Source organism: Choloepus didactylus, chromosome 6, assembly GCF_015220235.1.
Source record: "Choloepus didactylus isolate mChoDid1 chromosome 6, mChoDid1.pri, whole genome shotgun sequence".
Taxonomy (NCBI): domain Eukaryota; kingdom Metazoa; phylum Chordata; class Mammalia; order Pilosa; family Megalonychidae; genus Choloepus; species Choloepus didactylus.
The window spans coordinates 88,636,512-88,697,459 of NC_051312.1; the positions used below are offsets into that span (position 1 = coordinate 88,636,512).

The 60,948-nt window shown below is 38.3% G+C and overlaps 1 protein-coding gene across 1 annotated transcript; it reads left to right on the forward strand.

The window, feature by feature from the left end:
• The first annotated feature begins 6,320 nt into the window (after nt 1–6,320).
• Nucleotides 6,321–57,000, forward strand: POLD3 (DNA polymerase delta 3, accessory subunit). The gene is made up of 12 exons (XM_037840645.1): nt 6,321–6,542; nt 7,850–7,905; nt 12,226–12,328; nt 24,149–24,188; nt 25,385–25,517; nt 30,055–30,319; nt 31,485–31,557; nt 39,779–39,944; nt 42,457–42,563; nt 48,885–48,997; nt 50,440–50,518; nt 54,787–57,000. The coding sequence occupies exons 1-12, from the start codon at nt 6,483–6,485 to the stop codon at nt 54,984–54,986; spliced, it is 1,395 nt and encodes a 464-aa protein (XP_037696573.1). The 5' UTR covers nt 6,321–6,482; the 3' UTR covers nt 54,987–57,000.
• Nucleotides 57,001–60,948: the final 3,948 nt, after the last annotated feature.

A 60,948-nucleotide genomic window follows, 5' to 3' on the forward strand; every position in this document is an offset into this window, starting at 1 on the left:
AGTACTGTATATAAAGGTTGTGTGTATAAGAACACATGAAATCCCCCTTTGGAGTCTCCAGCTACAGTGCTCTTTGCAGTTCCCAAGCCTGTTTAGGACCTGGGCTTGGTCCAAACTTTCGTTCATAAAAGGTCACCCCTCTCCTCCCATTTCCGATCACTGGGTCTTTGAAGGTACTGGATTTCCCCAGCTATCTTATCAATAATGCTACTGTGATAACAGATTATTTAACAGTTTCAGTGGTGGAAGGAAAGGTGAACAACACCTTCCACAAACAATATTCTGTAGATCAACAAAAGGGATTATGGAGCAGAACAATATTTAATTCAATTTCATCCATCCGTCAATCCATCTATTCATTCAGCCAGTTATCAGTCAACAAATATTTGCAAAGGGCCTACCCCCTGCCAGCAAAGGGCATGCTGGGTACTGGGAATTCAGAGACGAAAAGACCTTTGAAGAATTCCCACTTGGTGGGAACAGAGGATCTACTGCATACCCTCCTCCTGCAGGTTTTGTGGAAACATTGCCTGGGGATATTCTAGATGGATGAGACCCTAAAATTCCTGACATACATCTTTCTAAGACAAACACCATCACCAACTCCGATGCTCTGTTGTTTAGACAGACATGTTATGAACTTCATGACCACCCTCACCCCCACCCCCACCCACCTCTCCACTTCCATGCAGCTAATTGACCACAGTTGTCTCCACTCACTGTCTTGAGTTCCTCTTCTCAGTCTTCCTCGCTCCTTAGCTCATTGTAATGTAGCTTTTGTGCTTCTCACTTTTCTGCTAAGGTCACCAGAGTCCTCCTAATTGCAAAATCTAATGTACTCCTTTCAATCCCTACCCAACACCATTTTAGGGAAGCATTTAACACTGTTGGTAACTCCCTCCTTCAAACTCACTTCTCGTTCCAGTGCTCCTCCCTCTCAGTTTACTTTTCAGGCTCTTCCTCCTTTGCATGTCCCTTAACTGCCAGTGTTCCCTGGGGTTCTGCCTTTAGCTGTCCCTGGTTTATCTTTCCCATGGCCTGAGTTACCGTCTAAATGTGGTACATCCCCAATCTAAGTCTGCATCTGAGCACAGTCTACTAGGCATCTCCAGCTGGGTGCACCATTCTTCTCCTCTCTGAGAACATGGTTTTGAAACTGTCCATTAACTTATCTTTATCCAACTAGGGCCATATGTCTACTATATTCTATGGTATCACATATATATAATATGCTCATTGAAGGAACTCAGTTAACAATTGAAGAATGAACGAATGAGCAAGCACCTGTCCAAGAGGAACCTGTCCACTGGCTACTCAGTGTCCTGAAAAAGATATTGATAATCTGAGATTAAAAAAATAATAATAAGCTGAGCTAACCAGTTTCAATCATTTAGGAATTACAAAATGTGGAATTGTTGAAATATCTGTAGTTAGTAGTGGGGCAAAAGCTGGTGGTAGAGGTAGAGATGAGCCATGGCAACCTATGTCTCTGTTTAGACTAACATGAGGAAGTAGAAACTGGTTAAGCCAAAGAAGAAAACAGAAGAGCCACAGAGAGATGCATTGATGAAAGAGAGGAAGGGAGAGGGGGAGGGGAGGGGGAGTGGGAGGGGGAGGGGAGGGAGAGAACGAGGCAAAGAGAGCAGCTCAATCCATCAGGACTGTGTCTGGAATGCCCCTTGCCCCTTTACTTGCTACCAAAGCTGAGCCACTTGATGTTTCTTCCAGACGTCTTCCTGACGAGCACTGTTTTGGAACCCAAGAACAATGCTCTCTGAGGGAAGGATCAAACACTTCTTTCTAGTCTGAATGCCACCCCCAACCCATCCCCGCCATCCCACCCCTCAAAACACACTTCTTAAGATCCAGGAGTGATGTGCTTAAGAGAAAAATTCTCATAACCAATTACCAATTATCTTCACTATACCATCACCACTCCAAAGCACCCTTCCAGCCCCCAAGGGAAGGGAGAAAGGAAAATAATGCAAAGCAACTGCAAAACTGGTGTGTGTGTGTGTGTGTGTGTGTGAGAGAGAGAGAGAGAGAGAGAGAGAGAGAGAGAGAGAATCTGTGTATTTGTCTTCTTGCTCTTTTTCTGAATGTTGAAGGCAGCAAAAGCAGGAGTGTGAACCTCTGGTGATTTTGCTGAGGGATCAACAGGCTGAAATGGGGTGTGAGTGTGTTCTGGGGGCAGAGTAGGGTGGTGTTGGGTGTGAAACAGGGGAATCCCTATTTCAGTGTCCTCTTGGCTCACCCACTTCGTTTGAAGGCTTTTACATTGATTTTTGTAGACCAGATAAGGCGTTTCAGAACAAGCACCTAGAGTTTTATCTCACCCTCCTTGGACTCTTGCCTCTCCAACTATCAGGAAGGTTGATGTACTCTAGCCTTGGAGGCTGTACAGTCCATAAGACTGTCAACACAAGATATACATGTTTCATAAAACAGCTTTTATAAAAAAGGAAAATACAGGCTTGCTCTGTTGTTTAAAGCATAACAATGGCAAAACTCTGTTTTTATTTCTTACATATTTTGCCTAAAGTGAAAGGTAAGATTACATATCTTGCCCTGGATACCTAAGTCCAGAGTTTTCGCCTTATTTCCTCTGATCCTCAGACTGGGTTAGGTGCCTCCTCTGGGTTCCCATGGCACCCTGTGCTTCCCTCACACTGTTTTGTTGTTTACCCTCCACAAACTGTAAACTCCCAGAGATGAAAACCATCTCGTGTTTCCTTTAGTCACATAGGGCCCAGTATACAGGAGGCTTTTGATAATGCTTGTTGAAGGAAGGAAGGAAAGAAGGATAAAATGACTAAATTCCTTGGTGTCATTAAGTCCTGGGCCCCTGGGACTGTGGAACAATTTTTGGATAGTTTTGTGACCCTTGAGTCATAATTTTAATCTTGTTTTCCTTGGCACTGACCTGTTACTCTGCCTTGAATGCCGTCTCCCAGAGACCAGTGGCAGCTCTGAAGCCCAGCTAGCTGGTGGGGTTTCTGGGTTGCCCCTACAGGCCCCCTTCCCCTATCCTGAGTTGGGGGATCCTATCTGCATTTAGGTTAACCCCTCCTTACCTGCACCCCAATATTGAGCCCCATCTAGATTTCCCACCCTGTACCCTGTCAGAATCGTTAGACTCTCTGGTGCCAGTCATTCCTGGGATGAATGGGTGGAGAAGAGGAAAGAGGAAGGTCAAAGGTCAACCTTCTATTTCTAACACCAACCTTCAGCTCTTTTTTGAGCCTTGGAGGCTGAAGAGTCTTGGTCCCGTACGCATCTCACTGTTGGTACCACCTGACACCTGCTGGTCCCCAACAGTTTTAACTGGCTTTGGTTAGCAAATACTTTGGTTGATTGATGGTTCTGGTTTCTGGAGACCTGCTTTTGTCAACATTGGGAACTGAAGCCAAGTCTCATCCTTAAGGTATAGGGAGGGCATTTTTTTTTTTTTTAAGAAGCACTTATAGTTGTAGGTAGGAATAGTGGTACCATTCCTTTTTGGAGGTTTGCTTTTTACATTTCATATAGAGAACATTACAGATGCCCGGAATAAAAGGATGAGTTAATTTTACATTGCTAAATGCCTTACATTTTTTTCAAAATGAATATGTTTATTTTTCTGATTATAAAAATATACATTCTCTTGTAAAAAGTGACACATGTATAAGAAAAAATAATATAAAGAAGAGAATAAAAATCACCCAAATCTGATCACTGGAAAACAACCACAGAGTTTAGAACATGGCCTTTGGTGTCAGACCATCTGGGCTGGAAACACATCTCTGCCACTTACCACCTGCATAGTTTCGGGAAGTTACTTAACCTCTCTGAGCTCCACTTTCTTAATCTACAAAATAGGGATAATGATATGTCTTAGTTTCCAGGGTGCTATGACACAATACCACATAATGAGTTGGCTTAAACAAAAGGAATTTATTATCTCATGGTTTCAGAGGCTGGAAGGCTTACTTCCTCCCAGGGTTGGTGGTACTCTGGCTGGCTGGCAATCCTTGGGTTCCTTGGCTTTCCCATCACATAGCAATGTCCTCTTTCTGTTCTGGGTTCCACTGACTTCCAGCTCCCCTCTGTGGCCTGTTCTTTCAAATCTAACTTCCTTTGCTTATAAGGTCTTCACCCATACTGGATTAAGGCCCACCCTCATTCAGTTTTTCCCACACCTTAATTAATAATAACATCTTCCAGGGTCCTATTTCCAAATGGGTTTATGCCCACAGGACTAGGGGTTAGGACCTGAACATGCCTTTTGTGGGGATATACTTCAATCCTCCACATGATATTATATGCTTTACAGAACTGGTTTGAAGATTAAATGAGTATATTCAAGTAAAAGGCCTAGCATGGTACCTGCATATTTCATACACTCAATGAACCATAAGTAATAGCAAACACTATCTCAAGTTTTCTTGTTTCCTAATCCAGTGTTTTTCCCCCTTAAACCTTTAGTCATTAGTGTAATTGTCTTTAGTGTAATTGAATTTAAGTTAGTAAACATTTATTGAGCACCTATTAGATGCTGGTGTGGTTACTGTTGTTGTTGTTACTATTACATTAGAACAAGGCCAGCTCTAAAATCCTGCTCACTTATTTAAGTAAACCTCATTTTGGAACCCACATGGAATCGAATCTATTCATGCTTCCCATTAAAAATAGAAAGTTGATTTTTAATCAATTATCTTGCCTTATTTCCCACTCCTTTGGAGCAGTGACAAGAGACCAGAGTTCCAATTTCAGCATGCTTACTGGCTTGTGACCTTAAAAAATTCACTCCTCTCTGAGTCTCAGCAGTCTATTCCATAAAATACAGATAGTACAATCTGCAAAGTTGCTATGAGGATTAAATAAAATACCACTCAAATCACCTGGTAAAGTGTGCCTGGTATATAATAATATAGCCACTTTGTATAGATTTTATTGTGTGCAGGCTTGGTAAGAGGGGTTTAAGTATAGTATCTCATTTGTAACTCTGGCCAAATGGAATTCTTTGATTTTTCTCATCTGCTCTTTCTCCCAGTCTTCCCAATCTCAGTCAAGGGCATCACCATTTACCTAAAGAGTTAAGTTCAAAATCTAGGCATTTTCCTGATTCCTCTCCTTTCCCCACCCCACTCACCAATTCATCAGCAGGTTTTGCTGAGTGTACCTCTAAAACAAAACCCAAGTCACCCAGTTATTTCAATTTCTACTACCACTACCCCAGTTTAAGCCACCCCCATTCCTGCCTCATTTAAATATCTCTGCAAGAATATAAACTACATGTGAACAGGCTCCATGTATTATTGATCACAGCTGTATCCACAGCACGACAGCACCCAGTCCCTGACCCTTGGTAGTCTTTTGCTAAATGTCTTGAACGAATGCATGTTGCAACAAACCTTTGAAGTAGAAACTGCTATTATTTTCACTTTACAGATGAGGAAACAAGCTCATGTTTAAATAACTTACCTATGATCACACAACAAATAGCAAATCCAGGATTCAAATCCAGGCATTCTAACTCTAGAGCCTGTTCACTTTACCCACCTATGATCACACAACAAATAGCAAATCCAGGATTCAAATCCAGGCATTCTAACTCTAGAGCCTGTTCACTTTACCCACCGTCCTGCGGAACTGAACTTCACTGCTTTATGCGGAAATCAATTATTAAGGTTTGCTTGGCTGATGTTAGGAGAAATTTTAGTTGAAATTCCCCAACCTGAAAACTTTTCTCCAAGTTTCCCTCAGAATAAAGTTCATGTGCCCCTTCACACAGCCTTGGAGACCCAGCAAGATTTGGCTTCGCCCGTGTCTCAAATCTCATGGGCCCGTTCTTCCTCCATTCCGGTATAACGAACTCTTTTCTCCTACAAGAACTCTTATCTCTTCCCAGCAAATGTTCCTGCCTTTATCTGAAACACAACCTCCCCCTACCCTAATTTCTCAGCGCTGAGGGGTCATAACAGGCATCACTTTCTCCCAGCCGGCATCACTCTGTACTAAAATGACTTATTTCCGCCTTTATTGCTCATTGCTGTGTCCCCAGTGCCCAAAAAGTGCCAGGAAGATACTTAATAAATATTTGTTGAATAAATGTATGAAAGGACAAGGATTATTTACCAATGTACAGGTGCTGAGACTGTGGCTCCTGGAGACAAAGTATTTTGTCCAGGGACAGTTATTAATTAGTAAAGGTGAGATTCGAACCTAAGGTTCCATGTACAGACTCTCGCACATCACGCCCGCCCTATAGCGCCTCACTTCCGCCCGCACCTAACCAGCCCTACGTGCAGTACTTGAGCCTCCGCCGTCTCCCTATCTAGTTTGACCCCTGGACGGCCGCCGTAGCGCGTCGCCTCTGTTGCCGTGGAAACGACCTCGGACCCGGGAAGGAGGGAGGGAGGACAGACATTTCCCGCCGGCGGGAGCTGCGGCTGTGGCGTTGAGAGGGTCTTACAGGCGGCGGGTTCCAGCGCAGCAGCACCATGGCGGACCAGCTTTATCTGGAAAATATAGACGAGTTCGTCACGGACCAGAACAAGATCGTGAGGAGCTAGGGCTGGGGAATGTGGACGTGCGACTGGGGTGCTGAGCACGGCGAGGGCGGCGCGGGGCCTTGACCCCACCCCCTCTTGTTGCCTCGTGGGAATTGGCGGAGGGAAGACCGGTCCCCACTTCTTCGGCTCCAAAGCGGGAGGGAGCCCTCAGGGGAGGTTCTCCAGTGCGCTCGTGCTTCCGCGTCCCCTGGGTGGGCGTGCTGAGGAGTGTGCACTGGGCAGGATCCATGGAGGTCAGCTGCGGAGGGAGGGGTGTTGGAGGAGAATCTTTTTAAGTCTTCCCAACACCTGTCATATAAACTGTTTGGCTTTTAAAGTCCTAAGTTTATAGTTGAGGAAATTGCATCTTAACCTGGTTAAATGACAAGTTGTTTGGCCTCCTGACTGTTCTCTTCCTGAAAATCTAGATATGAATAGAGATTTGCCTCACAGGATTGTGTAAAGATTAATTGAGACGATAGATATGAGTGCGCTCGCAAACTGATACTAGCTGTTGCTTTTTGAGCGCCTACTGTGAGCTAGGGCACTTTGGATACACGTTATTGCCATTTAATCTTTACAGCTACCCATCCAGAGGTCGGTGGTAGTATCCCTAGAAGAGGAAATAGAGGCAAAGGGGCCAAATAAATTGTTTATTTGTGATTAGTTAGGGATAGACACAACCTAGGTCTGTCTCTTACTTCAACTAACGCTTTCTTCTACATCACACTGCCTTTGCCTAACTTATTATTGGACGCTCAGCATTTGGAATTGGAAGAGACTTTGAGAGAATAGAGTGGCAGACATACTGGGTCAAGGAGGGATGGAAGGAACATCAAGACTGATGCCAGTAGTTCCCCAGTCTAACCTCTGATATAGTATTCATTGTTTTTTTCTTTCATTCCCTGACCTTGGCACCACCTGTGCCCTTTAGTGATTGTAAGGCTGCAACTTTCCTTAGAAATATCCGAGCACTTCAGAAGTACACTTCAAAGCAATCTAGCTTCTGGGTGAGTTTTGGGTAATGGACCCAGACAAGGAAAGAATGTGGACAAATGGCCTTGGTAAAACAAGGAGTGTGGGTAAAATGATAGCTTTTTCTTTCCATATGTATTCAGCCTTTAAAAAAAACTCTTTTGCACTAATCAGTCAATGACATGATAAATCATAATCCTGCTTGCCCAGATGGACGGATTTTGGCAAAACTGGGATGGCATCTATTGTAGTTTATAAGGAATCTTGAAGAGCAGGCCCTTAGAACTGATGTGCACTCTTGAGTCATTGATAAATATTTTAAAAATTGCTTCTTCTTGCAGGTGACATATAAATGGCTGAGCTATACACTAGGGGTTCATGTTAACCAGGCCAAACAGTAAGTCCAATTTATTACTAATTTTAATCACATTAGAGTTTTTTGTTTGGTTTTGTTTGTTTTTTCTTTTGCTTTGTTTTTAACTTTACAGATAGCCTCTAGGTTAGAACTAAAAAAAAGATTTCCTGGGCAAATGGGAAATAATATTATTTATTACCTCTTATTACTTTTATTGCCTTTGTCTATTTTAGGAGATAGGTGGACTGGTGTACAAATGCATGATGATAAATTTACTGGATTTATTTGCAACTTTACCCTCTGGTGAACATCACTGTTACTTCAGATTTATTAAATAGTTAGCCAATTCTGTTTACATCTCAGATTTGTATGTCTGTTATCTTAAATCTTTAGTACGTTTTCACAGGAGGTCCTTAGGCCCCTCTCCAGATGCTATTGAACACTTGCATAATGAGGTCAACAGGTGTTTGACACAAGCTGTGTAATAGTGTTAGAGGAGAAATATTTAAGTGAAACTAAGAGACAGTGTATAGGATTGCACAGAACATTATCCTCCTTGACTTTTGCCATGTCACCTTTCCTTGCTGAAACTTGTGGTGAAAGGCCAGCTTTTGAATTGACTTCAAAATTTTTTGACCTGAAAATGTGCAAGTATTATCACTGGCCCAAGGGGAGGAATTATAGAACAGCTCGAGGACACATGTGTTGTGTTAGCTCTTATTCAGTTTGTTTTATTCCTTTTTTCTCTATTCTTTGAGGTATAGGAACTTTCTTTGAGTCATAGGAACACTTTATGAGTTTAAAAAAATCCCTGATCTCTAGAATGGGTTGATTTAGCTTTAAGGGTTTTTGTTTGACAGGTCTAGGAGTCTGATTTTGTCTGTGATGTTTACTCCTTTGAGACCTGAAATTCTTGGCCCAGGGATGAATTTGGACTGGTTTTGACTGTATGAGATTGAACTGGTATTGACTGCATGAGATTGCTGTTGTTAAGACCAATCCTGGCCCAAACCCAAACTATACAGGTTTGGGAATGGACACCTTTATGAGTTACTGTTTATTGTGATTAAGGTTTAAATAGGAAATGAGGAATTCTGAGTTCTGATGGTAACTGTTACTATAATAAGTGTGTTGAGGTTTCAAGATGCGTAATTAAGGACTTCAGGCATTCCCTGAAGGTGAAATAAAGTTGCCTGCAACTTTGCTGTGACTACTCTGATTACCTATAATTTTTATAGCATTAACACACTGTCAATCCCTGTTTATCAGCTCAGCTTCCTCTGATACCACTCCTTACCTCACTTTCTTCAAAAAGGAACAGGCCCTAGGACCTTTGCACTGTTCACTCAGCTGGAATGCTCTTCTCCCAGCTGTCCTCATTCTTCAGGTTTCAGCTCGGAGTTCACACATAGCTTTCTCTAAGAGGCATTCCCTAATACTCTATTTGAAGTATCCCCATCCCTCCTTAACTCTGTCATCATACCCCATTAATTTCTTTCATAGTCTTTCAATTCTTTTTGTTTGTTTGTTTGTTTTACTGAGATACAGTTCACTCATTTAAAGTATACAGTTGAGTGGTTTTTAGTATATTCACAGATTGTACAACTATCACCACAATCAATTTTAGAACATTTTCATCACCCCCAAAAGGAACCTGTGCCTATTAGAAGTCACTCCACATTTTCCTCAGCAGTATTGCCCCCCCCCCACTTAGGTAAACATATCTACTTTCTGTCTCTATATGTTTGCCTATTCTGGCATATAAATGGAATCATGTAATGTGTGGGTTTTTTTGTATGTGTCTGACTTATTTCACTTTGCATAATGTTTTCAAAGTTCATCCTTGTTGTAGTATGTGTCAGTCTTTCATTCCTTTTTATGGCTGAATAATATTCCATTTTATGGATTTGCAACATTTTGTTTTCATCGATTGATTGATATTTGGGTGTTTCTAGTTTTTGTCTATTGTGAATAATAATGATGCTGTGAATATTCATGTACAAATTTTTATGTGGACATACGTTTTAAATTCTCTTGGGTATATAGTTTTTGAGGAACTGCCATACTGTTTTCCAAAGTGGCTGTGTTCCCACCAGCAATGTATGAGGGTTCCAGTTTGTCCATATCCTTACCAATACTTTTTGTTATCTGTCTTTTTGAATGTGGCCATCCTAATGGGTGTGAAATAGTATCTCATTGTAATTTTGATTTTCATTGTCCTAGTGACTAATGATGTTGATCATCTTTTCATGTGCTTATTGGCCTTTGCATTTGTGTATCTTCTATACAAGTAATTTTGCCCACTCTGACACTGTACCCTTTCTCCTAGCACTCTCCTTATTCCATTTCAGGCAAAATGGCTTCCTTTGTGTTCCTTGAATCTTGTTATATTCTTGCATAAGAACCTTTTTGCATTTGCTCTTCTCTCTGCGTGGAACATTCTTCCCCCAGATAACCACAATGGTGACTCCTTCAGGGCTCTGCTCATGAGGTCTTCCCTGATCACCTTTATTATAACATAGCAAAACTCTATCTCTGGCACTTTCCTTACCTTACTTTATTTTTTCCCCTTAGACTTAATACCTTCTGACATTATCTATTTATTTATTTATTTGATGTTTGTCTTGCCTTCTTAAAATGTAACTTTGCCTGCTTTGATTCACTGTTCTATCCCCAAGGTCATGAACATGGAGTAGATATTCAGTAAATGTCCATTGACTGAATGACTTGATTTGCATTAAAAAAAAAAACACTTCACTCTGGCAATTCTGAATGATGAATGTGGGGAAGAGGGAGAGTGACACTTGGAATTGAAATAGTCCAGTCAAAGGATTTGGAGGGGATAGAATCAGGAAGGGAGAATTGATGAGACTTGGCAACTCACTGGATAGGAAGAAGTAAAAGATAATGACACAGATTTCTGGCTTTGGGCAATTCGAGCAGATGATATTGTTGGGGATAGATGAAGCTATGGGGTTGAATGAAGTAGGTCAAGGACTGTGTATAATAGGCTGATCAACCATCTTGATTTGTCCAAGGCTGTCCCAGTTTTAGCATCAATAGTCCCATGTCCTGGGAAACCCCTCATGTTTCCATGTTTTTTGTGTTTTTTTCCATGTCCAGGTAAACAAATGGTTGGTCACCCTAATATATAGAATGAAAGGGTATCAAAGACAGAATACCAAATGTTAAAGAAAGGGAGGAGGTAGACGTATCTGCGCAGGAAGTGGAGAAGAGGCAGTTAGAGGGGTAAGAGGAGACACAGTGGGGCATGTTTTCATGGATGCCAAGAGAGCAGGTGTTTTAAGAAGAGAGTGATCAACAGTGTAGGTTGAGTGATTTTTGAGGTTCTGGCTGTCTTTGGCAGAAGTATGACATTTTGTGGAGATTCAATAATGTATTCTTGAGATAAAAGACATATAATTTGTTTCCTTTTTCTTGTTAAAATGTGAGGAGGGCAAGCTTTTGATACTTGGGATCATGGGCATAAAAATAAATTTGGGAATGTTTCTAAAAGCAAAATTATTTCTGCCTTGGGTGTATGGCTACCTCAGATTTTGAGCACTCTGGATACTGGGCAGTATGAGTAAGCTTTTCTCTTCTGCAGTTCTGAAATAGCATTGAATCTGAGTGATCATTAAATTGGTATTTCAGAGCTAGAAGGGACATTTGTGATCATCTACTTAGTAGTTCTTAATATTTTGGAGTAATGAATTCTTTTGAGAATATATTGAAAATTCTGAACTATCACTCCCCAAAAGAACATGTAGACATTTTGCTTGTAATTTGGCAATTGGGAGTGGGTTATAATTGGGCATATGGATCTCAGATTAAGAGAATGTCTGATTTAATATAACCCTCCCATTTTATACCTTATTATACTAAGAGGCTTAGAAAAATTAACTTATCCAAGTTCTCCATAGCTAGATAGTTGACTGAACTTACTCTTGATTAAATGTTCTATCCATTATATGCCATTGCCACTGTTTTAATGCAGGTTGAATCCTTCTTGGCCTATGATTTCTTTCTTCCTTTTTTTTTTAAATAATATATTTTTTATTGTAGAATATAAAATATATACATAAAAGTGATCACTTTCCAAGTGCAATTTAACAAGTAGTTAGAGAGCAAATTTCAAAGAATATCATAGTTCACAATTACACAGTTTCGGTTATTTCCTTATGAAATATAACATATATACAAAAAAGTATATCAGCTGATTCCTTTGCAGCAAAAATTCTGCTGTTTAGAAAATTTGATAGACTATCAGAATTAACATATCTAATTTTTAAATCATGAATTAATCATTGATAAGGTTAAAAACTCTTACTAAGGACTTATGCCTTCTTTTGTTTGTAACAGGATGCTGTATGATTATGTTGAAAGGAAGCGAAAGGAAAATTCAGGAGCCCAACTGCACGTCACATATTTGGTGTCTGGCAGTCTTGTTCAGGATGGATATTCTGTAAGTTCTCAGAATCTTATATTGAGTTTAAATGTGTTTGCACTATAAACAGTGTTATATAACATTATAACATAAGTGAAAAACAGGTCAGTACTATGGAAGTTTGAAAAAAACCACTTGAGGTGGTGATTATTTTGGATTTTTCAGGTAAATCTAAAATTCTGAGAAGCTTGGATAGTATCTTGACTGTGGTACAGAGACTGTATCCTCATTATTATGCAGTTTTCTTAAGCAGGGAGACATTAGGAGACTGCTTCTCTCATTCTTTATTCCTCTTGAAGATTATTGGAGATAATGGTGATTAATTTCCAGTGTGTTCAAATTTCAATGTGATGGTTAAGTTCATGTGCCAGTCTGACTAAGTTATGGTCCAGTCTTTTGGTCAAGCAAGCACTGACCTGATTATTACTATAAAGGTATTTTGTGAATTTAAATCATTAGTCAGTTGATTGCATCTATGGCTGATAACATCTACAGTCACCAAAGGAGATTGCCTTCATAATGAGAGAAGTCTCAGACAATAAGTTGAGGAGGGAGAACTGATGACTTCAGCAGTCAGAAAGAAACAGTTCAGCTGCCAGCTTCTCCTGGGGAACTCATCAAAACCTTAACCAGAGTTCCCAACTTGTGGTCTACCCTACGGAATTCAGACTTGCCAATCCCCAGGGCTGCATGAACCAGTTCCTATAATAGATCTCTTAATGTTTACATACACATACACACACATGTGTATATCCATCAGTTTTGTTTCTCTGCTGAACCTTGACTAATATACTTGGTTTTAATTTCAAGCATTCATTTTGACAGACTGAAGGGTAAAGGGTGGAAGAGGGTGTTGGCAGGGGACTCACCTAAAGTAGTAGAGTGGCATGGGCTGGGAACATCTTTATTCTCCTGCATCTTCTATGTATAGGCTCATCTGGAATCTGGTCATCCATCAGCATAAGTTGGTGCTACATTTTCATCATCCCAATCTCAAAGCTTTCTCAGGTCTACTGACTTCTTTCTTCTTGGCTTTTCCCATGTCTCTCTCAGGGACACAGGGATTATTCTACTATTCCCGTACCTTGGTGTATACCACATACCTTGGCGTATACCAGAAGCTCTGCCAAGATACTCTGTTCTTCGTCTTGCACCAGGCTGAATCTTGGGAACTTTGATAATTGTTTCTGTCTGGTTTCCTCCCAAAAGTGAGGTATATCTGTGTTCTCATTTTCCCAAACCTCCTATCTGAAGGTTCTGTTGCTCCCACCACCACTACCACCACTAGCCCCATAGGACTTGACCCAAGATCAGGGCCACTTCTCAGAGATACACTAATATGTAAGTTTTATTCTTCTCTTTTGACTTTCCTTTAGACTCAATAGTCTCAATACCCTGATTTGTCTGCCTGATTTTGTCTTTTAGTATTAGAGACCCAATGTGTTAGTTAGGGTTCTCTAGGGAAACAGAATCAATGAGAGGTGTCTCTGATTATCAAATTGTAAAAGTGACTCACGTAACTGTGGGTATGCACGAGTCCAAATTCTGTAGAGCTGTCAACAAACTGTCAACTCCAAGGAAGATGTCCGATGAACTCCTCAGGAAACGAACTGGCAACTTCGACGAACTGCTCAGGAAATGAACTGGGATCTTCGACGAATGTGTTCGATGAACTCCTCAGGAAACGAACTGGCAACTTCGACGAACTCCTCAGGAAATGCTTCACTGGGCAGCCGAAGAAGAAGTGAAGGTCCTCTATCTGTCTTGCTTTTAAGTCTTCAACTGATTAATTGGATCAAATCCAGCCAATTGCATTCTCTCATTGTGGAAGGCACGCCCTTTGGTGAGTCATCAGTCACAGCTGCAGTCAATTGACTGATGATTTAATAAACCAGTCTGTTGGTTTATTAACCAGCTTCAAACGTTCTCACAGCAATTGTTAGGCCAGTGTTTGCTTGACCAGACAGCTGGGTCACCTGGCCAAGTTGACACATGAACCTAACCATCACACCCAAGCATGCAGGATTTAAACCAGAATAGCAATTTAATAATTTACGAGGAGAAATTAAACTGTTAGGGGGATGAGATCCTTATATCCTATGGCTAGCATATTCTTTCCTTGTAGGTAAGCTTTTTGGCAAACCAGATGGTAATCAAGATATTTGCCTGTGTTGGATAAGATGTCTCACTCATAAAGTTGAGAGTGATGATGATTGTACAACTAAGTGAAGATAATGTAAGAAACTGACCGTTTATCTTGAGATAGAATACTTATTAAGTGAATTAGGAACCCGCTACTTAATAAATCAGGCCCTCAACTTGAGGCTTCCTCTTCTGAAACTTAGGGCTGTAAACAGGAGGCTGAGCCTTCCTATAATTATTCCTAAGAGGTATCTCCAGGGAACCTCTTTTGTTGCTCAGATGTGGCTTTTCTCTAAGCCAAACTCAGCAAATAAATTCATACTTCCCCCCACAAGGGACATGACTCCCAGGGGAATGAAGCTCCCTGGTAACATGGGACATGATTCCCAGGAAGGGCCTGGCCCCAGCAGCAAGGGATTGAAAATGCCTATTTGACCAAAAGTGGGTAAAGAAAGGTAACAAGCTGAGGTTACAGGGGTGTCTAGGCAGTGAGCACCCTAACTTGTTCATATTGAAAGGGGGTGTTGACAGTATGGGGAAGGGGACTGCATCTGATTATTGTTCTTAAAGATGCTGTTGCCTCTGGGTTTTAGGACTTGTCTGACATAGAAAGACTCTGGTGCGTTAAAGTTGCTGAGAGGTAAAACTTAGTGAGTGAATCTTTTATAGAATCTCAGGTAGGGAACCTAGGTATTCGGGGACTACTTTTGGTAAGGGCATGGCATACTGTGGCCATTTAGGATGTCTAGCTGGAGCTTGCATAAGGGAAACCTACAGGATAGCCTCTTGACTCTATTTGGGATCTCTCATCCACTGTAACCTCAGCCCTCTCTACTTACCCTCCTAACAGGCCCAAGGCAGCTTTGAGGAAACTTGTAGAATTATTGTCCAAGTGTAGATATTTACCCATGATTTTTTTTCCATAAAGAGAACCCTCTTCAGGAAAGGCAGATTATTAAGCATAATTTCAGGTTTTAATACTTCTTCTTTATAATTTCTTTTTTTTTAATATTCATTTTATTGAGATATATTCACATACCACTCAGTCATATAAAACAAATCGTACATTCGATTGTTCACAGTACCATTATATAGTTGCACATTCATCACCAAAATCAATCCCTGACACCTTCATCAAAAACTTACAGATTTCGCTGATCTCAGCAGTTCAACGTGTTCATGAGTGTTATATGAAGTATGTCCAAAGTCAAATTGCTCTGTGGTGTCCAGTCCACGCAGTTCCTGGCTCTCTACCTACTTTCCTGGAGGAGTAACTAAAACATACACCTCAGTACTCTGCCATCTTGCCCCGCTGTCTCTAATTTCTTTTTAAAGCTTTAAGTTTTAAGTTTCTAAAAAGAAAAAGATATGTTATAGGCATGGTATGGATTTTAAAATACATATATAATTTTAATTTTTCCAGTGGCCATGATTATTGTAAAGAGTATTTAACAGTAGGGAGAAAGTGGAAGCCTCCTTCTAATCTCATCCCAGAGTTTCTTCCAGAGAATTATTTGAACATTTTAAGGGAAGGTTAAATTGTTGCTCCCACATCTTCACCTCTCCCCTGCCCCCGAAAGTCCTTTTCACAAGGTATCAGCAGTGTCCAAACATGCTTTGTAATCCTAATAAAATTTGCAGGTATATATACATACACACCACATACATATATATGTGATCACATACATACGTATGTGATGTGTATGTATATTTTTTATTTGCATTTGTAACTATTTTTTATTGAGACATAATATACATATAGTAAAATGCACAAATTTTAAGTTTCCACAAAGTTTAAGCTTGATAAATTTTTACGTAAGTATACATTCATGGAACCATCACCCAGATAAAGATACAGAGCATTTTCATCCCACCGGAAAGTTCCATTGTATCCTTTCCTTCTTAGTTCAGATCTTCTTCCTACCTGAGGTAGCTATCATGCCAATTTCTATCTCATAGATTAGTTTCACTGTCTTTGAACTTTCTTATAAATTAAATCATACAGTATGTATTCTTTTATATCTGTTGTCTTTAGCTCAACATAAGGAAGAGATTCATTTATATTTCTTTAAATAGGAAATAACACTGAATTTATTCATCCCTGATGAAGGTTTCTTAACTTCTGTTAGATTTGTTTCATTTTATTTATTTATGCTTATTTGTCTTATAGTCTAATCATTTATATATTCAAATATATATATAAGTAGAGCACACAGTATAATATATCCCCATGTATCATTCACCAGCTTCTGCAATTATCAGCTCTTGGCTAGTCTTGTTACATCTGTGTCACCATCTATTGCCCACTTCCCAACCACAGGATTATTTTGAAGCAGACCTCAAGCATAGCATTTAATTAATATTAATAATATTCAGACTTCTCTATCTCACTTTTTTTACAAATTGGATTTTTTCAAATCAGGATCCAAACAGGGGTCACACATTGCATGTTATTTATATGTCTCTTGAGTTTCTTTTAATGTGTCTACCAATCTCACCCCATTTTCTTTTCCTTCTGTAATTTATTTGTTGAAGAAACCAGTTCATTTGTCCTGTAGAATTTCCCATACTCTGGATTTTGCTGATTGCATCCTATGTCCTTTAACATGTTCTCCTGTCCTCTATTTCTTGTAAATTGGTAGTTAAATCTAGCTTGATCATCAGATCATGCTTGATTTTGAGCAGGGGTTGAATAGCAACTTCCTTTGGTGGTGGTTTGTACATCTTGAGATGTCATATCTGGAGGCACATCATTCTTGGTTGATTCTCTTTTTGTGGCGTTTAAATTGTCAACCTGTTCCATCCTTTATAAAGTTCCTTGTCAGCTTTTTGTCTAATGATTTTTGTTGACATTGTTTTCTTTAAATGCAGTTTTTTTAAAAAATTCAGTTTTATTGAGATATATTCACATACCATACAGTCATCCACAGTGTACAATCAGTTGTTCACAGTACCATCATATAGTTGTGCATTCATCAACACAACCAATTTTTCAACATTTTCATTACTCCAAAAAAAAAATAAGAAGAATAAAAATAAAAGTAAAAAAGAACATCCCAAACATTCTCTCCCCCCGCCATTCCACCCTATTTTCATTTAATGTTTGTCCCCATTTTTCTGTTCATCTGTCCATATACTGGATAAAGGGAGTGTGAGCCACAGTGTTTTCACAATCACACCGTCACCCCATGTAAGCTACATAGTTATACAGTCATCTTCAAGAATCAGGGCTACTGGGTTATAGTTCGACAGTTTCAGGTATTTCCTTCTAGCTATTCCAATACACTAAAAACTAAAAAGGGATGTCTGTATAGCCATAAGAATGCCCTCCAGAGTGACCTCTTGACTCCATTTGAGTTCTTTCACTGAATCTTTATTTTGTTTCTTTCACTTCCCCCTTTTGGTTAAGAAGATTTTCTCAATCCCATGATGCTGGGTCCACGCTCATCCCCAGGAGTCATGTCCCACATTGCCAGGGAGATTTACACCCCTGGGAGTCCTGTCCCCCATATTGGGGAGGGCAGTGAGTTTACCTGCTGAGTGGGCTTAGAGAGAGAGAGAGAAACCACATATGAACAACAGAGGTTCTCTGGGGGAGACCCTAAGGCACAATTATAAGTAGGCTTAGCCTCTCCTTCACAGCAACAAGCTTCATAAGGGCAAGCCCCCAGATCAAGGGCTTGTCCCACCAAATTGGCAGTCCCCAATATTTGTGAGAACATCTGTACTATCCCAGATGGGGAAGTCCAACATTTCCACATTTTTCCCAAGTTCCTCCAGGGAGCCCTGCAAATACGTTTTTATTCTCTGCCCAAATTATTAAATACAATTTTATTGAGCTATATTCACACACCATACAAACATCCAAAGTATACAATCACTGGCTCACAGTAGACATTGGTTTTTATCATTGCCTATATGATTCTTTAATTAGGGGTTACATGATGATGGTCTAATTCTTTCATTCCTTCAGTATTTTTCAGTGGAAAATTTTCTATAAAAAACTTTATCTTTATCTCATCAGCGAGTCATATTTTCCCTTTTCTGTTAACTGCTAAAAAGCTCAGGGGGGCTCACCCCCCAACTGGAGGTCCTGAGTTTGTGGCTGCTGAATTTACTCCTGTGCACATTTTAACAAGTGCCCACCACTGATGGTTCTACTCTTCTCTGTAAAACTGACATTTCCACTTTGTTGTTTTTATGCATTTTCAATACCCTCAGAAATAGCCTTTATTCACACTGAATTATCTGTCTGGACGATCCAGGTTTTCTCCTGAGGTTCCAGTTGTGTTTGGGGGCTCTTATTACAAAGTTTGCCTAGATTTTGAGTGGTTAATCCCTAATGCACTTTTTCCTACAAGTTCTGATTTTTAGTGTGCAGGTTAGCAGAATATTATACTCTTTGGAATGCCTAATTTTTTTTAAAGAGAAAACACATCATGGAAACATACTAGTATTTCCAATTCAAATGTACAATCGCAGGGTTTTTATTTAACTTATTTGATTCTTTATATTGCTTTTTTATGTTGTGAATCTTGGTTATTCCTAACATTAACATACATACTTATTTGCTTTAGCCAACTTTATCTGTTTTTGAAAAGCTATACTAACATTGTTACTAACAATATGGTTACTGAAAATAGTTTAAGATGTTTTTGTAGTTCTTTTTGTCTGTAGGATATGTCCTACTAGGGATGTGCTTTCAGATTACTTTTAGAGTCACTCAAAATAATTCCTCTTTGTAGTTAAGCCACCAACTTAATGTCTAGTTAAATTCAATTTTTTTTTTCATGTTACTTTTAATTTTTATATTTCTTTACAGGTAATCAGTTTTATTGGTTTTGTCTTTTGTATCTTTTTGTTTTTGTTGTTTATATTTTTGATATAAGCAAATATATATGCACATTGCCTTCCTTTCTTAGATAAGAGTTTTCATGCTATACACCCTATTATGCACTTTGCTTTTTTTTTTATTTAACAGTAGATCCCAAGGATCACTCCATAGCAGAAATGGAAAGATTCGTCATTCCTTATTACAGCCACATTGTACTACATTGATAGATATACCTTATTTATTCAACAATCCCTTATTAATGGATGTTTGAGTTATTTACAATTTTTGCCTAGTGTGCTGCAGTGTATAGTATAGTTTATATGTTTTTCTGTATGTTTTTACCAGTGTATTTTAGGGCTACCTTCCTAGGAGTAGAATTGCTGGGTGAAAGGGTAATCATATATATAATTTTTCTGGGTATTGCCAAATATTTCTCCATTTTTTATTCCCACCAGCGATGTGTATGGTAGTGCTGATTCTACACAAGGCATGCTCTCAACTTTGTATTTTTGCCTATTTGGTGAGACATGGTAACTAGTTTTAATATGCATCCTTTTTTTTTTCCTAGTTTAAAAACATTTATGTAGAAAAATTTTTAATTGCACTGAGTTAACGTAAAATATGAATGGAAATAAAGATGTGCATTTCATTCACATTTTAAAAAGCCTACTTAAATAGCTTCAATAAGAATTCTTAAATTTATATAGCCCATGAATGTAATGCATGTGTAATCTTTTCTTAGATATATATATATATTATTGAGATTGTTCACATATCACACAACTATGCAAAGATCCAAAGTGTACAATCAATTGCCCCATGATACCATCATACAGCTGTGCATCCATCACCACAATTAACTTTTTCTCAATTTTTAGATCATTTTCATTACTCCAGAAAAGAAATAAAGACAAAAAAGGGAGGCTCAAATCCTCCCATACCCCTAACCCCCCCCATTATTGATTCATAGTTTTGATATAGTACATCTGTTAATGTTGATGAAAGAATGTTAAAATACTACTAACTGTAGTATATAGTTTGCAATAGGTATATATATTTTTCCTATATGCCTCTCTATTATTAACTTCTAGTTATAGTGTCATACATTTGTTGTAGTTCGTGAGAGAGATTTCTAATATTTGTATAGTTAATCACAGACACTGTCCACCACAAAATTCACTGCTTTATACATTCCCATCTTTTAACCTCCAACTTTCCTTCTGGTGACATACGTGACTCTGAGCTTACCCTTTCCAACACCTTCATACACCTTTCAGTACTGTTACTATTCTCACAACATGCTACCATCACCCCTGTCCATTTCCAAACGTTTAAGTTCACCCTTGTTGAATATCCTGCTCATAATAAGCAAACGCTTCCTCTTCTTTAGCCTCATTCTATATCCTGGTAACTTCTATTTCATGTCTATGAGTTTACATATTGTAATTAGTTCATATCAGTGAGATTCTGCAATATTTGCCTTTATGTGTCTTATTTCACTCAATATAGTGCCCTCAGGGTTTCTTCATCAGCCCCTTTCTTTTAAGACGGTTTTGTTCACACTCCATACATTCGGTCCTAAGTAAACAATCTTTGGTTCCCTGTATAGTCATGTATTTATGTATTCAGCACCATCGCCACTATTTATATAAGGACATCTTCATTTCTTCCCCAAAGAAGAAGGAAGAGTCAAAGAAGGCAGAGAGACAAAAGAAAAAGAAAAGAGAAAGAGAGAGAAATAAAACAACAAAAAAACATGACCGCTAGAAAGCAACAAAAGGAAAGATAGCATTAACCTAAAGTAGAATAAAGTGTCAGACAAGATCACCAATGCCAGGAGTCCCATATCCTTCCCCTACCCGCCCCTGCCATACGCATTTAGCCTTCGTATATTGCCTTTGTTATATTAAAGAAAACGTAATACAGTGTTTCTGTTAATTATAGTCTCTAGTTTGCATTGATTGTATTTTCCCCCCAATCCCACCCTATTTTTAACACCTTGCATTGTTGACATTCATTTGTTCTACCTCATGTAAAAACATATTTGTACCTTTTATTACAATCACTGAGCACTGTAGGTTTCCCTGAGTTACACATTGCCAGTTATTATCCTTCATCTTTTGTTCTGGTGTCCCACATGGTCCCAACTTTCCTCTTTCAACCATACTCACAGTCATCTTTGTTCAGTGTACTTACCTTGCTGTGCTACTGTCTCCCAAAATTGTGTTCCAAACCTCTCACTCCTGTCTTTTCCTTTCTGTCTGCAGTGCTTTCTTTAGTGTTTCCTGTAGAGTAGGTATCTTGTTCACAAACTCTGTCATTGTCTTGTTTGTCTGAAAATATTTTAAGCTCTCCCTCATATTTGAAGGACAGTTTTGCCAGATATAGGTTTCTTGGTTGGTGGTTTTTCTCTTTCAGTATCTTAAATATATCACTCCACTTCCTTCTTGCCTCCCTGGTTTCTATTGAGAAATCCACACGTAGTCTTATCAAGCTTCCTTTGTATGTGATGGATTGCTTTTCTCTTCCTGCTTTCGGGATTCTCTCTTTATTGTTGACATTTAATAATCTGATTATTAAGTGTCTTGGCATAGGCCTATTCAGATTTATTCTGTTTGGGGTATGGTGCACTTCTTAGATCCATAATTTTATGTCTTTCATAAGAGATGGGAAATTTTCGTTGATTATTTCCTCTATTATTGCTTCTGCCTCTTTTCCCTTCTCTTCTCCTTCAGGGACAGCAGTGACACGTACATTCCTGATTTTCATTTTGTCCTTAAGTTCCCGGAGATGTTGCTCATATTTTTGCATTCTTTTCTCTATCTGTTCTTCTGTGTATAGGCTTTCAAGTGCCCTGTTCGCCAGTTCCTGAGTGTTTTCTTCTGCCTCTTGAGATCTGCTGTTGATTGTTTCCATTGTATCTTTCATCTCTTGTGTTGTGCCTTTAATTTCTATAGATTCTGCTAGTTGATTTTTCGAACTTTCAATTTCTGCCTTATGTATGCCCAGTGTTTTCATTATATGGTCCATCTCTTTTGCCATATCTTCCCTAAACTTTTTGAATTGACTCAGTATTAGTTGTTTAAGTTCCTGTATCTCAGGTGAAGTGTAAGTTTTTTCCTTTGACTGGACCATAACTTTATTTTTCTTAGTGTAGATTGTAGTTTTCTGTTGTTTAGGCATGGTTTCCTTGGTTACCCCAGTCAGGTTTTCCCAGACCAAAATGGGCTCTGCTCCCAGAAGGAAGAACTATTCAGTATCCAGTTTCCCTGAGGGTGTGTCTTAGAAAATTGGTACACCCTGTGATGCTTCAGGTCACTGTGCTTTTCCACCCAGCAGGTGGTGCCTGTCAGCCTGTTACTTCAGACCGATGTAAGGAGGTGTGGCCCGTGGCTGTTTTCCCCCAGGCTCTGGGGTCTGGTTCTGAATGGAAGGCAGGTAGTAGAGCTGGGCCCCACACCTTTCCTCTTAGGGAAGATATACCCCCTAGGGATAGTTCATTAGCATTTCAGTGGTCTCTCTCTGCCTGTGCTATCTCCACCCTTGTCTGGATCAGAGCACTGGGAACTGAAAATGGCTGAGGCCAGTCTGCAACCACCTTCTGGCTCTCCAAGGTTAGTCTTCACCCAAAGCCTCTGTCTTCTTGTTAGGGATTCGTATCGAACAGTCCACACTTGTTAATTAAAACCCCGGTTGGAGCTGAGCTGGGCTACATTTGCTTGTTCGCAGCTATATTTGCTTGCTTGGAGAGAGCTGCTCTCTAGCTCCACGAGGTTTTGCAGCTTGGGCCGTGGGGAGAGGGGTCTCCTGGCTTAGATCCACAGTTTTTACTTACACATTTTATGCTGCGATCTCAGGCATTCCTCCCAATTCATGTTGGTGTACGGTGAGTGGACAGTCATGTTTGTCCCCCTGCAGTTATTCCAGATTATTTACTAGCTGTTCCTGGTTGCTTATTAGTTGTTCCAGGGTGACTAACTAGCTTCCACTCCTCTGTGCCGCCATCTTAGGTCTCTAATATGTATCTTTTATTTTTAGTGAGCTTGAGTATCTTTTCATGTGTTTCAGAACCATTTGCATATCTTTTTCAGTCAACTGTTTATAGCTCTTCCCATTTTTCTAAAGGATTGGTAGTCTTTGTTTTCTCTATTTTTAGAAGCTATATATTAACACTTTGCAATGTAAGTTGCAGATATTTTTCCCACTTGGCCATTTCTCTTTGTACTTTGCTTTAAGTCATTTTTGTCATCTCCAAGTCATTTGTTTGTTTGTTTGTTTGTTTTTATAAGATCAAACTTGTCAGTGTTTTCCATTATTGTTTTTGGATTTTGAATTGCAGTTATGAAAATTCTCCTCATTCTCAGGTTGCAACAGGTTACAGGGGAAATTACCCCTGTTTTCTTCTGGTGTATGGTTTCATTTTTTATGTTTAACTCTCTGATCCATTTAGAACTTATTCTGGTTTATGGCTGGCTGGAGGGACAGATCTAATTTTATCTTGTTCCATATGACTATACATTAATTCTCATTACATCACTTATTTAAAAGTCCTCTTTTCCTCATACTGATTAGAGATGCTGGGGGTTTTTTTTTTTGTTTTTTTTTTTTGTTTTGTTTTGTTTTTGGTTTTTTGGTAGCATTTATATCTATATTGCTTTCCATATCCTGTTTGAGAAGCTTTAAAGTAAGCAAGTTATAAATGAGTGTGATTTTATTAAACTATAGCATGTAGTTTAAGGGGTACCTAGTGTTTTCTTAATTTCTTATCCAAGTGCCATTAAATTCTTAACAAGGAAACTTTGTAATAGTAAATTCTGTAATACTTTAAGCACTAATGAAACAAAAATGTTATTTCCTTTCAGTGCCACAAGGTTGCAGTAGTGAGAGAAGATAAATTGGAAGGTAAGCGTTTTAGTGACTTGGTAAATTTTCCTCTTATGGCAGCAATAAAAAAAAAAATCTGTCTCTAATGTCTGCATAAAATATATTTAGCCATTTAGGGGAAGAGGCCTATATTCCTTTTATTAGAAGTTTCTGCAAATATTAAAATATGATACCATATCTACCTAAAGGCTAAAGTCGTAAAGGCTAATAGCAACTGACATTTATGGAAAAAAAACAGAACAAAACACTTTTATCATAAGATTTCAAATGTAAAAAACTATCATGAATACTTTATGGAACACTTCATCAGCTATATAAAGACCGTAGTCTAAATATTGTGTTGTGGCCCCTAACAGTTTTTTTAGAAAGAAAGTGAATGAATCCTTTCTAAAAATCAGAATGTATAGCTTCTAAATTAAATTTGTCTACCCATTCCAGGATTATTAATGCTATTGTTCTATTGTTAAAACACTCATAATCTTGAACCTGTGTCTCAAAACAAAACTTGCATTGTTATGCTTTGTACATAAAGGCTCCTGCCAGTAGGGGTCTTTTTTAAAAAGAAAACAAAACAAAACAAATTTAACGTCAAGTTATTCCGGGCGGTAGAGATGTCCACTTTTTTTTTTTTTTTTTCTGAATTCCTACAGGTGGTAGGCAAAGCAAGATTTATTCATTCAATTGATACATAGTGGACATCTATGTGCCAAGCTCTGTGCTAGGCACTAGGCATGCTAGGCATAGTCTCTCCCCTTGTGGAACCTGAAATTTGTCTCCTATGTTGTTCTCTTGTGTGTTTCCTCTGCAGATTTATCTATTTAATAGTATTTTTGTTGTAGTGTTGCTTTTTTCAAACTAAAATTGAAATACATTAATGAATCTTCTCAGAGATTACCTATTCCCTTAATCATATGCTAGAGTGTAAAATTCTTCCCTGACTGACAAAAAGAACATTATAGTCATCATCAATATGTGGGGTGAGTAATACCATCATAGGTGCTGTACTTATAACTGACTCACCCCTGCCTACCTTGTCATAATGTCCCCATTGCAGACAGATGATGTTGTACTGTATATGTGGCTATTTGGCCTTTTAGAGTTTTTTGGACCACCATAGACTGCAAATCGTTTTAATGCAGAAGAGTTTCTTATTAAAGCCTTCACATGCTATGAAGTTTGTGTATTAACAGACTGCTTTTCCTGTTGACTTGTAGCAGTGAAGTCCAAGCTAGCTGTGACTGCCAGCATCCATGTGTACAGCATCCAGAAAGCCATGCTAAAGGACAGTGGGCCTCTGTTCAATACCGACTATGACATCCTTAAAAGCAACTTGCAGAACTGCAGCAAGTGAGCTCCTTAAATATTCCTTGTGGGCTTCTTTACTAATTGATTTTGTAAGATGTTTACACAGTGGCTGCCTCTTAAGAGTGAGTGCCAAGTCTGGTAAAACCCCATTTATCTTGCAGTAAGACACATGCCTGGTTTTATTAGTACATCAGAAGGTGAAAAATAGCAGCTACAACCCAAACTGAAAACCCCAGTGGACTCTCCATAAATTTATTTCTCGTATATTTATTCTGTCACTGCCACCAGAAATGTGTTGTGCTCCTCATTACTCCCTTACCCTAGTCTGTTCTTGTTGTAATCTTACCTATCCTTCAAGAACCAGTTAAAATGTTATCCTTCAAAAAAATGATTCCTAATTTGATATCCCTCTACCCTTAATCCAAAAGTAATTTTTCTTGAGCCTCCTTAGCCAAAATCAGATCTTGTTCATCTTTTGCACCCTTCACAGCCCAGGGAGGTGATGGACTATAATAATATATGTGGGTTTTGGAATTAGATGGTCATGGGCTTTGCTGCTTAATAGTTCAGTGACTTTGAATGAATTACTTAAACTCTTTGAGCTTTGGTATCTTCATATTTCAATTGAATATTATATTGCCTACTTTGTGGGGTTGTATTGAGAGTTCAGGTTAGTTCTGCAAACATACTGGGCACTAGGCACAAGAATTTGAAGTCATTCAACAAATATCTGATGAGTATGACATGCTACACACTTTAGGGTGAATATGGCACAGGATCTGCTCATGAAATTTGTGGTCTGATGGGAGACAGGCAGTTACAACACAGGGGAGTATAATAGAATGCTGTAATAGGAATAATAGTTTGGGGAGATGTTGGAGGGGTACTTATCTTCCATTTTTGGGTGTCTTGGTGTGAGGGGGCAGGACAGAAAAGGCTTCTTGGAGGCTATGACTTAAGTTGAGGCATGAAGCCTCAGTAGAAGTAATCAAGCAAAGAAGAAGTGGGAGAATAAAGACACAACTGAGAGGAAAAACATAGTTCTTTTAAGGAACCAAAGTAGTTGGTTATGGCTAGAGCTTAGCATGAGAGGTAGGAAATAATTAGATATAAGACTGAAGGGGTAAGCAGGAGTCAGATCATTCTATCCTTTGACTATTAGATTAAGGAGTTTAGACTTTATTCTTAGAAAGTGAGGAACCCCTGAAGATTTTGAAGCAGATGAGTGAAATGAAGCATTTTAGAGAGATCACTCTGACTGCAGTGTTGAAGATAGGTCAGAAGGGAATCTGTTGGCCAGGCCACAGGGAGGAGAAATATTGCAGTGATCCAGAGTGGAGACAATGGTTACCTAAAATAAGGTAGTGGTGTTGGTGATGGACAGGTAGGAAAGATTAAAGAGACAGTCATCAAAACCCGGATGTTGTGTTAGTGGTTGAGAACAAGGTATGTGTGAGTTGTCATGGAGTTAAAGATGATGTCCTGGTTTCTGACTTGGGAAGCTGGATGGATGATGGTGCCATGACTAGGAAAGAGAACATAAAAGAAGGAACAGTCTTTGGGAGAGAGGCTTGGATTTTGAACATGTTGAGTTTGACAAGTTTGGGGAAAACAGTGGAGATGCCCATAGGTGAGTCTAGAGCTAAGGAGAGAAAACTGGGGTGAAGATAGAGATTTTAGAATCAGAGCAAATAAGTGAGTAATTGGGCTACAGCAGTAGATACAGCTATGCAGGGAGAATGTACAGAATGAAGGAAGGTCAGAAAATAAAATTCTGTGTCACTATTACTAGCTTTGTGAACTTGGGCAAATTGTTTAACCTCTGTGCTTCAGTTTCCTTATCAGTAAAATGAGGCTAACAGTAGTACCAAATAGTACCAACCTTATAGAGTTGTAGAAGATTAGAACTTCTGTATATGTATTATATCGCTTAGCAATGTGCTTGGCCCATAATAAGGACTATTTTAGTGATAGCCATTTTTAAGGGCTAGGCAGACAAAGAAAAGCCCAAGAGGAAGCGTCCAGAAATCAGGAAAATCATGAGGATATGTGGGGTTTCAGAAGCTAAAGGAAGAGTTTCAAGAAGGAGGGACTGGCAAATAATGTCAAATGTTGCTGAAAAGCCAAGTAAGATAGGAACCAAAAAGTGGCTACTGGATTTACCAGTGGCCTTGCTAAGAGTTTTCAGTGGAATGATCAAATTTTGTTAATTGAGTAAATGGGACCTGAGGAGGCGAGGTAGCAAATACGGACACTTCTTTCCAGGAGATTTGATATAAAATGGAGGAGAAAGAGGGCGGTAGCTAAAGAAGGATTTAGAGTTGAGAGAGGATATATATATTCATTTTTAAAGTTTAGAATGATATGAACTTGTTAGGAAAGAGCCTTAAGAGAGGAAAAGGAAGATCGTAGGGGAAATGGGATGACTGAGTCAGGTCCCTGAGGAGAAATAAAGAATTGACGTAGTTTTTGTAAGTTCCATGAGACTAGGGAGCATGTCTATTTTGTTCACTACTGTATACCCAAAACAGTGCCTGGCACATGGTAAGCATTCAATAAATAATTGTTGAATAAGTTCATAATAGATGGTAGCCCTTTTTTTCCTTGGCTCACAATCTTGAGTGTAATAGGTATACAAATATTTATTAAATAAATAAGTATAATGATATTGCCAAAGAGTAATAATTTATAAGTCTAGTATCTTTTAGGGAAGGATTTCAAGAAAAAATTAACACCATGATATGTTTATGTAAATTATATTGTTTTTTTTTCAAAAATCTGGTCGTGGCATGTCAAGCTTTAAAAATGAATTCCCCTGTTGTAACTAGCAAGTAAGCAAACGAGTAAAAGTGGCTTAAAAGTTCAAAGTGAAATTTGCTCAGGGACCACTAAAATAAACATGGCAAGTAGAAATGTGGTAATAGGAGGCACTTCAGTGAAACTTTATTTATGTACTTTAAGTATCCCCGGTAGAAATGTGGAGAATTTATCTCCAGTAAAGAAGTTTGTATTTGGTCCTGAGAATTATGGGCCAACTGAGACCTGACTCATTGTTTCGTGTATTTTAAGAAGTGCTGTGACAGGAAGAAAGTTGAAATTTTAGAATTAAGCAGAGATTCTTCTCTCTCTGGATATGTTCCCAACCCAACATGTTTCTTTCTCATTGCCAATTCCTGGTCCTACTCTAAGATGTGGAATGCAGACCAAATGAAGAAAGATCGTCTCAGGGCCAACTTTAGATGTTGACAATGAAATAAAAACATTGCTATTTTTCCTTGTACATGGAAGCATTGCAAGGCCAGAGAGGAAGAGTAGTAGGTGAGAGTAAATGATTTCCTTCTGTTCTTAACTCTGATGCACAAAATATTTGTGTCAGTGTAGGGTTTTCTGGTGTACAGCATAATAAATCAGTGAAAGATTTCTGGGGCTGTAAGACTAGCTTTGGAACTCTTCAGTCTAAAGTTACTTTTGAAATTGAATGATTTGTTAGGGATTTTTTTTTTCCTCAGACCAATTCTATCTGTTAACTGGTAGACCTGTAAGATAATTGCTGTCACCGCATAGTTTCTTGATCTTCCTTGTCTCCCACCCCGAGTTGAGGTCATATACTAAAGAAGAGAGAGAAGCCAGGAGCCTCACTTTCAGTGACTTAAATTGTTGTTCTTTCAACATGCATTTCCTGACCTTGCTATGTGCCAGGTCGTGTGCTAAATGCTTGAAATTCAAAAGATGAATAAGATACTTTCCTACTTTCAAGGAACTCTTACCTACCTTTAATAAGCAAAAGACTGGAAGACATAGTGTTTTTTGTTAGGAGAGTTGGGGATCCTTGCTTTAAGTGCAGTTGTTTGAGAAGACTAAATCCAGTTATCCATTCAAAGTGTGGGCATTACATCATAGAGTGGTATGAAGCAGGCACATCTCCAATGATTAAGGAAGAAGAGGTGAGTATTCTTTTTAACATGCCATGCAAACTGCCACGCCACCAAATTTCTTCACTTGGCCTTGGCGTATTTGTCTAGTACTGTTATTTGGTATTGTTAGGAATTGGTTATAGAGCCAGTGGCCCTATTCCCAGCTTCATCAGTGTTCTAAGGAATGACCTGCTCTGGCCAGAAGAGGTGCCAGGAAATTTGTTAATATTTAATTCAGTTAAAGTTTATTGCATATCTAGTGCTATATGAAGGTGTTTAAAAACAGGGGATAACCATTTGGTTCCCCAGGGTTGATGAAATTACTAATCTTCTATTATTGTTTAGTGTTTTCTTACTCTGGTTTGAATTAGGATACTTTTCTCAAAAAAGCAAGAATATACAATATGGTGTGGTGGAAAACATCTGATTCTACTTCTAAGTCTGTTTCTAACTAGCTGTATAACCTAGTACAAGTCACTGTGTTCTCCAAGTGCCTGTTTCTTTATCTAAATTAGAGTTTTGCACAAAGTGATTTCAAAAATCCATTTTAGTTTTAAAATTCTCTAATTTTATGTTTCCCTTAGGAAGTATTTTGGGGAAGAAGTAAGGGTTTGAAAGTAAGGTTTGATATTGACATTAATTTAATGTACCCTTCCAATCCTCAGGTTTAGTGCCATACAATGTGCAGCTGCAGTCCCTAGAACTCCTGATGAATTTTCATCTTCTGAAAAGTTTGAGCAATCAGATCATCAGGTACCAAGTGAGACACAAGTCAGTAATGGGTTGACCACCAATGGTCATGGCCCACCTTCCTCTAAACCAGTCTCCCAGCAGCCCAGAGGAATTATGGGAATGTTTGCCTCCAAAACTGCTTCTAAAACCCAAGACATTAACAAGGAAACCAAAACAGAGGCTAAAGAGGTAGCACATGTAAGTTTTTTTTAAAGCTATGCCTTTACAGTGCAGAATGGGTAACTAGAAAAGCATTCATAACTCCAGTGGTATTTTTTTTAATTATATAAGGTTGTGATATTTAGTCCTGATTTTTCTACTTTAGTTTGAATCCTTTAATACTTGATACTCTTATTTGCAATAGTCGCTGTTATTTATTTATTTATTTATTTATTTATTTTGGATAATGTTTCTCACCAAGCCCCAGATTCTCTTTTTGTAAAATGGTAATGTCTGCCCTGTCCATACCTCAAGATTGTTGTGGACCCAGTTGAAATAATGCTTGTGAGAACACCTTGAAAAATGTAAAGTACAAAGAAATTGTAAATTAGCATTATGTCACTATGGGAACATCTTATACTCTGGGCTTTGCCATGTATGTATTTATCATTCTTATCTACTTTATGTATTTTTCTCTTTGTTTCCACTTTGTTTTTTATTGTTCAGCTGTTGCAACTAACTGAAGTACATTGACTTAAGGAAAGTTATCAGGAAAATACTACTAAAAACAATCCAGAAAAGTATAATAATAATTATTATTAATATCATTTTGAACTTCTGCTTTAGGAAAGAGGAGGGGTGGAGGGAAGCACTAATGTATTGGACTCCTACTGTGTGCCAATAGTTTGATCCTTTTTTTTTTAATTCTCTTATCAATTCCGTGACAGAAATGTTAGCATCCCCATTTTGTATGTGGTGAGACTGAAACCTAGACTTAAGTAATTTGCCTGGTGGTTATATTGCTATGAAGTGGTGAGACCAGGATTCATATCCTCTTGTAATGATTCCAAATGTAATGTTTTGGGTGCTTTCCCCCCATTGTGTACCATACTGGCCCATATCTGTTTTAATTCTGTCAAACTTAATAAGTAGTTTTTAAATATGCTCAAGAAACATTTTAAAACATTGATGGATAATGATTTTGTAAGAACTGTGAAAAACTTAATCCAGATACTTCCTGGTCTGGATTATCAGTTGGATTTGTTCTGACATCTAATGTCCACACATTTTGGCATGATTACAAAGAGACTGTACCATCTTGACGTTGTGCTCTGATGTTGAAGAGAGTGTTTGAGACTGTGCCACTTCAGGAGCAGCCTAAATGCCAGAAAAAAATCATGTGTTTTCTTTTCTGTGCTTTTAGGTAACTTCAGCAGGCAGCAAGGCACCAGGGAAAGGGAATGTGATAAGCAATTTTTTTGGAAAAGCTGCCATGAGTAAGCATGCTTTTACTTTCCTTTGACTAATAAGTGAATGTTAATGTAATAAATTATATCCAAGGTATAAGCCACCTTGTCTAGTTTTTGCCCATCTAGGAGACTAACATAGCTTTCTTGCATCCTAACATAAATTTGTAGTCTAATGACGAATATTATCAATAAAGGTAGCCTGACTGGAACAGCAGAATTTACAGGTGAGCTGGGCTCAGTTTAGGCCTCTTAGAGGGTGCTTACTATTCCTACTTTTACTTCCTGCCTAGGAAAGAGAGTTAGGTATTCGCTTCATGGGGCTCTTGAACACGGGTGAGTAAAATAAAACGGAGGCTGTCTGGCCAAGCAGCATAGTGTTGAAGTTAGCTTGGATACTGGGGTCAGTTTGCCTGCTGTGACCTTTAATTACCGTTATCTCCCAAGGGGCCACAGAAAGAAATCTTTTGCCTTTTTTGAGTTATTTTTGCAGATTACTCACAATAAAGAATTAGACCTGAGTGTGAACTAGAAGGTCTCAGGTAGAGATGGCCATTTTTGAATATTTACTTTTTGAGAAAGAAAAATCTTCATTTAAAAAAAAAATTTAAGTAAGAATTCTTTCATATGGAAAGAACCGATAGTCACATATTTTCATACTTCTCATAACAAGTACACATTCCCTGGGGATGTGTGACAGAATACCAGGCAGAATGTGCAGGAGTTACAGGATAATTGTGGCAAACTTTGTTGGAGCATCAGTTTTACAAAGATTTTATGGGGAAGTATTTGTTATACTCTTGTGCAAGCAAAATTAGCCAGAATTCTGTTTTTCCGTGATGGTCAAATTGGTAGGGTAGTGGGGAGGTGATAGTTTTTTATTTTCCATAAAAGCAATCAGAGAAGAACATTGTTTGTGTTCTGAAAGTATTTGGAAAATTTGATACTTTCAGATTATTGAGAAGCCCAGCTGTATTATTGTAGTCACAGTGCACAGTGAGAGCTCCCTACCTCTGCGAAGTTGATCATACCTCTTGTCACTGGCTTGCATGGCTGGTACAGGTTCACTGTACCAGTCAGATTATGTGGTTTCTTGGCAACTTTGATGAGGCCCACATGTTTAATTGTGGGTTTTTTGTTATTATTTTTTTTAATGAGTTTGTAACCTTACAAAGCAGTGATTTTTTAAAAATTATTATTTTAAAAAGACACAAGATATATGAATATTTGCTCTTTGTAAAAGAAAAAACTATACAAAAGTATACAATTACTCATGCATTTATTCAACAAATATTTATTGAGCACCTACTCGGTGCTTGGCACTATTATGCACTGGTGATACAATGGAACATAAGACAAGGTCCTTGCCCTTGTGGCCCTTATAGTCTACTGGGAGAGACAGACAAATAGAGAAAAAATGAAATAGTTAATGATTGTAATTGTCAGGCAGAGAGTAAGTAGGATGTTATGATAGACTGTAATAGAGGGATGGTGAAAACCTGGATAAAATAAAAGAATTAGTTGTTCACCTAATTAAAAAAATGGCTTTACAAAGCCATTTAACAGTTTTTTTCCAAGGTTGAATGTTTAGAGTAAAATTATAAATGTTTTTATTATGTTTGACACATGATAAGATCATTTCAATGAAAATGAAGCTTTAGTAGATAAGAGTTGATTGTAGTGAGAACTTGAACCATTTAAAACTTAATGCTGGACAGTAACAAGTGTAGGCAAGGATGTGGAGAAATTGGAACCCTCATATATTGCTGGTAGGAATGTAAAATGGTGCAACCACTGTCGGAAACAGTTTGGCAGTTCCTCAAAAGATTAAGCATAGAGTTATGATACACCCAATAATTCTACTCCTAGCCAAAAACTGGAAACAACTCAAAGGCCCATCAGTTGATGAATGGATAAACAAAATGTGGTATATCCACACAATAGAATATTATTAGTAAACCATAAAAAGGGAATGAATCATGGATGAAACTTGAAAACAAGTGAAAGAAGCCAGATACAAAATGTTACATATTATATGATTCCATTTACATGAAATGTCCAAAATAGGAAAATCTGTGGAGACAGAAAATAGATTAGTGATTGCTAGGGCTGGGGTGAGAGTGAGGGGAATGAAGAGTGACTGCTAATGGATATGGTGGCTCTTTTGTGGATGATGTTCTGAAATTAGATGATGGTGTTGGTTCTATAACTCTGTAAATATACTAAAACACCACTGAATAGTATACCTTGGAAGGATGACTTTTTTTTTTTTTTTAATTTTGAAATAAATTCAAAGTTATAGGAGCAGTTGCAAAAACAATACTAACCCCATACACAGAATTCCATCATACCCTGACCCCCCTCCCCCGATAGCCCAGTCCACCAACTTTAACATGCTGTCACATCGCTATTTCTTTCCCTCCCTCCCTATCTATCTATCATCCATCATCTATTGCTCTGTCTTCTGAACATATGAGAGCTAGCTGCTCACACCCTTGAACAAACACTATAATTCACATATACACTTCCCATGAATAAGAACATTCTTTTATGCAATCCCATTAAGCGTAGCTAAGAAGTACAGGAGATTCAACAATGATACAAAGCTTACATTCTATATTTCCTTTTCCTTATGTCTCAACTGTGACCCTTTGAGCCTCCTGTCCTCCATCCTCCAATCCCATCCAGGTTCAGCCTTGGCATTCAATTGTCATCTATTTAGACTGTCTTTTTTTTTTTTTTTCAATTGCGGAAACATATATACAGTCTAAATCTTCCCATTCCGCCCCCTCCCTAGCCTTCCATTAGTGGGATTAATCACATTTAGAATGTTGTAATGCTCTTTCTCACCATCCATTACTAGAAATTTCCCTTCACCTCAAACAGCAACCCTACACTCATTTCTTAACTCCCCATTGCCCCTTTCCCCATTTCTCTTAACCCATACTCTGCTTTTCATCTCTATGGTTATATTCTCTAATAATTTCTTTGTGTTTACTGTGGGGCTTAAAATTAACCTCTTAAATCCATAACTATCTTGTTTTTCTTTGATACCACCTTCACTTCAATAGGACACATTAACTATGTTCCTATACTCCTCCATTCCCCCACCTTTATATAGTTGTCTAAAATTATGTATTTTATGTTGAGTTCAAAGCCACTTATTTTTCATTAGAGTTTCTGTTTTTTATATCATGTAGGAAGTAAATAGTGGAGTTACAGTTCAAAAATTATTGACTTCTATTTGTATTCCATTGTGTTTGGAGAATATGCTTTGAGTATATTCATTTTTTTTTTTTTTTTTTTTTTAATTTCTTGAGGCTTGTTTTATGTCCCAGCTTATGGTCCCTTCTGGAGAAAGATCCATGATCACTAGAGAAAAATGAGTGTCCTGGTGATTTGGGATGTAAGGTACTATATATTTCTGTTAAAATTCTCTATATCTCTTTCTCCTTTCTTTGTTGGTAGGGCTCCCTTTAGAATCTGAAGTAGTGCAGGTCTTTTATTGGCAAAGTCTCTCAGCATTTGTCTGTGAAAAATTTAAGCTCTCCCTCAAATTTGAAGGAGAGTTTTGCTGGATAAAGTATTCTTGGTTGAAAATTTTTCTCTCTCAGAATTTTAAATATGTCATGCCACTGTCTTCTCACCTCCATGGTGGCCGCCGAATAGTCACAACTTAATCTTACGTTGTTTCCTTTGTATGTGGTGAATTGCTTTTCTCTTGCTGCTTTCAGAACTTGCTCCCTCTCTTCAGTATTTGAGAGTCTGATCAGAATATGTCTCGGAGTGGTTTTATTTGGATTTATTCTATTTGGAGTTCGCTGGGCATTTATGCTTTGTGTATTTATATTGTGTAGAAGGTTGGGGAAGTTTTCCCCAACAATTTCTTTGAATACTCTTTCTAGACCTTTACCCTTCTCTTCCCCTTCTGGGACACCATTAAGTTTGGATGTTTTATTTTATCTATCGTATCCCTGAGATCCATTGCGATTTTTTCGATTTTTTTCTCTATTCTTTCTTTTGTTCTTTCATTTTCTGTTCTGTGGACTTCTAGGACACTGAGACGCTTTTCAACTTCCTCTAATCTTGTATTGTGAATATCCAGAGTCTTTTTAATTTGGCCAACAGTTTCTTTTATTTCCATAAGATCTTCTATTTTTTTTATTTACTCTTGCAGTGTCTTCTTTATGCTCTTCTAGGGTCTTCTTTATGTTGCTTATATCCTAGGCCATGGTCTTCTTGATGTCCTTTAAATCCTTTGCCATGTTTTCGTTCCTCGATTGTAGTTCTTTGATTAATTCTGCCAAGTACTGAGTCTCTTCTGATATCTTGATTTGTGTGTTTGGAGTTGGATTCTCCATATCGTCTGGTTTTATCATATACATTAAGATTTTCTGTTGTTTTGGCCTCTTGGCATTTGTTTTGCTTGATAGGGTTCTTTCAAGTTGTAAAAAAAAAGGATATCGATCAAATTTTTCAGAAACACAGTTTGGTGACGTACACTTTCTCTAACTAACCAGCAGATGGCGTCTGTGCGTCACCTATACCCCTCAAGTCAGTTCTCAACCTTGTTCCCACGGTGTGTGGTGAAGTGATTCTTGTGGGGTTCAGTTGGAGAACTCAGTTTGGGTGTGTTGCTGGAGCAGTCCACCCTGAATGTGGGGCATGTGTATGGGTGGCCAGGGAGGAAGGGGAGCTTTAATATTCAAATCCCCCAGGTTCCTGGAGATTCAAGGCTGCCACAAGAGTCTAAGCCTTCATTTCATTTCAGCCCTAGACTCTCTCTCTCTCACTGTCCCACAAACCACAGGACTTGGTGTAGCGTCCGTGGGTTCTCCGAGCAGGTCCCCCCTCCCAGCCGCGATCCTCCAGGAGCTCAGCCGAGGGAATGCAGTGCTGCGTCACCAGTGCACGCCATCCCTCAAGGGAAGCCCCAGGCCGCCAAGCCGTGCAGTGGCATTCTCAGCCTGAAGCAAAAATGGTCGAATGGGGTGTCTCAACCCCCTCCTCCTTGCATAGTTCCTCCTTCCTAGCTCGGGGACACCTGGAGGGGCTCTGAGCTGTGGGCACGGCCCCGGGCAGGAGTTTATTGAGCCCTCTGGGGAGCCAGCTGCGAGCCGCAGGGTTTCTTTCAGCTTCCGGCTCTCCCCTCTGTTTCCCCCGGCCCCGAGGGTATCTGCAGCGGACTATCCTCCAGGCCAGACACCGAGAGGCCAGCCCAGCCCCCTCTTGCTGTGTTTTACTGCATGGTTCCCATTCCCGCAACTGCAGCCGCTCCTGGGTTTTTCCCTATTTTTTTTTTTTTTTTTTTAAAGAGCCAGTCGGTCTCCAAATACCAAGCCGTGACTTCCCCAGAAGGCCGCGTGGCTGCGGGTCTTCCAGCCAGCTTACTCACTCGTTTCAGAATGCAGACTCACGGTTTCACCAAGTATATGGCCCCTGTGATACTAGCAGAACTCGTCCAGCTGGCGCATCGCTGTAACCGGTATTCTTGGTCACTTTTCTGGTTTTTATCTAGTGTTTTTCACAGAGGTGTTTTTTGCCCGGTCTCACCTAGCTGCCATCTTAGTTTCTCCTGGAAGGATGACTTTTGTTATGTGAATTATATCATGAGAAAAACTTAACACTTTATATGTAACAAAAATTTTACCATTGGTGACAAAATAAAAAGATATAATGAGTTATCTTTGAAAAAGTTTCATATTTTTTTTTGAATATTAAAAGGAGACTCTCTAATCAGTCAAATGATGACTTGATGACTCAGGTAAAGGAGAAAATGTGATTAAATTTTCCATAATGGTTGCCTGAAATGTTGCATTAAACTACTTTTTTGCCAGCTAATTGCCCAGTTGTAGCTGAATATATGTATACTTGGAGTTCCCAAAAGACTGTGAAACTTCAGACAAAGTAGAAACTTTGGATACTGAATCTAATGTTTTGTTAGTGGTGTAATTTGGATCAGTTTTCCAAAGTTGGTAGACTCAATGCAGTAGTCTTTTCTGTCATTAATCATGAGGTAGGTAGGAAATATTTGGAAGTTTTCCTCCTAATGATAGTAATTTTAAAGCAAGTGCTATAAAAGCTATAGAAATTATTATAGAATGCAAATTCTATTATAAATGAGAGCCCAAAGAACTATTTTTTGGGGTCAGCTGTTTAAGGCTACATCCCTAGATCTCCTGGAGATACACGTTTACTCTCCTTTACAATTTGAGATATTTTGGTGAAAAGGGCTTTCAGAAGCGCTGAACAATAGTACTGAAAATGGAAGAGCATATACCATCACTGGGTGGGTGTGTTCCACTATTCAAATTTTCCATTCAAATTAAAGTCTTAAAGGAAGAAAGTATAAACAGGTTGTATGTTACACTTTCATCCATCATCTACCCTTTCAAATAATATACATTATTTATAAATTATTGTACTAAGCTGTGCATTACAGCCAAGACTAAGGTATCAATAGATGGTTTAAGCTTTTTTACATTGTGTAGCCAAAACCACTTATTGAAGAGCCTCCTGCTGTTTACATAGTCCTTAGAGTATTTTTGTGACTGTTTTTGAAAAAGTTATCACTGAGTGCAATGTGAAGACTAGATTATGTGCTTCTGTAGTTTCTTGGATGGCTAGGCCCATCTTGGTTGCATTTCTTAACTTCTCTACACGGTAGAGTAGTTGTTTGTGTGTTTTTCAGCTTGGTGTAGGTAAAGGGGTAAGGACTTTGAGGAGTTAGATCGATTTAGGTTCAAATTCTGCCTCTTACCTTTTCTGTCAGTGTTACTTTGAGTAAGTCACTTAACCTCACATATAGCTCTTTTAATCCCTTTACTAATGTAAATGTTATCCTGGTTTTTATAGACTTTTGGATAAGAAAATTTTCCCAGAGTCAACCAAAGTTTGAATCAAACTTTTCTGATTCCAAAATAGTCATTCAGTTTTATCAATTATACCTTAAGGAAGTTGTGAGATAGTAAGAGTACCCAGGCATAAAAAAGGTAGAATACAGTAGAAAGAGAATAAGGTGTTGGCACAAATTCTGTTGTCGCAGAATTTGTTTGTAAGCTGTGTGTCTCTTAATCCCTGTGAACCTTAGTTTCCTCATCTGAAAAATAAGAAGAGTGATATCTCATAAATTGTTGTAGTTTTGTCATCTGAAAAATAAGAAGAGTGATACCTCATAAATTGTTGTATTAGGTTTTTTCTAAGCCCTGCTTTTTTTTTTTTTAAATTCAGTTTTATTGAGATATATTTACATACCATACAGTCATCCACAGTATACAGTTGTTCACGGTACCATCATATAGTTATGCATTCATCACCACAATTTTTAAACATTTTCGTTCCTCAAAATAAACAAATAGGAATAAAAATAAAAGTAAAGAAGAACACCTAAAACATCCTATCCCACCCTATTTTTCACTTAATTTTTGTCCCCATTTTTCTACTCTGTCCATACACTGGATAAAGGGACTGTGAGCCACAAGGTTTTCACAATCACACAGACATACCATGTAAGTTACATAGTTATACAATTGTCTTCAAGAATCAAGGCTACTGAGTTGCTATTCAACAGTTTCAGGTATTTCCTCTAGCTGTTCCAATACACTAAAAACTAAAAAGGGATATCTGTATAGCACAGAATGACCTCTCAACTCCATTTGAAATCTCTCAGCCACTGAAACTTTATTTTGTTTCTTTTTGCATCCCCATTTTGTTCAGGAAGATTTTCTCAATCCCACGATGCCAGGTCCAGGCTCATCCCTGGGGGTCATGTCCCATGTTGCCAGGAAGATTTATACTCCTGGGAATCATGTCCCATGTAGGGGGAGGGCAGTGAGTTTACCTGCTGAGTAGGCTTAGAGAGGCCACATCTGAGCAACAAAGAGGTTCTCTGGGGGAGACTCTTAGGCACAATTATAGGTAGGCTTAGCCTCTCCTTTGCAGCAACAGGCTTTATAAGGGCAAGCCCCAAGATCAAGGCTAAGCTCTGCTTTTACTATCATTTGGCCAAGTGGCTGTGATATAATGAGGGATTAACAGGAGGCAGAAATGAAAACAGTTAGAGTGGTAGTTGTAAAGGAGAAATGTTTTCTGAATAGACTGTAAGCTCCATTAGGAGAGGGATTGGTTTTTTAAATCTCTTTAGCCCCCATACTTAACATATTACCTGACACCTAGTAGACTGTCAAAAGAGTGATAGAGTAACATTGCATGATGGATGGGGTCATATGTTGTCTGCTGTACTTTATTGTAGATAAACTTAAAGTCAATTTGGATTCAGAACAAGCAGTGAAAGAAGAAAAAGTAGTAGAGCAACCTCCAGTGTCTGTCACTGAACCAAAGCTGGCAGCTCCTCCAGGCCTGAAGAAATCCAGCAGAAAAGCAGAGCCTGTTAAAATGCAGCAGAAGGAAAAAAAAAGGTAGGAAAATTCTGTCACTTGCTGGAGAAGAGTGTCTGCCGGAGGTGAGAAGGTCCGTTTGGGCTTACTGACAGTCAGTTTTCAGTTGGGCTCTAAATCCTCCTTAATGCCTTAGGGATACAACTATGTAACCAAAATGAAAAGAGAAGCTCTTTAGTTTATGTAGAGAAGTAGGACTATGGGATCAGTCAGTTTGAATGATTTGGGACCCAAAGTCATTTTTTTTGGTGGGAGTGGTTTGGTCCCATTGATCTAAATTGATTGTCTTTTCTCCCATTCTTTGTTTTAGATTTGTGGATATGGCATAAGTGTGCCTGATTGTATGTGTATGTGTGTGTGTGTCTGCTTTTCACTTTAAGTTGCCAAATGAGGGGTTATTAATTCCAGTCAAATTTAAGAGAAGAAGTTCTTTGTTTTCTTTTTATATCAATGTGTTTGTTTTTCAAGTGGTAAAATGTAATTAGAAAAGAAAATAAAAAGCACACAAGCTGTTAAAAATGGATCCAGGAATTTGAGACACTACCTCATAGTTGGTAGGAATTAGTCTGTTGAACAGAATTCTGAAGGACACTCAGCACTGATAGGCCCAGAAAGACTTGACTTTGTGGCAAGGTTGGCGCTACTCTAGCAGAAAACATGAACCAAATGCTGAAATTTCAGATGGTTAGGGTACTGTCCAGTAGACCTCAATTCCTAGGAACATGTGATATGGGTGCATGAAATGTCCCCAACAGTGAGTACACTACACTGTTGATAGTTGCCAGCAGTGCATTCAGTTATTTCACCATTAAGTATGATATTAACTAGGTTTTTAGTAGATGCCCTTTACTAGATTGAGGAAGTTCTTTTTTAAGTTTGCTGAGGATTCTATCAGGAATGGGTATTGAATTTTGACAAATGCTTTTTCTGCATCTATTGAAATGATTGTATGATGTTTCCATTATTGTGGTGAATTCCATTGATTAATTTTTAAATCTTAAACCAACCTTGCATTCTTGGGATAAACCTCACTTGATTTTGATATATTTCCTGTAATTTATTGCTGGATTTGATTTGTTAATATATTTTGTTAAAGAATTTTTGTGTCTGTATTTTGAGCACTATTGATCAATTTTCTTTTCTGGCTATGTCTTTGCCAAGTTTTATTATGTTATGCTAGGTTATGAAGGTATGCTGGGTTCATAAAACAAATTGGGAAGAGTTCCCTTCTCTGTTTTCTGAAGGAGTTTGTGTAAGATGTGTATTATTTCTTCCTTAAATATTTGGTAAAATTCACAGTGAATTTGGGCTTGTAGTTTTCTTTGTGGGAAGGGTTTTTATTATGAATTCAATTTAATCCATAAATATGGAGCTATTCAGAATTTCTAGTTCTTTTTGGGTCAGTTTTGGTAAGTAGTGTTTTTAAAGAAATGTGTCCATTTTATCTATTTGTCGACTTTATTGCCATAAAGTTGTTCATAATATAGCCCTATTCTTTGAATGTCTATAGAATCTTTAGTTATCAGTGCAGATTCTTTCATTTCTGATACTGATAATTTATATTTTTACTCTTATCAGTCTTTTAAAACATTTATCAATTTTATTAGTCTTTTTCCCCCAAAATAACGACTTTCAGCTTTGTTAATTTTCTCTCTATTTTCTATTTCATTGATTTCTTCTCTTAGCTTTGTTATTTCCTCCCTCTTTGGGCTTAATTTGTTCCTGTTCTAGTTTAAGGTAGAAGAAGTTATAAAAGTATTTAAAGTTACATCAGTATTAAGATACTAGAAGATAAAGACTGTGTCTTATACATATTTGGGTCACTAATATACATACAGTCATCCTTTGATAAATTATTTGTTGGTTGAATGAGTAGTGCAATGGAGTATCCAGACAGGAACTTGGGCTTTTTATTATGTCATTAGATTCCCCTTAAGGTTTTATATCTATGCCTTTGATCTTTATTTTTTAAAATATTTTAAAAAATATTTTTCTTCCCTTTTTACCTGATGAACTTCTATTTAGCTTTTAAAGTTTTTGAGAGTCATGTCCCATAACATTTTATTTGTTCAGTAAAATTTATCACACTGTTTTATTGTTGGTTGTGTTTATATGCCAGATTCTGAGTTTCTTGAGAATGTATTCCCTTCTTGATCTTTGCATCCTCAGTGTTAAGCTGAGTGCCTTGTTTGTAGGTAGTAGTTGCTTATTTAGTGCTTGTTAAATGATTGAAAGGCAATAAGGAAAGTAAGAAGAATTTGGCATAATTCTTAATGACCTGGTTGTAGCCTCCTGTGGCCTGTAGAGAACTGGAGAAATATTTTACTGTGGCCATCCCATCAAGTAGCCTGTATAGTGATAAGTTAGCAGAGGATTCTTTAAAAAAAAAAATCTTTATTGGTCTACTTTAACTCTTAACTTTTCCCCCTCTGATATTAAGACCATGCGTTACGAAACAAGACCCATGGTAGCATATGAATTCTTAAGATTTTTTTCTGTGTAATATGCTCAGTTTATTCCTGGGTTGCAACAGGGGAAAGCGAGTGGACTTATCTGATGATGAGATCAAAGAAACTGAAAACGTGAAGAAAAAGAGGAGAAGAATCAAACTTCCTGAGTCCGACAGCAGTGAAGATGAAGGTGGGCCTGACTATTAATTTTTGGCTTGTGGGATCAATTCTTTATATGATGCTCAAGGAGCTGAAAAGTAATATATTATGGGTCACAATAGAGTAAGTAATCCTAACATTGAGAGTGTTCCAGTTTGCTAAAGCTGCCGGACTGCGATATACCAGAAATGGGTTGCCTTTTCCAATGGAGGATTTATTAGGTTGCAAATTTACAGTCCAAAGGCCATGAAAGTGTTCAGATTAAGGCATCATAAGGAAGTTACCTTATCTGAGGAAAGGTAGCTGGCATTCGGAGTCCCTTTGTCACATAGGAAGGCACATGGCAATGTTAGCTGATCTCCCAGCTTCTGGATTCAAAGTGGCTCTCTCAGCTCCTCTTTGCTTTCCTGGGGGCAAACTCTGGATTATATCTCTTAGCTTTCTCCAAAATTTCCCTCCCTTTTATCCTCTGATAGAGGACTCCAACAAGGGGATTAAGACACTTTTAATGGGTGAGGTCACATCTCCATGGAAACAACGTAATCAAAAGATCCCACTCACAATAGGTCTGTCCTCACAAGATTGGATTAAAAGAACGTAGGCTTTTCTGGGGTACATAACAGATCCAGCACAGAGAGATATATAGCACCTTTTTTCTGCTTAAAATCTGCTTTAGCCTTTTGACCAGAACCATGATTTCATGGTAATTTGCCAAAATAACTGACGCAAAGGTGAAGAGAATAAGGATTCGGTACATATTATTCAGTAAGTATTCAGTATTATCTAAGACCTTTTCTTTTTTTCTTTTTTTTCTTTTTTTAATTAAATTCATTTTTATTGAAATACATTCGCACACCATACAGTCATCCATGGTATACAATCCACTGTCCACAGTATGATAACATAGTTATGCGTTCATCACCACTATCTCTGGACATTTTCCTTACATCAGAAAGAATCAGAACAAGAATAAAAACTAAAAGTGAAAAAAGAACACCCAAATCATCCCCCCATCCCACCCCATTTGTCCTTTAGTTTTTATCCCCATTTTTCTACTCATCCATACACTAGATAAAGGGGGTGTGATCCACAAGGTCTTCACAATCACACTGTTACCCCTTGTAATCTACATTATTCTATAATTGTCTTCAGGAGTCCAGACTGCTGGGTTGGAGTTTGGTAGTTTCAGGTATTTACTTCTAGCTTTTCCAATACATTAAAACCTAAGAGGTGTTATCTATATAGTGCATAAGAATGTCCACCAGAGTGACCTCTCGTCTCCATTTGAAATCTCTCAGCCACTGAAACTATTTCGTCTCATTTTGCATCCCCCTTTTGGTCAAGAAGATACCCTCAGTCCCACGATGCCGGGTCCACATTCATCCCCGGGAGTCATATTCTGCATTGCCAGGGAGATTTACACCCCTGGGAGTCAGGTCCCACGTAGTGGGGAGGGCAGTGAGTTCACCTGTAAGACCTTTTCTTTTTTAAAAAAAAAAAGTGGACTATTCCTTTGGCTATTTTCACGTGAATCTTTTAAGAAGGGTTTATAGGCATGAAGGATATTGGTGGTGGTCTGCACCACACAAGTAAAACCGTGGTAAGTATAGAAGCATCTACTGGGTCATTTTTCAAAGGGAGTGGCACTATGGACTCTTCCAGTTTTAGGCTGTGGGCAATGTTGTAAAATAAGCAAACAGAATAAGGGCAGGATTCTCACCAGGAAAATTAACATGCTTTTTAAAAGAATATTAAGTATTCTAAGAGCCAAGATTACTTCCCAAAATACATAAGGATAAGTGTATAGAAAGCGGAATCTAAAGAGAAAGACACTTGGGCTGAACTGATATACGAGACAACTGTACCCTGAAAAGCCTGCTTTGAAAACCAGTGGTGAAAAGCTTGAACTGTTGTAATCAGTTGTCCATGAAGTTATGGCATAATGGGTATTAAAAGATTTAAGTTATAGAGGGGAAATCTAGTTCAAAGGGATTCAGCACCACATAAAGGTACAGAGACAAATGCAGACAAACTGATGCTAATAGCGGTAAAGAATAATGAGTGCAGAAAAGGAAGCTGCTATACTGTTGAACAAAATTAAACTTAGACTCTACTCTTACAGAAAACTGCTGTGCAAGGAAGTAAAAGTGGGCTCTCCCTAAAAAAGGTATTAGTTCAACTGAATAAGTGAGTGAAGAACCACATTATACAGACAGATGATGGTAATACAAAAGAAATAAACACGCTTCAGAAATAGTATAGAAAGTTGAAGCTGTCTATATAGATAAACCATTTTTGTCTATTCTGTGGCTTTAGATCCTACCAGTCATGCTTATATGTCAAGGATTACAGTCTGTCTGATATCTTGCGAGAGGTGCAATATCCTTCAGAGGTGTGACTTTTGAATGGTTCTTTGGAATGGGTAGTGGTAGGGCATTGTGAACAATCCCAGGGAAGCAGTTGCTTTATACTCATTTCATATCATTTATCAAAATGCTGGATGATGACCACTGAAAGGAAGATTTCCAAGTATGTGGATGAAATAAGGGCCATCAAGGAACGTTCTAACCAGTTAAGCGCTGAGGGAATAGAGGCAGCTCTTTGCAGACCCGTGGGGAAAAAATTAGGATGTAAACTTAGGAACATGTGCTGATTTGAACAGTCTTCCATATTTCCAATCAGTAAAAGAACTTGGGGAAAATTCTGGAAAATCTTTGAAGCCATCAGCCTAATGCACATTAAAAAGGTAAACCAGGCAGTCTACTATTAGTTAAGGAGTCAGCTCTAAGTCAGGAGAATTACTGTGGTGATTGGGTACTCATTATATACTTCTGAAATACTCTCTGTAGTTCTTCTGATCTGCAGCTCCCAAAGAATAACACTCTTGGGTGATTAGAAGTATGAGTGGGGTTATTTTGCTTGGAAAGGAGTGAGAAGAAATGTGGTAGCAGTGGACAACCTATAATAACATTTGATAGAGAGCAGAGGCTTTCAGGTTTTTTCCTCTGGCTAAGATATTTTTCGCATCTGACTAAATTTATAAGCCTCAGCCATTTTATTTCTAAATTTCTTTGTCTCAAAGCCAGTGGCATTTTATTTTAAACCTTTATCCAGTATCTAACCTCTTATTGTTTTATTTCTGTTCCACTGAATATGTGATATTATTTCAATATGCCATCTTAAGCTAGAAGTTAGTAGATGAGCAGCAGGAGTGGAAGAAATGGCAAGGACTTTGGAGTGAGACCTGGGTTTAAATCTTAGCGTCACTGCTCACTGTGTGACTTTAAGCAAATAACTTTATTTCTTTAATTTTCTTTCCTCAAATCTAGAATGGGGACATTATCACAAACTGTGTAGGCTTTTTATGAACATTAAATCAGATAATGTATCAAAAGTACCAGGACAATGCTTGACACATCATAGGTTTTCTTGGTATTCATCCCACTTATCCTATTGAGGTGTTCAGAAAGTGTTTAACAGTAGTAAATTTGCAAGAAAATTCCCTTCAACTTCAAATCCTTAACTCTCTACCCAAGGAACTATTCCTTTCTTCTTCAACTTGGCAGGACCTTATGCAGCTTTAGCAGTTCAGTGAACTCCCTTTGTGAAGTATAAAGGCCAGACCCAGAAAGTAATAACATATAGAGTAATATCTACATTGCTAAGGAGAAGAACAGTTTTAATAGATATTCTTAAGTCTTTGCTAACGTTTTCAGTCCTTGCAAGTTGCATATAAAGAAGGTTAAGCAAATGATCCTCTTTGTTAGGTAAGGATAAGTAGTTAAAAAAGACTGAGTCCTAGGAAGCTATAAATGATTACCAGGAATTCTAATTACCCATCTCGACCAGAACACTCTTTGACAAACAAGTAGTTACATTGCTGGATCCTGAAATTAGTTTTACCACGGTTCTTATTCTGCCCTAACAAAAGTTGCTTTCCTGGGATAAGTGGTGTTTGCTGCTTCAGTATCTTTCAGCTGAAGAGTTGCAGATTTGCTATAATTATATTAAAATATACCAATGTATCAAACATTCCCTATGTTTATGTCACTAAAAATATATCGAGACAGAATTCTTGGTTTAATGGTAAAGACTAAGGCAGACAGATCTCGATTCTAGAATATGAATGTGGATAAGTTGCTTTTTTTATTTTTATTTTTTTATCTCTTTGAACCTCAGTTGTATAAAATAAATAATAGTAATAGTGATTTTATAGGGTTATTGTAAGAATGAATGATTAGTTATTGTAAAGCCCAGTAAATACTAGTTATTTTCCCTATCCTTCCTTTCTTGAAATATTTTTATTTTTTTAAATTTTAAACAAAGTCGAACATACACTCAATTTTAAAAAATCAGATAAATAGAAGTTCTCTTAACTACCTCTACTGTTGACCTCACCTAACTGACTGATGCTTCTTTTATCAGCTTTCTCTCATCTGCCTTCCATCTTCCAGGAATTTGTTGAAATTTCTTATTCATTAAGAATATACTTGGTTTCTTTTCTGTTCTCTTCCCTATTGTGGGGGGTTATAACATTTTATTCCTTTATCATTATAATGTTTTTAGGGGATAAGGATATGGAAGAGAGAGGGATGTATATGCTGTATTCTCCTTGGCCTGGAAGCCCCTCATCCTAAATTTAGTTTGGAAAGCATTTCTTTTCCTTTATTTAAAAAAAATGTGATTTATTGTTACTCTGTGTTCAATGCCAGGGAAATAGTGGTGTGTCTGCCTCCTTGGACCTTAGAGTTTAGAGGGGGACTATAGATTAACAGGGAGAGGGGTCTTAGAGGGTACCACTAAGATTCAGTGTTTTCCTTGGTTAAATCAAGTAGTTACAGAACTGGAAATAGAATAAGAGCTCCTAAATTTATTACCTTGAGTATTCAGCATTCCTTTTCTTTGGCTCCTTCACTGCAATAACTTTTGTCCTACTGCTGTAACATATCCACCATCATGGCACAGCTTGAACATCTATACCTTCAGAAAAATAGGTGCTTAGCACAGTGGTTTGAGCTTGAGCTCCCATCGTGTTGTAGCCTTCCAGAGCTGGGTTAATAGCTGGGCTATTTTCCTTTATGTTTCTGTCTTTTATTTCTCTGATCTTATAAAGTTTGGGGACCCATTTCATACTTGAAGTGTATAATTTACTGTTTTGTTCTGGTTCTTGTTCTACTTCACCTCTTTAGGTCATTTGGCCTTGAACTCTCCACTGTCATAATATTTAACACTGACCTAATCATTTGGGAGAATTTCAGATCCAAGGCTTGTGCTAAGATTTTGAATACAGCCAGGAGGTTCAGGGAGCAGGTGAGGCTAAGCAGCTACCCAGTCCCTTGACCAGCAGTTTCATTGTGGTGATTTAGCAATAGGTTGGCTGAAGATTTTCACTTCCCTTCTCATGGGCCTTATGCTAAGACCACTATTCCTTGACCTATTCAGAAATGATGAGGAGCCATCTGGTAATGTTGTCTGCTCAGGTAATACCACTTCCATAGCAATATTTCTTTCCAAAAATTGTTGTTTTCCTGCTAAGCTCATTGTAGCAGAACAAGCCTCCTCAGTGAGGCAATCACTAGAAGAAATTCTCATACACAATATTAAGTAGGTCTTAGAGTTTTGTTATCATCATTTCAAAGGTGATTCCCACCCACCCACCCCCCATGACTTATGTTGTGAACATTTAGCTGGAAACTTTCAGTCTAACAAACCTCTCAAGTGATTGCAAATAGTCCTTAGATCACATTCACAAAGACACTGGCATAGAACATTTGGTATAATATGTTGATTATCTCCACTTACATGATCTTGAGAGAAAATGTCTAATCCTGAATAGCTTCTTGGTACAGCTGAATAGTAAGGCTGTGGAATCTGACTGACTTGGGTTTAAAATTTCTTGCCTCAAATACAAGTTCTGTGACTTTGGCAAGTTAAACTCTTTGAACCTCTGCTTTCTGAATTCTAATGTGTGAATAATATTGTCTGTCACTTCGGGTTGTTGTGAGGATAAACTGAAACAATGTAAATGAAATGCATATTACAGGGTAGGTGATCGGTAGATATTTATAAAATGACTTTATATTCTGAATTATCTGTAAAATGTGAAGTTTAGCTAAGATAATGTCTAAAGTACATTCCAGCTGGAATAATTCTTGGTTCTCTGATTTTATTTGTATAAAATTAATAAAACATGCATTTTAAAGATAACTATATAACTGCAAAGTCCTTTGTTGTCATGAACTACTGCTTGCAGAATGCCATTTGCTGTACATGGAAGTTTAGAGAGCTATTGGTGAAGGCATTGTACCAGATAGTGCTTGAATTTTCTTATCTAAGCTGTTCATTATTTCAGTCATACCAGACTCTCCTGGGGCTTATGAACCTGAGTCACCATCACCACCTCCTCCTGTTTCTCCACCTCCTGAACCAGTGCCAAAGACTGAGCTAGAGCCTCCTCCCATCAAGGTAAAACTTTCCCAGGATGGTTACATTTCCATGAGTATTTTATCACCCAGGGACCTAAACCTACTATGCTAAATCAGTTCACTTGCTGTATACTTCACAAATGCCAGTAGATGGCTCTTGTCTTATTCTGCTTTCCTATAGATTGTACAGAATGGGCATTCCCACTCTTAACTGAATTGAGATTTCAGCTATAGGATACAGTGCCTGGAAGTTTGCAGAAGTGGATCCTGGGAACAGTTTTGTTTTTCATGACCTACAGAATTAGGGCTGCTGTGCTATAAAACTTCCATTGGAATTGTTCAAAATGAGGTCCTGCCTGCCTCAGAGCAAAGAGTGAGAGATAAAGAAGAACAAACTTTGGTGCCTTTTAGAAGCTCTTCTGGAAAAAGGCTGGAAGGGAAAAGTTGGCTACAAATGGGGAAATATAGTTCTGAATGATCCTCAGCTGCATCTTATCTAAATCTATTAATGTAGAAAATGAAGAGTTGAGAAAACAGATGCAGTCAAGTTTTTTTCCTTGTGACTATTAGTTTTCCTTAATACAGTGTATTAAAACTGTCATTTAAATCTTACAGATTTTCACATTTTCTCAGGAGAAAATGGGTAAAAGAGACAAATGGAGATAAAAGGAAATTGATATTAGTAATATTTGAGACTAAATTAGATGGGTGTGATTTTGAGGTGCCAAGGCTGAAGTATCAAGTGTCCACATCAAGAGTGTATGCTGTAGAAACCTCTGGTCTGGTTTAGGGGTCTTCCCTCTGTGCTCTCATAATACCTGCTGCAGTCTTCCTTCAAAGCACTTACTAGAGTGTATTGAATTAGTCTGTTTTCTCTGTCTCTCTCCTCCACTAGACTGTAAGGTCATTGTCTTATTGGTTTTCTTCTTTTTTCTTTTTTTTCTTCTTTTTTTTTTAACTTTTCCTTTCATAGACTTTTTTCTTCTTATTTATTTAATGTAATTTTATTGAAATCTATTCACATACCATACAATCATCCAAAGTGTACAAGTGTTCACAGCACCATCATATAGTTGTGCATTCAATCACCTCAATCAGTTTTTGAACATTTTCATTACTCCAAAAAATAAAAATAAGAATAAAAAGAAAAGTAAAAAAACAACACCCGAAACTCCTCATACCCCACCTCCCTGCTGTTGGTTTTCAATCATGGTGCCTACAAGCACCTCCCAACAAAAGTGTTGACTGAATGAACACAGTTCTTTGCTCAATGTGCTACTTTCCTTCTCATAAACAATGAAATATCAAGCCTGCACTAGTCTGTGTGGTAGGGCTGATCCCCTAAGAGGAGATATGTGGCATTCCTCTTTCAACTTTTTATTATAATGGACTATTAAAGAGTGATTGTTACAGATTAAGAAGCTTTTATTTTTCTCTATAGCTTCATTGGTAAACTTAATATTGTATCTTCTGGTCTTTTAGAACTCAAGCAGAGAAAACAAGAGAAAACGAAAGCGCGTGCTGAAATCTAAAACCTTTATGGATGAGGAAGGCTGCATAGGTAAGAAAAAAATTTGGTTCCAAATCCAAATATAGAGTTATTACCGTACAGAGATATCATGATTGTCATAGAGTGGTGCATCTCGGACTTAAGTACACATATGAATTACCCCCAAGTGATGCTGATGCTGACACTGATACTGCTTGTCTGCGGGCCACACTTTGAGTAGCAAGGGTATAGAGAGCGCTGCCAGTGTATGGAGTTGTTGTGAAGATTCAGGTAAGGTAATGTTTCTAAAAACACTTTCAAGATGGAAACTACAGATGAACTTAGATGGTATTGTTATCATAGATGTTTAGGAGCATTTGTGTTTTTAGAATGATGGTTTGTAAATTTGATCAGTAGGAAGAAGATCTTACAGATGATTAGACTCTGAAAGAGAGCATCAGAGTCTTTGATATTTGATACTATTTGTGTGTGTTCTTTGTAGGGAGGCAGGGGTTAAGTCATCTAGATGGCTTCTTCTATGTTTCCTATTTGGAAGCCATGTTATATAAAAGCATGTGCTTGGTTTGGAGGCTTCAAGGGGAATTAGACTTCAGGCTTTGAGTCATTGTCCAACTCTTCAGCCATAGTTTAGCTTGTTCTACTCTTTCTACCATTGATCCAGGCTGTCTTCTTCTGTGGGGCTTTTAGGATCTGCCACTTGATGCCCAATGGAATGCTTAGATATGGATGCTGACTGTATTTTTGTGTTTGGAAAGAGTTGTGGGTTTAGGCTCTTTAACCTCTTCTTACTGGAGAACCCATAATTGTCAATTCTCCTTTTCTGTGACACTTGCCCTAGCTTAGCTTTCCTAGAGGATTTCTTTTCGCTTTCTTGGTTTTTCTTTTTTAGTTCAAATTTCTGTGTTAAAGATTGACTGACTCTGAAGAATCAATTTTTTTTCTGGGCAGTGTGGTTGTTCAGACAAGTGAAGATATCACTTGTGTACCCTGTCCTAATATCTCCCACCTCCTACTCCCTGGAAAGACCTCTGCCATTTTAATTGTCATGTATTATTGGGGAATAAAATTCCTTATATGTAGAAATTCTGTCATTTTCAATGCCAAATTTCTTGTGATCCTTTGAGCTCTGGACTTTGGTTTTTTTTTTTTTTTTCAATCTTCTAATAGTATATTTTCAAGCCTCTTGATTTGGCCACTGGTGGTAATATATTATTTATTGTTGCATTTTTCAGTCTCTATTAAATTGAAGAGGATAAAAGCTTCAGTGCCAGGTCTTTCCTCCTTCTAATTCTACCCCAAAAGAAAAAAATCAAATATATGTTCATGAGAGTTCATTGGGAATTTCTGGCTAATTACTTACTGATTTGTTCAAAACACAGTACTCAAGTTTTGGCCAGGTGTGGGATGTGGACTTTTGTGCACTTCTGTCTCCAGACAGGGCTATTAAGAGCCTTGGACGCAACAATGAAAAACTGTGCTCACATAGCACTTTTTTTTTTTTTTTTTTAGGGTTTTTAGTCCAAGCTCAACCTAATGAATCTTGGCTCCTGTTACCAACAAAGGAGTTCTGCTTTCCTCTCTCTGCTCAGTCTGTTCCAAATGTACCAACACAGGGGGCTTGCCCTTTCCTGTGCTGGGTCAGAGTTTTTCTGTGGGTTTAAAAAGCTGATCTTTCCCTTTTTGTGAGCTCGCTCCAGGGACTGGGAAGTCGGGCTCTTGAGAAAAGTTTGGGGTCGACTCCTGGACAAGGAGGTGGATTTCTAAGAGCAAAGCAGTTGAATGGAAAAGAAATTTAACATTACCCTCCCAAACTGATCCATTTTTTCTGGCAGCCCAGAAAAGTGGCATGCTGTTCAACTAAAATAAAGGTCCTGTATTTTTAATTTGAAATTGCCTTTGTCCTTGGATATGGAAATGCTCCTTTTAGCTGCTTAAGAAATTGTGTTGGTGCTGCCCTGACTGGTTTTTAATTCCCCCAAGCAGTGTGTTGCATAAAATTGTCAATGAGGCAATCAGTGGTTTCATTAATAAGTAATGAAATAATGTGCTAATTGATGTGCAAGTTAATTTTTAGACATGCTGCCATTTGAATAAGGGAAACAACTATAAAGGAGCAAAGTCTTACATCACTGACTACTAGTAAGTCTTTTCTTTATCTGTAGATGACTCTTCAGACTTCCCTAATTTAAGATATCGAGTAAATAGCAGCTTATAATTTTGTCCAGTTGTCTAGTTACATAATGCTTTTGACAGTGCATCTGAGATGAGAGTGGTATTCTGGGATGATAAATGCTGAATGAATAGGCTTGCCGTGGAAATACCCCAGATACTTAGGGCAACATTTTCAAACTTTGCTGAATAAATGCATCACTTAAAGCTCTTGTTAAAATTCAGTTTCTGATTCAGTAGGTCTGGGGTGGGACCTGAGATATATCATTTCTCATAAGCTCGTGGGAGATTCCAATGCCTCTGGACTGGGGATCACAGTTTCAGTAGTAAGACCTTAGAAAATGCTTACCATATATTTAAAGCTTAGATTTTTTTTAGCATTCAGATTGGCAGGAGTGAGCAAAGCAAATTCTAGGCTCTTGAAAGTAATGACAAATTCTAGGAGCTCTTAGAGAGGGGACTGTTAATTATGCAACCTTAATGGCTAGAGGACTAAGGGTGAATAAATGCTCAATGGGCAATATCCAGCTGACCTCCAGTATTGTCCATGGTGAGATGGGAAAAAAAAAAAAGCATTGAATAGGACTTGCCAAAGACTGCTAGGTACATCTGTGAATTCTGTAAGGCAGGTGTTATTCCCGTTTTACAGGGAAAGAAAGAACAGTGGTTCTCAAAATGTGGTCCCCATACCAGCAGCATCAATATTACCAGGGAACATGTTAGAAAAGCTAATTCTCAGGTTCTACTCTAGACCTACCAAATCTGAATCCCTGGAAATAGAGCCCAGCAATCTTATTTTAACAATCTTTCCAGGTGATTCTGAGGCATGTTAAAATTTGAGATATAAAGTGGCAGACTAAATTTTAGAACAACTGTGCTTGATTCAAAAGCCTATTCCTCTAGAACAATTTGACTAATATACTTTAGAAAGAAATTGTATCAATAATTATGAGTTTAAAGCTATCATTGTTCTTGAATGGGAAAAAATAAATCACTTTAGTCATTTGATGACTTGTTTTGCATGTTAGGTCTCTGTTTAGCTAAGAAAAGAGATGTTTTCCTTTACTCTTTGTCTCATTTGCTCTGACCAGGAGGGCTAAGAAAGAATTTAGATGGCATTCGTTATACAGCTGCTGCAGCTCTCTAAAGTTACAGGAAGGTGGCATTGTACTGTTTCTTATGGTAGTTGTATGTATTGCAATAATTTTGAAGAGACCCTTCTCAGTTCTGTGACGTCATTGTTGGAAGCCACTGTCTGTGCTGGTACCCTTTGAGGCTTTCTTATAATGATTGCTCACTGGTGTAGTTCTTTTTGGGGAGGGCTTGGTGAGTTTTCCTCGCAGGGAAAAAGGCAAAATAGGACTTTGACTGATTGAGTAAGAGAACTGGTAATTTTGTTTCTCATTTTATCATTGACCTTTCTTAAAACTATTAAGTTTCTTTGCCAGCTGATAGAGTTTGCTTAAGATAGTTATCTTCAGGATGTTGACCGCTGCTAAATCTTGGGTTAGCTAGAACTAAGAACCAAACAATTGAGTAAACTAATCTCCAATTCTCTGTGCTTAGGATGTGCAAGAGAGTGGGAGACATCACGATAGAATTAGCCAGAAGGGTCCAGGGCAGGGAGATGAGCCTGCTAGATAGGATGGAGGCTGAAAAGTAGACCAGCGATTAAGACCAGGAAGACCAGCAGTGGAAAAAGGCAGACACTTTGGGTCAGGGAAATTAGACTGATGAAGTCTGTGAAAGCATGAAGATGTAAGTAGGTATTTATTTTTAAGATGTAGACAGTTCATAAGCAGAGTTCAGGATGTTAGCTAGCATAGACCAGGATCCAAGTAGAGGATTTGGGCAATTAAATGATAAGGATGCATTTAAAGGCATTAGGTCATAAGCAGTGAGAGAGTAAGGGTGAATGTTAATTCTGAGCCCCGACTAGAGGCTGTGTGAGCCCAGGATCCCTTATGTGCTTCCTGTTTGAGGCTAGATCTCTTCCAGTGGGAGGGAGAGAGCTTTGGCAGTAAAGCACATCTGCCTCTAGCAAGAGGGTCTGAAGGAATAGGGGAAGCAAGACTTCTCTTTCCTTTGATAGAGTAGTGCTTTTAATGACTCAACCCACTCAGTGCCCCATTTTTTCCTTATTCCACCAGTGACTGAAAAAGTCTACGAGAGTGAATCCTGCACAGATAGTGAAGAAGAGTTTAAGATGATGTCCTCTGTACACAGACCTCCTGCCATGACTGTGAAAAAAGAACCCAAAGAGGAACGAAAGGGCCCCAAGAAAGGGACTGCTGCTCTGGGCAAAGCCAACAGACAAGTGTCCATTACTGGCTTCTTCCAGAGGAAATAAACTGCCATCTCTGTTATGTCAGAGACTTGGAAGATTCAAGGGAGAAGACCGCAAGATAAGAGACTCCTCACTTACTGTGTAAGTTCATCTAGCTCCTCCCCTCACCTGTATCAAAAGACTATTCTTCCACCCATGTGAAGTTTCTTCTGCTTCTGGGTTTTCAACCAAAAGGAAATCACCTGGAAGCAAGAGGCACACGACTATTTATAAAGCTGTTACCTTCAAATGACATTTTCTTTAAGCACAATTTTTGACCTGTCCAGGAGAAGAATTCACTCCAAAAATAAATTGCAATGGATTTCAGAATTATCACTGAAGCCATTTAATGGCTAATCCACTGTGCCCCATTCACACTATTCCCTGACCCATTTACGACTCAAAAAATATTCCTTCTTATTCCTTTGTATTCTGTGAACTTGTGGTGGTATTTTTTGTCCCTTGAATTTTACTGGATATGTTTACCACTCCTTCTCTCACCTCCACACCCTATCACACTTCTGTCCCTTAACCCAAGAAGCTGTTTTCTTTAAGTCTTAAATTTTGGTTGGACTAAAGACAGAATCAAAAAATATCCCTATAATCCTCTTTTCCCTCCATTATAAATTACACTGACACCTGGCTACAGACCAGGCTATTACTTGTGTTCTACCCCTTTCACAAAAGCTCTCTAGACCTTCACTTCCAATTAGTGGTTAGGGAAAAGCCTCGGGCAGAGCACAAATAGAAATTTAATGATGTATTCAACTCCACAAGAAATTACTTAGAGTCAGCATTGATGATATTAGAGGAATTGTCATGTTGCTGACACAGTGTGTGCTTTATACTGTTCTTTGTGGTTTTTGGCTTTCCTGCCCTACCTCCCTTTCCCACTCTCAGTACCTAGAGAGTGAAACCTATACAAAGAAATGAAGGCTAGAATGAGATGTCCCTTCCTTTATACAGTGTACAACAGTTACATAAACTTTCTCCTTCTCAAGGAAACTGAACATTCAAAAACAGTCTTCCAGGAAGTTAGGGAGGAATAGGATAAGGCACAGGCTGTTATATACAGATGTTGCTCCTCTGTATTTCTAACTCACCCATTTGCTTAAAAGTACAGACTCTCCAACAGGGAGATGGAGAGACTGAGTTGTTAGTAGATATAGACAGCAAATAAAACATTTTCATTTGTTTCTCATGGAAAATCATCTATTCCAGTGATAACTTGGAAGCTACTCTATATGGTTGGGTGGACAGTAGGCTCTGTGGGTTGGGGTGATGTGGCAGTGATCTTGTCGATGAGCTCTGGTGAGAGGAGCACAGGCTGGCTGCTGCTGTGACTTATGAGTAGAAGACAAAGAATGTCTGGTTTGCTCTTTCCGTCTTAGCCTGATATATGCAGTAGGTGATACAATCAGCTGCTGTATCCTATTTAAGGTTAAGATTATGACTAACCTTGGGATTAATAGAAGCTTTTTGAACAACTGTCACCCTGGGCTCTCCAGCCTGGCACCCCTGTGGACTTTTATGAGATGAATCTTGGCATTATATATAGGACTTGAGAAAGCAGAGGCTTTGTGTAGCAGGCAGAGTGCAGGTTGCCATATTCCAAAATCCTTTCTTTTTAAAGTGAGAAAAAGATGGAGAAAGGGTGGAAGGCCTGGATTTAAACCTTTAAAATGATTTCTGGAGAGGAGTCCCTATTAAGTATTTCTTTTTTTTTTTTTTTTTTTGTCAATGCCGTTAGTCATTTTTCTAAATAGGAATGGAAAATTAAAGCAAAAGCAACAAATTCTTAATTTTTTTTTTACACTGGGATCTCTAATAAAACAGAATTTTGAATTAGAAAAATCTGGTGCTCGTCGGGGTTCTGTCTTTCAAGGGATAATGCATATCCTGCAATCTCTGCCCGATATGCTGCCTAAACACTGCTTAGTAAATATTGAGTGGTGGCTGTGTATTTATGCAATTCTCTACTGTGTTATCCACATGAGTTAAATAAATCTGAGAAGTTGTTTTAAAACAGTACTTCAAACTGAATGTCTGATGGATCTTTTATTTGACAGGACAGGAGCAGCGTCTGTAGTTATTTATACTGCTAACAGGAATAAGGCTGGTTTTCAGTTTATATTGTTAAAACTGCATATCCATAGTCTGAAATGGACCAGTTATTTGCTGCCTTCATATTTTTTAAGCCCTGTGGGAAATCTTACTTTCAGTCAACCTCATTTTTTACTTCATTTACAAGAAAAATCTAGTCCTGATCTTGCACATTGTATTAGTTTGACTTCATTACTTGTTAGCTCTGTGACCTAGGGCAAGTTTTTGAGCCTCCAGTTCTTTATCAAAATAAAGCTAGAATGAGATACCATGGATTGTCAAGACTGGAGTAATATGTAGCATAAATTTGGTACACAGTGCCTAGCACATAGGTGCCATATAAATTGTGGCTTCCTTTCTGATGTCATAACTGATGCAATCAGCTATCAACTTGCTGAAGGATCATTAAAGATGTAATCCAGATGTTATACTCTTTCAAACCATCATTCTATCAAAGGGGGAAGATAGTTGTCCTCTTTTTAGAAAGGTTTTAAGGGGAGTGGATATTTTCCTATTGAAAGAAGATGAGATTCATAGATAGCTAAATTTACTCTTTTGAAACATTGCATATTGAGTATGTGACACGCCTCTGGGCCAGACACTAGAGGATAAAGTGTCAAATAAAATTTGGCACTTGACCACAAGGAGCTAATGAAGAGACAGACCAGTTAAAATGCAATTGTAATGCCACACTGGTGAGTGCAGTGACAGGTAAGCGCAGGGTCCTCTGAGAGATTGTAGTGGGGTGGGTGTCGAGGAAGTTTTCCTAGAGGAGAGGAAGCCAAGCAGTTTCTTGAACTATGAGTAGGATTTTGCCAGGAAAGGGTAACAATGGATTTTCTGGGCAAGGGAAGCATGGTTTTTTGAGGAAAATGGACTAGAATTTGGGAATAGGGAAGAAAATGAATTGAGAAATGAAGCTGGGGGTCCTGCTAAGGGGTTTGAATTTTATTTGAAGTCCGTGAGGGTCTATGGCAGAATTTAAAGAAGAGGACAAACAGAAGTTGATTCGCAGTTAAGAATGACAGCTGACATTTTCTTGGGTTTTGTTTGCCGTGATGGTGAGGATTGCACATTGTACCTTACGTTCTAATAGGATAAAAAGGTCATGGTTAAAACAAGGCAGCTTAATCTTGGCAACCACTGTGGATAATTAAAGTATTTCCTTGTCTTCCCCCATCAACATAGATTTCCCTAACAGAATCAGTTTTTAAAAAGTGATTTCAAAAGCTAGTAACTCTTCTCTGATGCTCTTAGTGATGTGAACCTCCACCTCTTCTCCCTGAAAAAAAATCTGAGGGAGTAGAGGGGATGAGTAAAATAGTTCTATTCCTTTTCTATCTTTGTTTCTCTAAGAAGACATTAGTAGTTATACAGGAGAGAGCTGAAGAGGAGGGCCATATAAGGAAACTAAATAGTTTCTGCAGGACATGAGTAGAATGAGTGCCTAATAGCGTATTTGCCAGAAATGTGCTCTGTGTCAAGACTCGTTTTGGTAAACTTGTCTCCTTTCATTGGTTACGGGATCTCAGTATGTTGTAATGCAGCTTTTTACCACCGTGAAAGATTCTGGGGCTGCCTCGTTTTGTTGTGAGAAGGCAATATTGCTTTCTGAGTTATTGCCCTAGCGGCTCTGTAAATTAGCCCATGCTGTCACCATGCCCTCTCTGAAGGGCACGTTGTACCCAAATGTCTGCATTTAGGATTGACTCTTGCCAGTCCCTGCTGTATGACACTTCTCCCCACTTGTATCTGTGTCCAGTTTCTTGTGTTCATAAGTGTGGGCCACCCGCACATTACCACCCAGGCTCCTTAGCCAGAGAAACTTGGTGAAGCTTCTGGTCCAATATTTTTCCATCTGGTAAACCCACCTTGACTCTAGAATTCCCCTTCCATTTCATACACACCCCCTTTTTTTCTTGTTGACTCTTGCCAGACTCCTTGCTTCCTGAGGCTTCACTGAACTTGGCTTCCCCCTGCCCCCCATTTTTTTAATACTTAAAAGTTCTTCATGGCTAGTACTTCTTTAACTTCTTTCTTTTGGTCTTTTAGTCTTTCCTTCCTAAGCTTCTTTTTCTACATGATAAAGTTTTTATTAGATTGCTCTTGAAGAGTAGAAAAACATTTTGTATAGTATCTGTTTAGGATCATTCAAATCCAAAGTATCAAGTGGTTGCTGAATGCTAGTTATTGTTTAGTCTTCGGCAAGATGCTTTGGGGATTGCAAGAGCTCAGAGGTTACCGTTTTGGAGTGACAGGACATACACACTAAATGATATAGTGGTTGAGAAGATTCCTAGGTAAGTGGTAGAGAGCAAGGGGCTTAATAGTTCAGAAAAGAATAGAGGTAATCATAATGGGCAAAAGTTTATAGTCCTGTGCAAAGAACAGTCAAGGATTTAAGACAACAAACAGACTGGGGAAGTTTCACCATTTCTGTGGATTTTTTTTTTTTTTTAAGCTGTTTGACCTTCACACACCATTTACACATTTACCGTGTAAGTAAACTGATTATCCTTAATTAATGGAGTTATTTCTCTTCTCCTTAAGGAATGAGACCATTGACAAGAAGGCAAGCAAGTACTGGGGATTATTTTTAAAGGCAGTTTATAGGATATATACTGGGTCAGCATAAGTTCAACTCAGTTTTGCACACTTAACAATTTTGGCATATTGGGGAAGCAGGGTACCATGAAGGAAACAACACAAGCTTGGGAGGCAACACAGGCAGAGGGCCCTGGATTCAAATCCTGTTTGAGGGACTGACCTTCAATAAGGTATTCAGCCTCTGACAACTTCCGTTTCCTGATCTTTAATATGAACTACCACCTACCATGAAGGGTTGTATTAAGGTTTAAATGAAATGATGCATGGAAAACTCCTAGTATTTTAGCACCTATTAAACAATCAATATGAAGTAGAATAACTCACATTTGGGGGACACTTATTAAATGTGCCAGGCACTGTTTTAAGCATGTTACATGTGTAAATTCTAATCGTTTTAGCAACCCTATGAAGTAGGTACATTTATTTCCATTTTACATATAAGGAAACTGAGGCAGAGTGGTCAGGTAACTTGCTCAAGGTCGCAGAGCTAACAAGTGGCAGAGCCAGGATATAAATCTTGACAATCTGGCTCCAGTGCTTATCTGCTAAACTATACCTCCTCTCAGCCATGTATTAGTTCACACTTCCATACTGTTCAGTGATGATTGATGTTCACGTTCATAAATGAAAGTTCAACTAGGTGTTCAGATCACAGATTGAAGGAGATCTTAATGTTTAACTAAGTTAACCACTGATTTGATGCTTGAATCCTGACTACAGCATCCTTGCCAAGTGGTCTTGAATCTATAAACTAGGATTCAATTATGTTTAGTATCCCATACTTACTAAATTACAAAGTAGATAAGTAGACTAATAAATGTTAAGAAAAATTTAAAGAGAGGCTAGAATAAAACGAAGTTTTCTGATCAATTTTAGATCACCAGGAAGCTTCTAAATACAGAATTGCCCCCTAAGCAATCCATTTAATTGGTTAGAGTTTAAATCAAGAAGACAGTTTTCCTTGAAAAAGATTGTCCAGCTATTGGCCTTGCCTTTCACTTAAACTTGGTAAGAAATTCAGGGGGAAATTTAGCATTTTTGCTATTTAAGCCATGCACAGGTTCACAGGTAGAAAAGTGGCCCTGGAGCAGTTTTTGCCCAGTGACTGCCCTGGATTAGGTCAAGGTAGTGTTCTCCATTTTGAATATTGAAACCATGTTTTCCTAGGATAGCTCCTTCAAGCTTATAAAATATGTGAAGATTATACATAGCTTCATGATGGTATTGTGCTCTTTATTCTATTGTAGAGTAGTATATACAGATGGCAGAACCATTT

Bases quoted from the DNA above. Each gene is read 5' to 3' on its own strand.
- POLD3 (XM_037840645.1), top strand. From the start codon at position 6,483: ATGGCGGACCAGCTTTATCTGGAAAATATAGACGAGTTCGTCACGGAC. The intron at 12,329-24,148 runs GTAAGTTCTCAG...ATTTCCTTTCAG, and splicing joins TTGTTCAGGATGGATATTCT to TGCCACAAGGTTGCAGTAGT. The intron at 25,518-30,054 runs GTGAGCTCCTTA...TCCAATCCTCAG, and splicing joins AACTTGCAGAACTGCAGCAA to GTTTAGTGCCATACAATGTG.